The sequence below is a fragment of the Vicia villosa genome, linkage group LG2 (genome assembly GCF_029867415.1).
Source record: "Vicia villosa cultivar HV-30 ecotype Madison, WI linkage group LG2, Vvil1.0, whole genome shotgun sequence".
NCBI classification, from domain to species: Eukaryota; Viridiplantae; Streptophyta; class Magnoliopsida; order Fabales; family Fabaceae; genus Vicia; species Vicia villosa.
Window position 1 is genome coordinate 121,749,390 of NC_081181.1, and position 72,089 is coordinate 121,821,478.

General features: G+C 34.7%; 3 protein-coding genes and 1 non-coding gene across 4 annotated transcripts; 2 read left to right on the plus strand and 2 right to left on the minus strand.

The window, feature by feature from the left end:
• The first annotated feature begins 2,075 nt into the window (after positions 1–2,075).
• On the plus strand, positions 2,076–5,256 carry LOC131651937 (thioredoxin reductase NTRB-like). The gene is made up of 2 exons (XM_058921666.1): positions 2,076–3,125; positions 4,985–5,256. The coding sequence occupies exons 1-2, from the start codon at positions 2,102–2,104 to the stop codon at positions 5,053–5,055; spliced, it is 1,095 nt and encodes a 364-aa protein (XP_058777649.1). The 5' UTR covers positions 2,076–2,101; the 3' UTR covers positions 5,056–5,256.
• Positions 5,257–6,860: 1,604 nt separating this feature from the next.
• On the plus strand, positions 6,861–6,933 carry TRNAK-UUU (transfer RNA lysine (anticodon UUU)). The gene has a single exon. It is a non-coding gene; the product is annotated as a tRNA-Lys (tRNA).
• Positions 6,934–31,960: 25,027 nt separating this feature from the next.
• Positions 31,961–35,076, minus strand: LOC131651938 (3-hydroxy-3-methylglutaryl-coenzyme A reductase 1-like). Its single transcript, XM_058921667.1, has 4 exons — positions 34,011–35,076; positions 33,726–33,907; positions 33,263–33,609; positions 31,961–32,695 (listed from the first exon to the last, which is right to left on the minus strand). Exons 1-4 carry the CDS (start codon positions 34,934–34,936, stop codon positions 32,453–32,455), a joined length of 1,698 nt encoding a protein of 565 aa, XP_058777650.1. The 5' UTR covers positions 34,937–35,076; the 3' UTR covers positions 31,961–32,452.
• Positions 35,077–52,150: 17,074 nt separating this feature from the next.
• On the minus strand, positions 52,151–54,579 carry LOC131651939 (3-hydroxy-3-methylglutaryl-coenzyme A reductase 1-like). Its single transcript, XM_058921668.1, has 4 exons — positions 53,566–54,579; positions 53,303–53,484; positions 52,867–53,213; positions 52,151–52,738 (listed from the first exon to the last, which is right to left on the minus strand). The coding sequence occupies exons 1-4, from the start codon at positions 54,486–54,488 to the stop codon at positions 52,496–52,498; spliced, it is 1,695 nt and encodes a 564-aa protein (XP_058777651.1). The 5' UTR covers positions 54,489–54,579; the 3' UTR covers positions 52,151–52,495.
• Between the last annotated feature and the right edge of the window lie 17,510 nt (positions 54,580–72,089).

Sequence of the window (72,089 nt, forward strand, 5' to 3'; positions counted from 1 at the left end):
TCCACTCATTGAACCACAAACCATCATGCAAGCTCTCAAGGATCGAGCGTGGCGGGAAGCAACGCAAAGGAATATGATACCCTATGCGCTAACAATACCTGGACTTTAGTTCCACCCCACCCTACACAAAACTTGGTTGGTAGCAAATGGATATTTAGAACCAAATACCTTCCAGATGGTTCAATTGATCGTCTAAAGGCAAGGCTTGTCGCAAAGGGCTTCCATCAACGCCCCAGATGGGATTTCCATGTGAAGTTCATCCCCGTGGTAAAATCGGTTACCGTTAGATTCATTCTCACGTTAGCTGTCTCAAAGGGTTGGCACTTGTGTCAACTCGACATCAACAATGCATTCTTAAAAGGTTCGCTTTCTAAAGAGATGTACGTGTGCCTACCTCCAGGCTTCACAGATCCATCTCATCCCAACCACGTCTGCCGGCTCAACAAGGCCTTGTATGGTCTCCGACAGGCACCGAAAGCGTGGTACACTGAACTTTATTCCTTTCTAATCCAAATTGGTTTTGTCACCTCTACTGCAGATGCGTCACTTTTCATCCATTCCAGTTAGTCAATATTTCTTGCCTTATGGGTATATATGGATGACATTATCAAAACATAGAACACTGACACAACCGTCACCCAACTTGCTCAACGCCTTATTGTTCGCTTCTCTCTCAAGGACTTAGGCACACTGTCATATTTCCTAGGTGTTGAAGTCATCCCACATCCTTCCGACGGCCTTTTTTGTCCCAACGAAAAATATGTCAGTGACGTACTGACCAAAGTTGGCATGGAGGATGCCAAACCAGTCACAACACCACTCTCTACATCAACCCCTACTCAAAACAAAAGGTGAACCAATTCCTTCACCCACCGATTATCGGTGTATTGTCAACAGCTTGCAATACCTAAGCTTAACTCGTCTCGATGTTGCATATGCAGTTAATAAACTATCCTAATTTATGCAACAACCCACCTCATCTCACTGGGCTGCTCCCAAACGCCTACTTCGGTATCTTGTCAGAACTATCGACAGGGGCATAGTCATTTCTCCCAGTCCATCCATAATATTACATGCCTTTTTCGATGCCGACTGGGTTGGTAACACAGATAATTACGATCTCTAGGGGCTCCAAAAAGTAGGGAGTTGTAGCTCGTTCCTCCACAGAAGCCGAGTATCGTGCCTTCGTAGACACTGCATCCGAAGTTATGTGGCTCATGTCTCTCCTCAAAGAACCCCAACACTGTATCCACCAACCTGCTATACATTATGATAATATGGGCGTCACCTTTCTTTCATCCAATCGAGTATTCCACTCTAGAATGAAACACATCGCCATCGCCTATCACTTTGTTCGGGAGAAGGTGCAACACGGTGTTTTTCGGATAACCCATGTGACCACTAGCGACCAGCTCTTCGATGTTCTGGCGAAGCCTCTCCACCGTCCACAATTTAAATTCATCATCAACAAGCTCAGACTTTTCCAACGGCCGTCCGACTTACAAGGGCCTATTCGAGAATTAAATTAATCTTATTTACCTTTTTATTTATTATTGTTTATTCATATAAACTCAGCAAATACTATTGCTTTGTTTGTGCCTAAAATCATATTATGGAGAGGGTTTTTTTAAAAACCGTCGTATTCACTCAATATAAGAAGAAAATATCAGTTAATAAAAGAACACAACTTCTTCAATATATCCTTCATATAACTTCTTCATATGTATGTTATATTATCTTATATTCTATCCTTTTCTTAACTTTGCACACAAGAACAATTAGGATTGCAACACCTTCGATAAAAAGACAAATATAACAAAAAAAAGCAACGAACAATTTAGGAATAACCAATAGAAGCAAGCAACCAAGTACTGTACCTGTTCCAAATTCCAACCCGAGTCTCACATTTTTGAACCGCGGTGCAAATTTTGAAATCGAGACGCGCTTTCATTAAATTCAAATTAAAATTAGAAAGTATTAATTGCATTTTATTGGTCTATAGGAAAATATTAATTGCATTTTACAAAATAAAATAAAAAATAAAATAAATTCCCTTGAAAATAAGGCAAAATTAATATGAAGAAGACTATAGAGGAGGGAAATGAAATTCAGATTCTGCGCTTATAACAACAACTGGAGCAATCTCTATAACAAAGCGCGAAACCTAATTTCCACTCAACGCTCTTCCTCCGCCATGACTGACCCCCACATCCTCAAAACAAAGCTCTGCATCATCGGGAGTGGCCCCTCCGCCCACACCGCTGCCGTATACGCGGCCCGTGCTGAGCTCAAGCCAATTCTCTTCGAAGGTTGGATGGCCAACGACATCGCTCCCGGCGGTCAACTCACCACCACCACCGACGTAGAGAATTTCCCTGGCTTCCCTGAAGGTATCCTCGGCGGAGAGCTCATGGAACGGTGTCGTCAGCAATCTGTTCGCTTCGGGACTGAGATCTTCACCGAGACGGTTACCAAGGTCGATTTCTCATCTCGTCCTTTTAGGGTTTATACTGATTCGAAATCTGTCGAGGCTGATTCGGTTATCGTCGCTACCGGAGCTGTTGCGAAACGGTTACCGTTCACTGGCTCAGGAGACGGTCCGGATGGTTTCTGGAACCGAGGGATCTCGGCTTGTGCTGTCTGCGACGGTGCGGCTCCGATCTTTAGAAACAAGCCGTTGGCGGTGATTGGTGGTGGAGACTCGGCTATGGAAGAGGCAACTTTTCTAACAAAATACGGTTCTGAGGTTTATATAATACATCGTAGGGATACGTTTAGGGCTTCGAAGATTATGCAGAGCAAGGTGGCGAAGAATAGCAAAATTAAGGTGATATGGAACTCGGCGGTGGTGGAGGCTTATGGGGAAGGAGAGGCGAAGAGACTTGGGGGTTTGAAGGTGAAGAATGTGGTGACAGAAGAGGTTTCTGATTTGAAGGTTTCGGGATTGTTCTTTGCAATTGGTCATGAACCTGCAACCAAGTTTTTGGATGGTCAACTAGAACTTGATTTTGATGGATACGTTGTGACAAAGCCAGGGACCACAAAGACTAGTGTTGAGGGAGTTTTTGCTGCTGGGGATGTTCAGGATAAGAAGTATAGACAAGCTATTACTGCTGCTGGCACCGGTAATTCTATTGCATTCCACCAGTATTCTTACATTATTATATATTCGATATTCATTTTTGAGGTGTTTATTTGTGTGATTCCTTGTTTATAAATATCCATGTTTTGTCAATGTTTGTGATATTGTGTGTGGTTTGATTTACATGTTATATCTGGTGCAATACTTATTGTTGATTATCATGTAAGGGAACTGGTGATTGGCTGATTGCCTGTTATTCCACTGAGTGTTAAACCTAGTTTGTATGTGTCATCTTAAATGAGATTGGGATGTATCCAATAGAGATTGATGAACTCACCTTCATTCCACGATCTGTATTGTATAGACTGTGATGGGATGAACTGGTTTTTAAACAATTATGGGTTCATCTAAGGGAGTTTATCAGAGTCAACATTCATTGATTGCCCAACTCTTTACTGTTCCTGATCAGCGAGTTTATTAGCCATTGAATAGTTAAGTTTTTGAGTTCTAACATTTGCAGCTCAAGAATAGCATTTCTTGTATATTTAGCTGCAAACCTGATTGATTACTTCTAATTACATAATCAAGATTTCAACCTGTTGTCAGAGCTGAGCTGTGTATGTAAGATCGCGAGTTGCTGCATAGGATAGTGCGATCTTATGTTTCAAAACCACTCCTTAGTGTAGTGATGTGAGGAGAAGCAGTGAGATTGCAGCGAAATTTCCCCCAAACTGGGTTCGGTTTTTGTGACAAAAAACTTATTACTTTAGTTTAAATTGATTTGGGCCGGGTTTTGGTAAAACCCAGGTTTTAAATGGTAAAAAGAATAAAAATCAAAATGTTTTCCTTCCTCACCAAGTTCTCTGTTCAGATCAGAGGCAAAATGTCTTCCCTTTTTTCTCTCACAGCCTCTCCCATATTCCTCTGCCTCTCAAAAACTCTTCCATCTGCTCCTCTGTTTTTTGCAAGTTGGGGGTGGTTCCTCTGTTTATTGCAAGTTGGAGTGTGGTTCCTCTCTTTCTCGTGATTTCATCATCTGTTTCCTTGTGTTAGTTCATTCATTTTTTTGTTGGGAACCAATTTTGATCTTTTTGCGTAATCTATGAAGTTATGTGTTTATGATTACTAAACTTTTGAGTTAACTCAATTGTACAAATGGCCCCATAAACGCATCTAAGAGCCCAGAATGAATCTAATCTCTTCATGAAGGTGAACATACTATTTTGAGTCTCAGTCCATTTCTTCATGCATAAATGAAGTCTCAAATCAGAGTACATGTGCAAACCCGTCTTGCAAATTAGCAATCAACTCAGCGGTGCGTGAAGGTTAATGAATCTTACTTTGATGTGGTGAAACCTAGCTCTGTCGAGCTAGCTAACTATTAGACTAAAGAAGGAAACTCATTCCCATCCATCACTCTTCAATATATTATTCCTTTTGATTTGTCAAATATTCCATTTGTTTTGATTGTGTTGCTCTTTGTATGAGTTGTAAATCTATCTTGTCCTACACGAGTTTGTCTATAAATTTTGAATTTAATGGTAGTGTAGTGTCTGGTCTGTAAATCCATCTTTGTTTCATTTATCAGTTGCATACATAACATTTAATTGTGTACTTGGACATTTCAAGCTGATTTATTGTGCACTTTTGTTTTGAAATGAAAATATGAGACTATATATTGGCTAGGTAGAGGACAAATTGTATGTATTGGGAATTACCACATTGTTCTGTCATTGGATATGAAGTTCGAACTCCAAATAATTCTGACCATGTTGTAAGAATCTTAGCGCCACACTTTCTTTGGATTCAATAGTTATTGCTGGCCATTCTATATCTACAATAATTGCAATTCGTAAATCAGAGTTAGGTTATGTTTCAGAAGAGTTTTTATCCTTGGTGCAGGTTGCATGGCAGCTTTGGATGCAGAACATTTCCTGCAAGACATTGGTTCACAACAGGATAAGAGTGATTGACTAGCTAAGGGGTGTCCAGAAGTCAGAAGATGCTTAATTAGAAGCAATGTTTGATTTCTATAAATAAGATTGAAAACAGCTATTTATGTACTCTGCCAGAATCTTTATTTGTTGCTATTCGAAATTTAATTTAATCACGGAGTTAAACATGCATTATTTGTAACATTGAATCTCAGAAATTTGAATATTGTTACTATGAAATTTTGATCTATTGGGCCAATGGAATGAGTTGGATGCTCTGATGATGCAAAGATGTTTGCTCATGTTCTGCCTCTTCCCCTCTTTCCACTCTATAGCATTTTAGTAGTTTCTGTCCCAGGCATTTCGGGTATGCATGGCAAACCAAATTGTAAGAACCAACTTAGTTTATGGATCTGGTTTGATAAACTTAACCAGTTTTTATAAAAACTAGTTTTGAGAATGCAAAGTGGTTTCAATCCGGTTTAGATAAAAAAACAGTTTACAAGTGGATTGGTTACAAAATATTGGTTTTTTTAATTAGTATTAAATTTGATTTTTTACTTAATTGGTTTTAAAAATGGATTTTCATTGGAATGTTTAAGAAATGAGTAGGGTTACTTGAACACAAATAAAATATGTATGCATGTATAAAGATGTCCACGGATCATGCCAACCGTGGTAGCAGTCCCTCGTCAAGTCCGATCCACCTTATCAAAGGCATGGCTGCCATGTTGCAAGGTGACTCCTAAATTAGTAACCCAGTCAGGGACAACTCAATAAAATGAGCAAGAGGCTCAGATTTCAGTTTTAGTGCCCAAAGAAAGATTCAGAAATGAAGAGCTAGTCCTGAAGAAGACCAGTATGCAAGCAAGAGAAGAAAGCACTATGAAAATTGATATTGGTGGAGTAGTGAATGAAGGTGCTGGAGATGACATAGCCATGCATCTTAATCTGTTATTTGATGTCAAAATTGTATTGTCAGACATTGATAGTCAGACGGATCAGAACGAGTAAGTATTATCAGCTAGAATTTTCAAGACTTAGGTAACCTGGTTGCAACTTATAATTTGAAATACTTCATTCGAAAATATAAACCATATGTTATGTTTATGTATGAGACATTGTATAATTCAAATAAAACAAAAAAGATGCATTATGTGTTGAGTTATGATTGCTGTTTCACAGTGGATTAAGAGTGACATGATGGTGGAGTGGGTTTATTTTGTTGAAGTTGGTAATATTCATATTAGAGGTGGTAATTGGAGGTTGACAGTGTTCTATGGGCACTTTAATGTGAGCAAAAGGAGAAGCTCTTGGAACTCGATTAGATATTTATTAGAAAACTAGTGGTGCATTTTAAGGGATTTCAATCATTGTATATCAGGTGAGAAGAAAGGCAGAAGAACGACCCAACTAGTTGATCAACAACTTCATGTAAGAAGTATTGGATGCATGTTTCTATGGAGGGATATCCCTTCATTTGGTTCAAGAGTCTTGGCACTTAATAGGTCGATAGAAGAAAATCTTGATCGTGTTTTTACTAATAAAGCTTGATGTTTTTTATTCCCAGAAAAGAGGTGGAGTGGATATTATTTAGTTTTGCTTTGATACTATTTTATTACTTTGCTATCTTATTACACTAACTTTGTATTTTGGTCGGTTGTTTTGGCCTTTTTATAATCCATTAATAAACACCATACTTATTATCATATAATATAATATTTATATGATGTTAATTTTAGATGACTTAAAGAATAAAGATGTTGGCATTCATCCAGCAGAACATATATGTAAGAAGTGTTATAATTGGTTGAATATAAACAAATTGAAACAATTAACATGTAGCCGTCTTAGCTCAGCTGGTAGAGCGCGTGGCTTTTAACCACGTGGTCGTGGGTTCGATTCCCACAGACGGCGAAATTATATATTTTATCGCTTTAATTATATTTTCCTTCATTTGTTGAAAATCACTTTATAAGTATCATTTTAACCACATGAGTTCGATACCCAAGCGGGCGAGTGTTATTTTTTCATGTTTTAACCACGTGAGTTCGATACTCACAAACGGGTGAGTGTTATTTTTTCATTTAAATTTCGTAGAGTCTACATATTTTCACCCATCTATGTAACTGGAGTAGGTTCTTACAATGGTTTCCACTATGCATTTCTTAATATAATAACTGTAACATTTAAATCAATATTATATTCCCTCTCCTTCCTATACAAAATAAGTATATTTCATATTATCATAACAAAATTGTCTAGAATGTAAAAATGTTATAAAGTTGATTTCGTTTTTTTGTTTTGTTGAGACATTAGTTATTTTAATTTACTAATATGTTAATATTTGACTATATCAATTTTAAATTATTGTTTTTTGTTTTATAATAATTAATCAACTCACACAAGAAAAGTGAGGGTGTGTTTGGATTGGCGGTGAACAGAATTGATTCTAGTAGAATTGAGTTTGGTAGAATTGATTTTAGCAGAATTGAGTTTAGCAGAATTGATTTATGTTTGGATATAATTTTGTAAAAGTGAGTTGAATAATAAATTACAGTGTAAAAATCATCCAGAATCAATTCTGGAGGCAGAAGCTACAAATTCTAGCTTCAAGTAGAATCAATTCTGGAGACAGAATCAATTCTACTTTTGTCAAACCAAACATCTTAAAATTATCCAGAATTGATTCTACACCTCTAGAATTGCTTTTGGCATTTTCAAAAGCCAAACCAAACATGCACTGAGTAAAATGAAAGAGAGAGAAAAAATTTGTCTAGAATGTAAAAATGTTAGAAAGTTGATTTCGTATTCTTTTTATTGAGACATTAGTTATTGTTTTAATTTACTAATACATTAATATTTGACTATATCAATTTTAAATTATTGTTTTTTGTTTCATAATAATTAATCAACTCACACCAATTAAGAAAAGTGAGTAAAATTAAATAAGTATTTAAAATTTACGCACTTTTGTGAGAAGAGAAAGAGAGAATGAAAAATAAGGATTGTTATTATTAAATGTTATATAAAACTGATTATAATTTATACACGCATATATGACTTGTAGACTAAGTAACAAACTCTAACCCTAACTAATTTGGGCTTGAGCTATTTAATTTGGATTATATCACAACATATCCCATATAATTTAAGTTGTCAAAAACAAACTAATGATAATCAATATTAACTATTCCTAATTTTTTTCTCAAATTCAATAATCTGTTGATCTTCATTCCTTTAGTGAAAATGTCAGTCAATTGTGCTTCACTCGAGCAATGCCTCACTTCAAGTTCACACCGGTTTACCTTCTCCCTCAAGAAATGAAATCCAGCCTCAATGTGCATACTCCTTCCATATAGAACTGAATTCTCTGCAAGATTTATGGCTGACTTGTTGTCGATCTACAACACTAGAGGTTTCTTTACTTTGACCTCTATCTCTTCCAAGATAGATCTGATCCAAACTGCTTGACACACATCATAGGATCCTGCTATATATTCAGCCTCACACGATGACAATGCCACCAAAGGTTACTTTCTCGAGCACCATGAGATTAGGGCACCAAATACTTGAAATAAATAACTGGTTGTGCTTCTTCGATCTTCCTTATCTCCACACCAATCAGCATCTGGATTGCAATTAATCACAATTTCTTTGTCTTTAGAACTTCGTGGAAACAAAATTCTATAACTTATCGATCCTTTTAAGTATCTCAGAATTCTTCTTGCAACCTTCATGTGTGACACCCTTGGTTCACTCATGTGTCTGCTCACTAATTCGAATGAGAAACTTATATCAGGTCAACTATTGCACGCATACCTAAGATATCCGACAATTTGTTTGAACAAAGTGACATTGACTTTGTCTTCCTCTCCATGCTTCTGCAGATTTAAATTTGGTTTGACAGGTGAGGATGTAGGATTCAAATCATCCATTCTAAATCTCTTGAGCATTTCTTTGACATACTTTCTTTGATGTAGCACCATACCTTGCTTCGACATTTGAAATTCCATGCCTAGGAAATAAGACAATTTTCCTGGATCTGACATTTCAAATTCCCTCATCATCAGTTCTTTAAACTTTGACAAGTTCTCCATAGTATTTCCAGTTACCAGAAAGTCATCGACATATAAGCAGTTGATGGTTATATCATGTGCCATAACTTGAACATAGAGATCATTCTCAAACTTGCATTTGACAAATCCCAATTCGACTAAGAATGAGTCAGTCTTCTTGTTTGATGTCCTAGGTGTCTACTTGAGACCATAGAGCGCTTTGTGCAACTTGTACACTTTCCTTGCTTCCTTTTGTATCACAAACCCAGGAGGTTGTGTGCCATAGACCTCTTCATCTAAATGACCATTCAAAAATGTTTATTTCACATCTAAGTGAAATATTAACCAACCTTGTTTACATGCCAAGGCTACCACCTATCTGACAGTCTTCGATCTTGTGACTGGTGCATATACTTCAAAGTAGTCAAGTCCCGCTCTCTAAAGAAGTCCTCAAGCTACTAATTGAAGGTAAAGGAAATACAAGAAAAGGGGGAATTCGAATTGAGTTTCAAGATTTAAAACTATTTATAAACCAAGACAAACAAAATAAGAACAATGAATAAAAATAAAGGACACAGTATTTTTATCCTGCTTGACTATTAACGAAGCTACTCCGGTCCACCCGCCAAGGTGATTTTGCCTTCTCAACAAGGACTTAATCCACTATAGTCAAATTGATTATAAACCATAAAGACTACCGTCAATGTCTTCTCGAGAAATTCTGACTATACCCTAGTCTCTCAAGGAACAAGATCAACTTATAAGTTGAAATACAAAGAGTGTGTTTACAAGATGCTTCTTAAAAAGCAGATTACACAAATGAAATGTTAAAAATAACACAGTAATATTTGAGCAAGTTTATGAACAAAAGTTCCTTGCTATTTTAGATTTCAAAAGAACGGAGTTTCAACGTATTCAAAAATTCTTTCACAAATGTTCTTAGCGTTAGTTATTTTGAAATCTTCTAAGTCTTCATTTTATAGGCATCAAAAGATTCGTTGTAGGGTGAATATGGAATTACACATTTCTTAGTTGTATTCTTCATAACGATCAGTAGAAAGTGGTAGACAACATTGTATCATAGTACAGTCATTGCACCACAAAATATACATAGTGGAAGGTGTAACACTCCATATTTTTCATAATTTAATTTAAATTAATTTAATTGAATTATGGGGAATTATTTGGAATTATTGAGAAATTAAGTAAATGGGCTTAAGCTGTGATTAGTAAAGAGGGGGTGTGTTGGTAGGCCCTATTACTAATTAAAACAGTTTTATTTTATTTTTTTTCACAAAATAGAGAATTATGAGAAAAGAGGAATAGAATCAACCTTCAGATAAGGGGGGACTCTTCCATTTATCTTTTATTATGGGGTTATAGATAGTAGGATAGATCGAGCATGTTGTTTGTATCAATTGGGTTTCGTTTAGGTTTTCGGATGTTAGGTTGGGGTTGGGATAATTTGATGAATGTTACACGAATTGGTGAATTCTAGATGTTAGATACTGATATGATGTTAATAGATGCTTATTGTGTGCTAGATATGTGTTATAATATGTGTTGTTCTACTGTACGTGAAATCTGGAAGAAATGGAATCGGTTTGGTAATGATTCGGTGAAATAAGGATAAAATCGTAGGCTGTTTTCTGCGATTCGGATTCCTGGAAATCGCCAGTTCGCGCCGCGCCCAGGGGTTGGCGCCGCGAACTGCTTGGCAGAAGGCGCAGGGAAAAATTGATGTACTCAGTACGCGCCGCGAACCTTGTTTGCGCCGCGAGGGCGTAGTTCTTTTCTCGTTTTGCGCCGCGAAGGCGTGTTTTCTATTCGTTACGCGCCGCAGACTGTGTGTGGCGCCGCGTGCTGTAACGATAATTGTTTTCCTGGGAAAGAGTTAAAAGATGTGTAATTTAAACCGTAAACCGGATTTTGGTGCCGTTTCGAGCATAGTGAAGCTAGTCAAATAATTTATATAATAAAATGGTGTTTTGAGTCATGACTCGAAATTATTTCAAAACACTCAATTTTATTAGGTCGTGGTGGTTTACGCGTACAGGTACATTAAGGAATGTTTTACCTGTTATGAAGTTGTGGTTGAAATTGGTGTTTGTTGGACATATATTGTTGATGTAAAATATGTATTTTATTTGGTTTGAGAATAGCATAACTGTGTGTGGCTATTGATTACTGTATTGGTTGATGATTATGACATTTGGATGGTTTATGTGGATGATGAGCATGTTATGGTTGATACATGCATTTCATAATCATTGTATGGCTGATCCTTGACGATGGTGGATCACTGGTAGCTAATTCCCATTGTGTGGAATTAGTGAGTGGGTGTCACCGTATCCTTGACGATGGTGGATTGGTGAGATGGGTTATCCCAGATTTTGGTACCACATGCATATAGTTGCATTGCGTTAGGCTACTTGTGTTATTATAACATGAATGGAAGATCGTCCAATGTTATAATACGTGTTATTGTGTATTGGTTGTGATTAATTGGGTTGTTGTGAATCTGATCGTAACCGTAATTGGGTGAATAATATGTGATTGACATTTTATTATCTATATCTTATAACATTGGTTAAATGTGAATGAGACTCACCCTTACTGTTGTTATTTTTCAGATTGAGGAGTAGCTTTCGTACTTGGTGAGGATTAGCTCCTCAAGTAATTCGTTAGAGTCAGTTGGGTCCGTGTCATGCTCTGGTCGTGTAACACTGGGGACACTATTTTGAGTTACTTGTTAAAATCTTTTTAGTGAGTATTTTAATTATGGTGGTGTTTTAAGTCTATGACTTTGGATGTTGCATTATTCAGATGTTAAAGATATTTCCGCTGTGTTAACATGATGATCTGGATAATTTTGGTTTAACGTTCTCTTTTATGGCATGACATGAGTATTGTTTTAATTATATGGAAGTTGTAATACCGTTTTCAAGTTTTACTCTGATTATTGTTTAATATTTATGCGGGGTATTAGAAGGGTGTTACAATAGTGGTATCAGAGTATAGTTGGTCGTTTGAGTCAGAGTCTTAGTGTCGGTTAATCCCTCGTATGCGATTAGTGTAAGGTTGACACTATCGATACTTCTTGTTCTAATAAATATTGTTTTATATTTAGCAGAACAATGGCCGGAAGAGGAGGAAGAAACGACGACGCGATTGCTGAGGCTCTGGGTATGATTGCTGGTGTGCTGGGAGGGAATGCCAATGGGGCTAGAATTGGTGCGGACAGGCAGCTGAACAGTTTTCAGAGGAATAACCCTCCGTTGTTCAAAGGCACTCACGATCTTGAAGGCGCTCAGAAGTGGCTAAAGGAAATTGAAAGAATCTTCCGAGTGATTGATTGTGATGAAAATCTGAAGGTGAGATATGGTACTCACATGCTGTCTGAAGAAGCTGATGATTGGTGGATGGCTAGTAGGGATGAACTAGAAACTACTGGCGTTGGAATTACTTGGGTTGTGTTCAAGAGAGAATTCTTGCGGAGGTACTTTCCTGAGGATGTTAGAGGCAGGAAAGAGGTTGAATTTTTGGAGATGACACAAGGTAACATGACTGTGCCGGAGTATGCGTCCAAGTTTGTTGAACTAGCGAAGTATTATGTCCACTACAACAATGATGAGGCTAGCGAGTTCTCGAAGTGTGTTAAGTTTGAGAATGGTCTCCGTGACGAGATTAAACAGGGTATCAGATATCAGAGGATTCGCAGGTTTGTTGATTTGGTTGACTTCAGCCAAATCTTTGAAGAGGACAATATTAAGCTGAAGTCGTCACACTCTCGCGAGTTGATCGACAGGAAGGGGAAGAAGTATATGGATCATGGTAAGCCGTATGGTAAAGGTAACCAGAAAGCTGGAGGTTGGAAGAAGCCTAGTGGGGGAGACTCAAGTGCCCCTATTAAGTGCTTTAAGTGTGGGGAACCTGGACATCGCATTCACGAGTGCAAAAGTGAAGAAAAGAAGTGCTATAAGTGTGGAAAGGCATGTCACATTGCTATTGAGTGCAAGGGGAACATTGTAACTTGTTTCAATTGCGGGGAAGAGGGTCATATTAGTCCTAAGTGTCCTAAGCCGAGGAAGAATCAAGCTGGTGGTAAGGTGTTCGCCTTATCTGGTTCCGAGACTACTCCAGAGGATCGGTTGATTAAAGGTACGTGTTTTATCCATGGCACTCCTTTAATTGCAATTATAGATACTGGAGCAACTCATTCGTTTATTTCGTTGGATTGTGCTAAATGACTGAACTTGGAAATATCTGATATTAATGGAAGTACGATCATTGACACTCCTGCGTCGGGTTCAGTGACTACTTTGTTTGCTTGTTTGAACTGTCCAATTGATATCTTTGGTAGAGAATTCAGAATGGATTTAGTGTGCCTTCCGTTGGAACAACTCGATGTTATTATGGGTATAAACTGGTTGCAATTCAATCGGGTTCATATCAATTGTTTCTCGAAGACGGTTATTTTTCCTGAAGATGTGACTGTGGAAGGTTTGGCGATGACTGCTAGGCAGATAGATGAAGCAGTTAAGGATGGGGCTGCCGTGTTTATGTTGATTGCATCTATGGCAATGAAGGAGAAAGTGGGGAGTGGTGAATTACCGGTAGTATGCGACTTTCCCGAAGTCTTTCTAGAAGATGTTAGAGAGTTGCCACCTGAGAAAGAAGTGGAATTTGCTATTGAGTTAATTCCGGGAACTAGTCCTGTGTCGATGGCACCTTATCGTATGTCGGCTTCGGAATTGGCTGAATTGAAGAGTCAATTGGAAGAGTTACTTGAGAAGGAATTTGTTCGTCCTAGTGTTTCACCGTGGGGTGCACCGGTATTACTAGTAAAGAAGAAAGAAGGCTCTATGAGATTGTGTGTGGATTATAGACAGCTGAATAAAGTTACTATCAAGAATCGGTATCCGTTGTCGAGGATTGATGATCTAATGGATCAATTGGTTGGGGCGTGCGTGTTCAGTAAAATTGATCCAAGGTCGGGATATCATCAGATTTGGGTGAAGACAAACGATATTCAGAAGACTGCATTTAGAACAAGGTATGGTCATTACGAATATACTGTGATGCCATTTGGAGTTACTAATGCACCTGGTGTTTTTATGGAATATATGAATAGGATCTTTCATCCCTATCTCGACCAATTCGTAGTGGTGTTTATAGATGATATTTTAATATATTCAAAGAATGAAGAAGAACATGCAAATCATCTTAGAGTGGTATTAGAATTGCTGAAAGAGAAGAAGCTATATGCTAAACTGTCAAAGTGTGATTTCTGGTTAAGCGAAGTAAGCTTTCTTGGGCATGTAATTTCTAAAGATGGTATCGCTGTAGATCCAACAAAGGTAGAAGCTGTGTCTCAATGGGAAGCTCGGAAGTCAGTTTCTGAAATTCGTAGTTTCCTTGGTCTTGCGGGTTACTATAGGAAGTTCATTGAAGGTTTTTCAAAGTTAGCGTTGCCGTTAACTAAGTTGACTAGGAAGGGTCAAGCGTTCATCTGGGATTCGAAATGTGAAGAAGGATTCCAAGAGCTGAAGAGGAGGTTGACTAGTGCGCCGATCTTGATTTTGCCGAATCCGGCGGAATCTTTTGTTGTTTATTGTGATGCTTCATTGATGGGATTAGGAGGTGTACTAATGCAGAAACAACAGGTAGTCGCTTATGCATCGAGACAACTCAAAGTGCATGAGAAGAATTACCCGACTCACGACTTAGAATTGGCAGCAGTTGCATTTGTGTTGAAACTGTGGAGGCATTATCTGTATGGTTCAAGGTTTGAAGTATTTAGTGATCACAAGAGTCTGAAGTATCTCTTTGATCAAAAAGAGCTAAATATGAGACAAAGGAGATGGTTAGAATTTCTCAAGGATTATGATTTTGGACTGAATTACCATTCGGGTAAAGCAAACGTTGTTGCTGATGCTTTGAGTAGGAAGTACTTGCATATGTCTATGTTGATGGTGAAGGAATTGGACTTAATTGAACAATTCAGAGATTTGAGTCTAGTATGAGAAGACACTCCTAACATGGTTAAATTGGGTATGCTAAAGCTTAATAGTGGTATTCTGGAGGAAATTGAGAGGGTCAGAAGACTGATGTAGAGTTGGTTGATAAGTTGACTCTGATTAACCAAGGTAAAGGAGGTGAATTCAGAATCGACGAGAATGATATAATGAGGTTTGGCAACCGTGTTTGTGTTCCTGATGTTGCCGAATTGAGAAGAAGTATTCTTGAGGAAGGACATCATAGTAGATTGAGTATTCATCCTGGTGCTACCAAGATGTATCATGACTTGAAGAAGCTGTTTTGGTGGCCTGGAATGAAAAAGGAAATAGCTGAGTTCGTTTATGCTTGTTTGATTTTCCAGAAGTCGAAGATTGAGCACCAGAAGCCATACGGAGCTATGCAACTGTTATTTATTCCTGAATGGAAGTGGGATAGTATATCTATGGATTTTGTTTCTGGGTTTCCAAGGACGGTGAAGAACTGTAAAGCTATTTGGGTTATTGTAGACAGGTTGACGAAGTCTGCTCACTTTATACCAATGAGAATGGATTATCCCATGGAGAGGTTAGCTCAATTGTATATTGAGAAGATAGTAAGTCTGCATGGTATTCCTTCGAGTATCGTGTCAGATAGAGACCCAAGGTTTACATCTCGATTCTGGGAAGGTTTGCAGAAGGCTTTGGGTACTAAATTGAGGTTGAGCTCTGCTTATCATCCGCAGACTGATTGTCAAACTGAAAGGACAATTCAGTCATTGGAAGATCTATTGCGTGCCTGTGTATTGGAAAAAGGTGGTGCATGGGATAATTATTTGACGTTGATCGAATTTACCTACAACAATAGTTTTCATTTGAGCATTGATATGGCTCCATTTGAAGATTTGTATGGTAGGAGATGTAGAACACCTTTGTGTTGGTATGAATCTGGTGAGAGTACGGTGATTGGACCAGAAATTGTACAAGAGACCATAGAGAAGATTAAATTGATTCAGGAGAAGATGAGGGCTTCTCAGAGTCGCCAGAAAAGCTACCATGATAAAAGACGAAGGACACTTGAATTTCAAGAAGGAGATCATGTGTTCTTGAGGGTGACTCCTACGACTGGCGTTGGTAGAGCACTGAAATCAAGGAAGTTGACTCCACGTTTCATTGGTCCGTATCAGATTACAGAGAGGGTTGGAGAGGTGGCTTATCGTATTGTGTTGCCGCCAACGCTTGCAATTTTGCATGATGTATTCCACGTATCACAGTTGAGGAAATACATTGCAGATCCATCTCATGTGATCCAAGTAGATGATGTGCAGATAAAGGATAATCTGACATTGAAGCTTTGCTTATGAGAATTGAAGATCGAAAGCTGAAACAATTGTGTGGCAAAGAGATAGCACTGGTCAGAGTAGCTTAGGGAGGTCCAGCAGGCGGGAATGTGACTTGGGAACTGGAAAGTCAGATGAAGGATTCCTATCCAGAGTTATTTGCCTAAGGTATGTTTTCGAGGACGAAAACTCTTTTAGTGGGGGAGAGTTGTAACACTCCGTATTTTTCATAATTTAATTTAAATTAATTTAATTGAATTATGGGGAATTATTGAGAAATTAAGTAAATGGGCTTAAGCTGTGATTAGTAAAGAGGGGGTGTGTTGGTAGGCCCTATTACTAATTAAAACAGTTTTATTTTATTTTTTTTCACAAAATAGCAAATTATGAGAAAAGAGGAATATAACCAAGGAGAAGAGAAAAGTTTGATCGTGAAAGAGAAGAGAAGCAGAGAAGTGCGAAAAGGGGAAGAGCGAAGAATCAACCTTCAGGTAAGGGGGGACTCTTCCATTTATCTCCTATTATGGGGTTATAGATAGTAGGATAGATCGAGCATGTTGTTTGTATCAATTGGGTTACGTTTAGGTTTTAGGATGTTAGGTTGGGGTTGGGATAATTTGATGAATGTTACACGAATTGGTGAATTCTAGATGTTAGATACTGATATGATGTTAATAAATGCTTATTGTGTGCTAGATATGTGTTATAATATGTGTTGTTCTACTGTACGTGAAATCTGGTAGAAATGGAATCAGTTTGGTAATGATTCGGTGAAATAAGGACAAAATCGTAGGCTGTTTTCTGCGATTCGGATTCCTGGAAATCGCCAGTTCGCGCCGCGTCCAGGGGTTGGCGCCGCGAACTGCTTGGCAGAAGGCGCAGGGAAAAATTGATGTACTCAGTACGCGCCGCGAACCTTGTTTGCGCCGTGAGGGCGTAGTTCTTTTCCCGTTTCGCACCGCGAACCTTTGTTTGCGTCGCGAAGGCGTGTTTTGTATTCGTTACGTTACGCGCCGCGGACTGTGTGTGGCGCCGCGTGCTGTAACATAGTTGTTTTCCCGGGAAAGAGTTAAAAGATGTGTAATTTTTAAACCGTAAACCGGATTTTGGTGCTGTTTCGAGCATAGTGAAGCTAGTCAAATAATTTATATAAGGAATGTTTTATTAGGTCGCGGTGGTTTACGCGTACAGGTACATTAAGGAATGTTTTACCTGTTATGAAGTTGTGGTTGTAATTGGTGTTTGTTATACATATATTGTTGATGTAAAATATGTATTTTATTTGGTTTGAGAATAGCATAAATGTGTGTGGCTATTGATTACTGTATTGGTTGATGATTATGACATTTGGATGGTTTATGTGGATGATGAGCATGTTATGGTTGATACATGCATTTCATAATCATTGTGTGGCTGATCCTTGACGATGGTGGATCAGTGGTAGCTAATTCCCATTGTGTGGAATTAGTGAGTGGGTGTCGCCGTATCCTTGACGATGGTGGATTGGTGAGATGGGTTATCCCAGATTTTGGTACCACATGCATATAGTTGCATTGCATTAGGCTACTTGTGTTATTATAACATGAATGGAAGATCGTCCAATGTTATAATACGTGTGATTGTGTATTGGTTGTGATTAATTGGGTTGTTGTGAATCTGATCGTAACTGTAATTGGGTGAATAATATGTGATTGACATTTGTAATACGGTGAACTGACTTTATTATCGAAATGTTGCGGATAGCATGAGTCGCCACCGACTTTTATTTTATCCAATTAGGAAAGGCTAAAAGAACAGGAAAGACCTTTTGAAAGATTTTGAGTTCGGGGGGTAAGTTATACAAAGGAAAGGTGTAAGGAACCCTTTGTATCCATGGTTATCCATGGGCTCTTAATTGCTTATCTCACTTTTGAATCGTTTGAAATGTTTGGATTCGTTTGAAAAGATTTTCGAAGAAGAACTTTAGCTTGTAAATAAGCGTAGTCTTTTGGAAAGTATTTGAAAATTAGTGAAAAAAGAGTTTGAATTTTAGAGCAAGCAATTAGTAGCAACTACCCTAAGTTTGAAAGAACGTTCTTTTAGCTTTTCAGGCGAAAGGATCTATCCATACCATGAGAAGGCAGGAAGTCTTTCAATTGGATGTTTGAAGAGTCATCGAGAAATTATCATTCGCCAGAAGACTGTCCCTTGCCATAAAGAAGGCAGGTAGTCTAAGGGAAGGACATAATAGTCATTTAATATCTTTAGGCATCATGCGAGGATACCTTAGCAATTTGGGACAATCATTTTATAAGGCAACATCGAGGGAGTTTCAATAACTTTGAAGGCGACAGGCAACATTGCTTTAGGTATCCTCGGAATCGAGGGACTTGACTATTTTTAGGCAACAAAGTTAAGGCAACAAGGCGGCAATTAATAGGCAACAGGCAACAAGAGGGATTACCCTAAAGGTGTGTGGGTGCAACAATCACGTGAATTCAGTTCGATTATTTATCTTGTAATTAGTTATCCTAATTCTGTTAAAGGTTTGCACTCCCTAAGATTACTAACCACGCAGTAAAAAAATAAAGGCAGAAAAACATAATGTCCTTTTACAATAAACACCTGCGGGGAAGGGGAATTAAAACAGAAAATAAGAAACATAATTAATTAATTTAATTATCTTGATCTCCGCCCTTGGTCTTCCTCGAACCTTGATTGACTCTAATCATCTGAGAATTAAACAGAAAATGATAGTGGAGTGAGTGTAGGAGGAATTCATTAACAGATGATACTAATCATAATTTAAGCCATAAGGCAAAAATTAAAATAAAAGGTAAGAATAATTTAAATAATAAAAAGGAGGGATCAGAACTTGGCTTTTTATGGGCATGGCGCGTAGTCAGAAGATACTGGGGTAACCCTGAAAATTTGCACAAAAGAAAAGAATTTTTAGTGCATGAATGACCTACAAATAGGTTTATTCAAGAAAACTTATTGTGACCTAAAGGGTTTGTAAGGCTAAAAACGCGTTAATGAATAACACCTACCAACAGCACTGATTAGTGATCATGATAAAAATAGGGTTCAAGGCATGAAATAAATTAGCCTAAAATTAAATTATTATCTAAGAATTAATTAATTAAACCTAAAATTATTAACCTAGAAAAAAACTAAATCAAAATTATATTATTATTAATCCTAATTATTTAACAAATAAAACCCTATTTTAAATCACTAATTTAAAAACCTAAATTAAATAATAATAAAAATCTAAGTTAAATCATTAACTTAAATTGAATTATTAATTCTTTATTAATTAATAGTTAAAAAAAAGGATTAAACAAACAAACCAAAAGAAATAAAACAAAACACAAACAGCAAAGAGGGATAAAACCTGGGGCGCTGGATTCAGCGAGGTGCGTTGATGATGGTGCACCATGGGTAGCTTGCTTATCTGCGTTGGATCAACCTGGGTGGAGATCCTATGGTAGATGCGTGAGGGAGCATCATGCGTGCTTTTGTGTGAGGAACGCTGGATTGTCTTCAACGATTCATCAAAAATTAAATGTCATCGTCTGGGTTCGAACCCAAAACTTGAACATCCCACCAAAGCGCTTTTACCAATGGAGCCACTTTGATCTATTGAAATTGTTATCATTGATAAGATATAAATAAAACAAATATTACTAAAAGGAAACAAAGTCAAGATGAGTCAGAGTGGGACCCCCCTATATCACTCTGCGTCCAATCAAAAGATGAGAGAGGAAAGAGATTTTTTGACTGGCCATTAAGGGACGTCCACGCGTGGAGAGAGGAAAGTAATTTTGTTGATCTTCCAATACCAACACGCCACCGCATGGTCTGACTTTCAAAGGAACTATTCATCATCTTCACCAAAACCATGGCTGCGAATTTGCTTCCAAGCTGCTACAGTTTTGCTACCATTTTTCAAAGCTATTTCCTGCGAAATCAAACTCGATAAACTCACGTTAAATAACAATAAAAAAGGGCCCAGGTTCACTAATTGAGACGTTACGAACACGATGGTGGTGTCCGTTTAGCCTGAATCCTCTTGCATCATGGAAAACGAAAAGACATGAGCTTGATGCCCTAACCATGGTGAATCACTTTTCAGCCATGGAAAACTCGTTGCGATTGGTCAAAGCTGTTCTAAGGGATCACATGAATATGTTAGTAGCATTATCTTGAATTAAAACAATCGGTAACATGAGATTTGATAAACAGCAAAAGTATGATAATAGTAAGCTCATGTATGCATGGTTCGTGATGTTACAGTCATGGAATTGGTTCCTTGATTACCCAAACTTACCTCAGAAGTATAATGGAAGGCTTGAAATCGTTTGATAGAGGCCCTAGAATAAAACTTGATAATGCAAGTTTATGTGGAAATTTTTGGAGAACAAAACCCTAATGCAATGGTTATTTTTTTTCGTCCAATCTCCCCCCTTGTTTGTTTTGGCTTTATATATATATATATATATATATATATATATATATATATATATAGAGAGAGAGAGAGAGAGAGAGAGAGAGAGAGAGAGAGAGAGAGAGAGAGAGAGAGAGAGAGAGAGAGAGAGAGGAGATTAGGTCAAATCTTTGGAGAAAAAATCCAATTTTTTCTATGATATGGAAATATGCAAAAAATTTGATTAAAAATCAAATTTCAATATTTCTATTTTTGATCAATCTTCTCCAATCACTTTGGCCATGATTTAAACTGAATATTGGATTCCCAAAAATAAACCAAAATAAAATCTTTTGTATTTTTATCATTTTATATAATTAATTTATGATTTAAAATGATTAAAACTATAAAATAATTATTAAAACAATAAAAAATAAAAAGGCTCTTGTTTTGGGGCGTGCATGGGCCTAAGATAAAGATTGGATGGAAATAATATAGGCCCATTTGGAAATTTTTGGAGTTTTGAACATTTTCTCTTCATACATGCCCTTGAAAATAGGTGAACTTACGCACCTTGCCATCTCTTCATACTTTAACATTTTTCCATGCTCTTGGACTTTTTGGAAAGCTTGAAGAGTCCTCTAATCAACCCTTTTTGTTTCATCTCAATTGAGTCTACCATGTTCATGTTATGGTCTTTGAGAAAAAATGACTTTTTTACGATCCTTTAGAAGGACCTGTAATGTTTTGGCTCATATCTCTCAAATGAAGCATTTCTGGCCTTGGCATGTGAGAGACAAATTTGTAGAGAATTCAATTTCCTTCAAATTGAGATTTGGATGGGAAATTTCTGATGTTCCATGTGGGAGTTATGACCGGTCAAAGTTCAGTTGACTTTTCCTAAAAAACCCTAATTTAGAAACTCAGGTTCTTGATGATTCTGGAACTTTTCTTGATGAATAATGATCAATCCTTGATCAAATGATGAATGATACTCCATAATGAGGATGTTGACCAAAAATCAGAAGTTTTGACTGTAGTTTGTCCATTGTTTGACTTTTAGGTCAACCAGTCGATTATTGATCGTTTGAGCAGTTGACTGAGCATACTGAGGAGTCAGAGCTTGAAACTTGTCATGAGGATATTATAAGACATGTGAGAGACCCTGAGGTCCACTTGAGGTGTCAGAACCTAATTTTTCTTTGAGAAGAGCAAAACCCTAGTTGGAGGGTCATTGTTTAGGAGAGAGACTGTATGCTTCCTCCTTGTGTATCTTTGAGTATTTGAAGGTCAGATGGACTGAAATATGAGAAAATATGATGGGCAAATTTTGGGGTATGACAACATTTTATCATCTATATCTTATAACATTGGTTAAATGTGAATGAGACTCACCCTTACTGTTGTTATTTTTCAGATTGAGGAGTAGCTTTCATACTTGGTGAGGATTAGCTCGTCAAGTAATTCGTTAGAGTCAGTTGGGTCCGTGTCATGCTCTGGTCGTGTAACACTGGGGACGCTATTTTGAGTTACTTGTTAAACTCTTTTTATTGAGTATTTTAATTATGGTGTTGTTTTAAGTCTATGACTTTGGATGTTGCATTATTCAGATGTTAAAGATATTTCCGCTGTGTTTACGTGATGATCTGGATAATTTTGGTTTAACGTTCTCTTTCATGGCATGACATGAGTATTGTTTTAATTATATGGAAGTTGTAATACCATTTTCATGTTTTAATCTGATTATTGTTTAATATTTATGCGGGGTATTAGAAGGGTGTTACAGAAGGAATATCAAATATGTACCATGTAATGTTTGTCTCACACGCAAAACCTTTGATCTTATTTTCTAATTTTCAGAGGCTTCAGAATATAAGTTGGTGAAACATGTTTAGAAGGATCAAATGCTGGATCAAGTCTTCAAAACCTTGTCTTCAGAATCTTAAGAACTTGTTATCCATAACCTTGTCTTCAGAGTCTTTAAAACTTGTTCTTCAGAGCTTGTGCCAAAAGTAAGAGCTTGAAATTCTCCAGAAGATCTCTTATTAGAGTCGCATTCAGAAGTTATTTAAAGAGCGTTATATCAGAAGCATAGACAAAAGAATTTTAGTTGACTTATCTTTGTAAAGCACATGATGTAACTCTTCATGGCCAGAGTGTGTTGATTCCAGAAACTGATGACGTCACACGCCATACTATCAGAGTCAGAACTTGTTAGCAAAATATACAAAATACACATAAACCATTAGGGTGCAAAATTGTTTTCTAAGATATCACATATTGTTATCATCAAAACGAAAGGCCAGATGCAAAACCAAATCTTGTTCTTACAATCTCCCTCCCTTTTGATGATGCAAAACCATGTATTTTGATGAACAATTCTTACTTGGTTTAATCATATAAAAAGATCAAAGTGAACTTAGAAAGCTCCCCCTGAGTTTTATACTCTCAAAAATTATTTATGCTTGTTCAGAGGCTCTCCCTAAGTTCAATACTTAGAAAATAATTTTGAAATATAAAACCTTTTTAGTCAACATAGAAAAAACACTTTCCTGATTAGAACACTTATCAACTTCTCAGAGTCTGATATTAGTGATTGTCTAGTTCGTTATCTCAGAGCCTGGCTGAGTCATCTTATATACTAATTGAGTGTGTCTGGTTCTTAGAATAAACTTTATCTCGAATCTTGGATTGTTATCAGAGTAGTGGATGTATCAGAGTCTAGTTGATAGATACAATATCAGAGCGGTATCAAAGTCTAGTTAGATTTCCTTTAAGTAAGGGTTTGTTCATGACTCATATCATCTTGGTTATATATATTTTCTAGAGCAACAATATTTCTTCAAAATTGCATGTCTTGAAATATTTAGTGAACTTTTTTAGAGTTCCTTATCACTTCAAACTTGTTAGAGCAAAGGCATAAATATCATAGCATATATGTATGGGTCAAGTCCTTTGAATATAGATACATCAATATCATCTAACTTTCTCCCCCTTGTCATTGTCATACCCCAAATTTGTCCTAAACTTTTCAATCTATCTGGCTTATGTTAAAATCATATGCACCAACTCATTCAATTAGGTCATGCATTTAACATACCATGCATCACATTTTGTATAACACAATCCTCAAGTCAAGGTTCGGTAATCTTGGTTTTAATTGGTTCAAAGTGATTTTTTGAGGCAGACACTATCTGGTAATTATTCAGGTTTATTTCTCATGCTTACTCATAGTGTGGACCATCTCATTATTTTAGATTCATGGTTGTCAGAAATATCACTTAATTCAGAAAATTGTTGAAATTTAAAGAAAATGGCATAATGAGAATAAAAGAGAACATTCATTCAAATTTATGGAAATTGAATTTTGTTTGAGAATCAAGTCAAGAGGATAAACTACATGGAAAGAGGAGGAAAAATTGCAAAAAAATTGTTTGATTGACTTTTTGGTCAACCGTTGACTTTCGGTCAACTTTTTACAATAGACTTGATTTCGACTCGAGTATCCCTATACATATTCCGTAATGAATTGACATGATATTCATTATCGTTCTCAAGAAAATCCGAAATTACATCATTATGTTACATGAGACAATTTTCAACAAAGTGCAAAAGTTTCATGGACTTCTCTTCAATCACCATTGCTTCCCCGACTTTAAATCTCCACTCGAATGATCGTCTCGCTTCAAGAACAATTGACATCAAGTTAGTCTCTATGGATCATGAGCATAAGTTGTCAAAATTTCTAAAGAAAACATGAGAAAAATGACATTTTCGGTTTGAAATTTTTTTGCCATAGTAACGTTTGTTTTTGCGACATTCCCCAATTTTTGCAAGCTAAAAAAATCAGAATTTAATCAGTAAGAAAAAATGCTTATTTCAACAAAATAAATATCCAAAAGAAGCATTGAAAAGTATGTTTTAATTCATGAAAATTCAAAGCAAAAAGTGTGGAATTCAAATGCAAATTCAATAGAAATTCAAGACAAATTCTAGTTGTAATCAAGTGATCATTCATATTACATTTAGACTTGGTACTTATGCTAAATCTCAACATATTTTGCTACTAACTAACTCCAACTTCCTCGGAGTTCTCAAACAAACACAAACTATAACAAATTTTCTAACAAACCTCCACCATTGATAAACCTTTGGTCCAATGGTCAAAATTGGTGATCCGCGACTAATCCCTAAATCAATTCTCAACCATTGATAAAGTGATTACTTGGATCATAATTAATGATCCATAATCATCCAAAAAAATATCTAAACTATATTTTTTCCCAATTTTGGGGGTCTTAACAATTCTTACCATTTTCATTTTCTCAACCATCTTCAACAATTCATAACCATTCTCTAACTTCTAATCTTCAACACTTTTCCACCATTGTCATCACCTTCACCAAAGCTCATTTTTCATCATCATTTAGGATTTTACATTGAAATCCTAAAATTTGGTGGAGCTTAACCCCAAGTGTAACACCCATTTTATTTATTGATTTATTTTATAGTGTGTTTTGTGAATTATTTGACGATTATGGGGTTATTTGGTATTATGTTATTTTATTAGGTAATTAGTAGTAATAATATGATGAGATTATTAGTATTGGGCCTAACTTAGAGATAGTAGCAGCATTTGGGAGGTGTTAATTAAGCCCATTAGTAATATTAATAAGTTAGTAAGAATATCAAAATAGGAGAAATTAGAAAAATGAAAGTTAGAAGTGACATTTGGTGAAAGAAAGAAGAAGAGAAGAGGAGAGGAAGCTAAGGCAAACCCCATTGGAGGATTGAAGTTGTCTTCAATCCAAACCAAGGTAAGGGTGAGATTCTTTCATGATAAGGGTTTGTATGATAATAGGTTATAGTGGGGATTTGATTCTATGCTTTAATATCCATGTTTGTGTGAGAGTTATAATTTTGATGTTATTGATGAATGCTGAAATTGATGAATGGTTTGTTGAGCATTTGGTAAAATTAATATAGGCTTATATGAGAGAGTGATGTTGTGATTTATGTATAATCTCTAATCCTTTAATTTCATGATTTGTAAATGTTAGGGTTTATGCTAGATTAATGAGATTGTGCTATTTAACATGTTTTTGTATAACTTGTTGATAATATGTGATATATGTTGGTTGTATATGATAATATTTGTTGAAAGAAAATGATTTTGAGTGGTAGAATCCCTATTTCGCAGAACTGAGTTCTCTGCAATTTTTCTGCATAATCGTGTGTCCACTAAACAAACTTGGTCCGCTAAGCGAAGTCTGGGAGAAAATTCAGAAAATCGCGAGTTCGCTAAGCGAACTTCGTCCGCTAAGCGAACTTCGTCCGCGAACTTCGTCCGCTAAGCGAACTTCGTCCGCTAAGCGAGATTACGAAAAGTGGCCGCTTCTAGATTTAGTCTGGGGAAGCGCGCTTGAGGTCCGCTAAGTGAACTTTGCTGTGAATTTTTTTATGAATCTTGGCATATGAGTTGGAGGTTATTCCTTGTTGATGTTTACCCGATGTTATTGCGTGTTATGAATGTTGTATTTTGTGGATGGTGCATCATTGAGTCGCATCCATTGCATAAAAGACGTTGGCCTAAAAATGGAAAAGACGATGCCCTAAAAATGGAAAAGACGATGGCCCGAAAATGGCAAATTTTTAAGATGGGAGTTTTGCTCCAAATGGTATCACATGCATATGCATAGTATTGAGTCGCATATTAAGTTGCATTCAAGTTACTGTGATGATGAAGTGGTTGTTATGATGTGTGGATGACATAGTTGTGAATTTGAATTCGTTGTTATGATTGGTTGATAACATTGTTGTTGTGATGAAAGTTGCATTGAGTTGAGAAGTGGTGAATTGCGTATGATATTATTTTCTCTATAATTATTATCATACGTTCCTTTATACTATTTGATATCTCACCCCTTCTGTTTAAATGTTAATCTCTATTGGTAACGTGCAGTTAACGATGAGGAGTGGTTGTTACCGTTAGTAGTCCGAGTTGGTGTCTTTTACTCTGATACGTAGCACTCGGGGGAATTGACGCTTATTTTATTTTGTTATGTTTAAGTTGAATCCTGAGTTGTTTGTGAAGAGGTTTGTTTAGTTGTTTTCATGTTGACAAAGATTCTATCATTTGAAGTTTATGAGTTGTGAATTCCACTACATTGTTTACTAAAGTTGATTTGGTTATGAAGACTAAATGTTGGTTATGAGTTTCCCCTATTTATATGTGTTATGTATCTGTTATAATGAGCTTTTATGCGATTGTGTTAAAGTCGAAATGTAATACATCAAGTTGTTTGGAATTTTAGCACTCTTATCTTATTATAAACGTTGGTAGATTTGGGGTGTTACACCAAGCATTCAACAATTCCTCTATAATCTACATCAAGATTCAACATCAAGCATTGAACAAGTTTCTATTCAATTTCTATCTATTTCGACAATTCAAGAATCATCACATTCATCAATATTCATCATTCCAAGATTCAAGCTTTATCAACTTTTTATCATAATCAATCTATATTCATATTATCATCAAGAGAGAATTATTTGGAAGCTTAAAGGATTACCTCTTGAAGTATTCCATATTTCTTTTTGCTTAATTTCGACGATATAATTCAACAACAACCGAAGCAAATCTCCGCTTTGTTGGTAGGCCTTGAACCTTCACCTTCTCCATGTCATAGCCATGGATTTTCTCGTATGAATAACTTTGTTGATTGCATGTGATAAATCACTTAACTTAACACCAAAAATCACAATTCAAATAACTAAAAAAATCAAGCAAATCATATGTGAGATGTGCTTGCTAATTATTGTGTTTGAATAAATGTACATCAAGAACAACCCCAAATTACATGTAATTCGAACCCGAAAGGTGTCAGAACCGAAAAAATGGAAAAATTATACCTTAACTGTTTTGCACGAAACATATACCATTTGAATCGATTTTTTGCGTTGTTTATGAATATGTAATTAGTTTTGTGTTTGGATGTGTATTTTGCCCGAACCGATAACTTGTTTGCACAAGTTAGCATTACTTTTCTGTGCTATTTCATTTTTTCAATGCTTGTTTTGAAGAACCAATTGCATATTTATGTTCTTCACGAAATTTTGATTCCAATGGTATATTAATTTGTCAAATTCGGTTTAACTTAGTGTCATCAAAAAATTGCCCAAAATTAATTTGGCGTATGTAATATAAAGTTAGCTACTGTAACTAGTACATTGAAAAACAACGTACATTAACTAATAATTACTCCCTCCGTCTCACAATAAGCGAGCTCTTTGAGATTTTTACACTTTTTAAGATAATGATTAATTATGTTGATTTTAATGTTAAAATAAGTCTCATTTATTAAAATAACCTTATTAATAATAGGTAGTGAAGTAGTTACATGAATTATAATACAATAAATAAGGATAAGTTAGTGGAAAGACATAATAAATATTAAATTGGTATTTTAAAATGAAAAATAATTTGAGACAAATAAAAATAGGAAAGAGGACACCTATTGTGAGACCGATGGATTAATATAAAACAAAATGATTATATATATATATATATATATATATATATATATATATATATATATATATATATATATATAAAATGTTGAGACGAACTACGAAGCTCTGACTTCATTGCACTATGAGCTTACGTAGGCATAGGGTTCAAGAAACCCTAGCGAGCACAATTATTTAAAACATTTTTCTCTTAATTATATTCCAACCATGTGTTTACACTGGAAATTCGTGAACAATTGCTAGTCCTCCAAATATAAAAGTTGTTAATTACTCACAGGATCGACTAGATTGATCCTAGGATAGTTTAGTTTTCGAGATTCTTGATGTTTGTTTGGTACATGTCTTTCGATTATTTGGTTACTTCGTGAGTAAAAAGGAATGCTTTAAAAAAGATAAAATAAATGCAGAAACATTAAAGGTTTTGATTTCGACAGGTAAAGAAAAGTAAAAGGCTTTAATGAAGATAAAGGTAAAACTGGTAAAAGACTTGTAATTAGATTAAAAATGGTGTTAATTCATACGTACATTTCTCAGCACTCATTTCTCGATACACTTTGATACTTTGAGTATAATTGAGGATTTGTACAGATTTGAACACACTAAAATCTATCGCTAAGATCCTAACTTATACTAATTCGACCCTATCGGTCTTTTCTTAACAGAATGCCACGTTCTTCATTTGTATGCTCCTTGATATCTGCGGCCTCCACGCATCCTTTTTGGATAAGATCAATCATTTGAATCTTCTTCCGTTCGAGGCGCCAAACTCAATTAATGTGGCCGTCGAAGCTTATTCTAAAAAAGCTCTAAAATATTCGAAGTCTTTATCTTCGTCTTCGAGAATACCTTCTTCGATAGCACTCCGAAAAAAACTTTTCAAACACTTGATACTTCGAAAAGCCTTCATGAGCTGGATTTCACATCTCTCTTAGAAATGAATAACCTTTAATCTTATTTCATTCGTCGAAATTCCCAGCTAACACCATGATCATATAGTAAGTAGACCCTAAACAAGATCCTTACATATAGAACAAATGAAATGGTTCCCATCGAGTACGATGGATGCGAGGAGTGCTAATACCTTCCCCTTGCATAACTGACTCTCAAACCCTGATTTTGGTTGCAAGATACCATCTTATCCTTCCTTTTGGGGTTTTCTCGATGTTTCCCTTCCCTTTGGGATAAATAAAGTTCGATGGTGACTCTGTGTTTTTTCGCGTAGCGATAGCTGCGAACTCTGCTGGGGACCCTATTCCTAAGCGGGTCAAGCCTAGTTTTGTTTGTTTTCTTATGTGTTTGGGTGTTTACTTTATCATTTTAATTTCTTTACTTTATTTGAATTTACTTCCTTATATATTATCTGTTACTGTGGGATGGGCTTCATGATGCTTTTGAGTGATAAGCCCAATACCCAGGCTTCGAGAGTACACCTGAGATATACTAATGGTTTTGTACTAATTCTCGTCAAGAAGGGGTTGTCTTGATGGGTAGGTGCGAGAACTACGCCTAGAGTAGGCTTCCTATGAAGTATTGTTGGCTCGTAAAACTTCTTTTGCGATGTTGGCAATTTCCTCATAAGGGAATCCATGACTCTAGGTACCTTTAGTAAACCTGGATTTTGAAGTTGATGGATTGCTCTCACTTGGAGGAAGTCCCCTTGGTAGTATCATTGGCTTGCAAGGCATATTTGCAATGATGAGGGTATTCTCAAGACCGAATCCATGTGTTAGAGTAAGCCCTAATAGCCAATCAATATTAACTTAATATACTTTTGTATCATGACCTTGATATATATATATATATATATATATATATATATATATATATATATATATATATATACACACTATTTATTAATATACATACTTATTAGGCATTGTACTTATTATGTTATTTGTATATGACATATTAAAGTCCTTAGAATAATTAGTCTATTAATGATCTATTAAGTGTGACTTAATCGTGAGACCTCATTAACCATAGAAATACACTCGATTTTTCCATTTTAAAAAATCTCTTCACAATCGAACCCGGGACTCGTCCAACATTAACCGCCTATGCTAAATCAACTAGCAAACTCTCCAACGACTTATCGACCTCCACAAGTACCATAAACGCTTCTTCTCTTCCTCACTAGTATCCGCATCATCTGAAGCATTATGATTGGATTTGGAAGGGGCGAAACTTTGATTTCCTAATACAAAATACAAAATTTTTATAGACAATCATAAAAGTGGCATTGGGAGGTGTTGCTCCCTCCTTTCAAAGTCATCAACCATGTGAGTGGATGCGGAACTACTAAATTTCTTAAATCATTCTAAGCAGTTAGCTTACTTGATTTCTTCTTGCACTGTTGGATTTTAAGTCAGTTCGAACTGGTGGTCAACATCTGAAATAGAACAGAACATAATTTTTGAAAATTGCAACAAAAACATAATCGCCGGTGTTTCGTAGATCTAAGCATAGAAGGATAAACGTATCATTTTTGTTGAAGAAATGGAAGAGAAAAGAAAGAAAGAAAGAAAGAAGAAGAAGGAGAAGAAGAAGAAGAAGAAGAAGAGAGAGAGAGAGAGAGAGAGAGAGAGAGAGAGAGAGAGAGAGAGAGAGAGAGAGAGAGAGAGAGAGAGAGAGAGAGAGAGAGAGAGAGGAATCCGAAGAGCAAATAAGGGAAGACGAAGAGATAAAATAATGTGGTTTAGGGTATGATATGAAGTGGGCTTTTTGAAAATATGGAGAAACAAAACATTGGAAACGAAAAAATCCATCGGTAATACTATATGTAACAAATGCAGAGTATTTTGCAATGAAATGGATCGGTAATTGAAGTCAGCATTATGTTTTTTATTTAAAAAATAATAGATTAGGAGCACATTTAAATTTAAAGAAATTCAAATGTAGTGTTTTTGGATTAAAAAATGGAACAATTTAGTGTTGAAAAAAAAGAAGAAAGCATTCATTATTTGGTGTAAGAAAGTTGATGAGTTGAATTAATAAAGAAATGAGCATGATTATCCCTCAATAAGCACACTGACCAATATATTTTTTTTGTTGCAATATATTAAATAATAATCAGAAAAAGGGTGTAGTTGGTTTTTCATTTGTATATTCTTATATGCTAGATGAGTAGAGAGGAAAATCTTAGTTAAACAAATTATTTCCTCTATTTTTTTACTTGTCATTTTTATAAGGAAAAAAGGGATATTTTCGAAAATCTCTTTATGTTTGGCATTTTAAAATTACAAATTATTTCCTCTATTTTTTTTTACTTGTCATTTTTATAAGGAAAAAATGGATATGCACTGACACTATACAATAGTTTTAGACTGTCAATCAATGATGATTATGAATTAGGACAAGTCTAACCGAAAATTTTAAAAAAATTGTATGACATGACATAACGTTATATTCTAGTTGAATAATAGTGTAAAACTTTTTTACACTGTCGGTGCATATCCACTAAACTCTTTTTATAATTAAAAAAATTGCTTTCTATTTACCAGATGTTCTTAATATTCAATAAATACAAATACTTTATCAATGATATCTTCAAGTATTTTTTATTAAAAAGGCTATAAAATAATATAACAAATATGAAATAAAAACAAATAATTTAATGATAAGTATCAACATTTATTTATTTTTTGTGTATAAAGTAACCTTACAACCACATATAAAAATAATAAGTGAGTTACATCTACTAAATATTTGATTTTAGATGATAAGTAATGAAGATTACAACACAATTAGGAATACAAGTTAAAGAGAAAGACTAAGACACTATTTTTATGATGATGAGCCTTGAGACACACTACAAACAATATTACTTTCCTTTAGTTTCAAAAAAAGAAAAGAAAGAGGAATCACACAAATCTTAGTTAATTCCTTCTGTACAACTTCAGAAAGATATGACTCCTTCACATGAACCATAAATTAATGGAGTCTGGTCTGCAGGTTATGTCCCAACTACCACCACCCATTAATGCCCTCTTAAAAATAATTTATACTCCTATATTGAAATTTCCCTTTCATTCATTATTATTCTTGATGATAACATGCAAGTTTATTTATATCACAGTTATGCAGGAATTGTCATGTGGCAGCTCATGAAGCAATTTTGGTGACATCTTTACTAGATCTGTTGTATTTCATGTGGCTCTTTACAAGCTGACCGGCTGCAATTGCGGACATGAGTGAAAGCTCTCCGGCAAGGACTGAAGCAGCTACTATTGTTGCCAGTTGCCTTGAATTAGCTCCGGGTGAATCTTTACTAGCACCCTTCACACCAAGTAAATTCAAACAAGCTGATTGTGATGCAAGCTGTGTGCCTCCTCCAACTGTTCCCACCTGCATCAAAATAAAGAAAGAGTCTTACTACTATGAATTATTGAATTATATGATTTTTTAAGCCTCTTTAAATGGATTACAAAATTTAACATGTACTAATGGTAATTTACTTGTGCTACTCATTCCCGAGGGAGTTAGGAGTTTATGCAACATTATTGAGAGATGAACTACCTGGAATAACTTCTCAAATTGTCTTGCAGACAGATACACAGACAAGTTTTTGACTATATCATCTTCCTAGATAGGTTTAGGACCATATAGGGAAAAATTGTATGACTTTAGAGAGGGAAAAACACATATGCCTTTAGTGTATTTTGAATGTCTTAAGTAAAGAAATATGGTCAAACAATTTGTTATAAATTCAAGCTTAGCCCTAGCCCCTTGATGGACCGCCAAATTCATGGTCCAATGAAACAATGGACCAATCCTAACCCTTTTCTAGTTAGGCCACTAGTCAGTGGCAACCGCTTTGAAAACTCTACAAAATTGGTACTATAACATATATTCATGAAAATTAAACATAACTAATGTAACAACCAAAATAGTTAAAACTAAAACTAGTTATACCTCAATGGAAGGCATAGTGACAGAAACATGAAGGTCCTTCCCATCATTCACAGCTTCCATCATGGTTATGCAATGAGAACTTTCAACATTCTGAGCAGGATCTTGACCTGTAGCCAAGTAAATAGCTGAAACAATATTACTAGCATGTGCATTGAAGCCACCAAGAGCACCTGCCATGGCTGAACCAGTAAGATTCTTTAGCATGTTAAGCTCAACCAAAGACTCAACACTAGTCTTCAACACTTTCTTCACCACCTCTTCCTTAATTACAGCCTCACACACCACAGATTTTCCTCTCCCTTCAATCCAATTCACTGCAGCTGCTTTCTTGTCTGAACAAAAATTGCCTAACATAGCCAAAACACATTACATCACAATTTTAGTAACAAGTTTGACCGAATTATAAATAAAATTAGGATAATCAAATAAATAAACAAAGTTGTTTGCGTGGTGTAATATTTACCTGATATTCCAATCACATCCATATCAGGAAAATCACTTTGAAGAAAATCAAGCACGTTTTGTACTCCTTTTGATACCATGTTCATCCCCATTGCATCACCAGTTGAACACGTAAATCTAATGTATAAATTCTTTCCTGCTATAGTAGCTTTTATATTCTGTAATCTCGCAAATCTACTTGACCTGAATAATCCAAAATAAAACCAATCACCCAAATCAATAAAAATTTATGAATATTTGAATAAAATTAAAAGAAATTAACTAAAAATAGAAAGTAGAAAATTACTTGTTGAAAGTGTGCGCGAGGGAATCAAAATTTAGAGGATCTTCTAAAAAGAACTTTAACTGAGAAGCTCTTTTGGCAGAGTTGAATCTAACAACAGGGGCTCTAGTCATGCCATCACGGAGGACAACGGCGGAAGCACCACCGGAAACATAAATAGCTTTACAGCCTCTGTTAGTACTTGCAACCAAACAGCCTTCCGTGGTTGCCATCGGAACAGTAAACTCTTTTCCGTCTAGCAACAAAGGACCGGCAACTCCTACCGGAATCTGAATAAATCCTATCGGCATCTCACAACACTGTCCTAATATAGAATCGTAATCAAAATTTTCGATTGGTAAACCTTCAAGTGACCTTCCAGTAACTCTTTCCACAACTTGGTTACGAATAGCCGCCGCACGCCGGCAATCTCCGAGTTTGGATTCAAGTGAGTAAGACGGAATTGATCCTGAAACTACCGCCTGGACAACCTCCTCGTCATCGGATGAAAGCTGCACCGTCAATGGCTCTGGAGCAACTTTTCTGACGGGGGCTTTCGGTGGTAGGGGAGGTAGCTTCGGTGTAACTCCAGCGAGGCATGAACCGGTGGTTCCATCAATCTCTGTTTCATCTTCTTCATCATACTGAACGGCACGAGAGACCGCAAAGGGATGAAGGATGAAGCTAATACTGAAGAAAGCCATAAGATAGAAAATTGAAGCGATGAGGGAAACTACAGCTATCATCTCGGAGATTGTGAGTACATGTAGAGGAGCAGATGTTCGGATTTTCTCACGCCACCTGTGAAGAAGAAAGTACGCAACAGAAAAGAAGAGGCCGAAGAAAACAGCGTTGGTTAAGTAGAGTGAGGGTTGTGATTGTGAATCATGCTTTTCCTTTTTCGTTTTCGAACATTCCACGGCATTCACACTTCGGTGGTGAGCATCCATTTCTCTCCGATTAAGTGAGGTTTTTTTTTTAGAAATTTTGAGGAAAGAAAGGAGATAGGAAAATATTTACTTTTAGTTCAGAGGATTGTTGGTTGAAACTTGAAAGAAAAAGTGAGGGCTTAGAAGGTTTTATATAGACAAAGAAAAAGTGAATGAGGGATATGAAAAACCATTGAACACTCGTCCGGCGTTTATTTTTTTTAAGGGGACAATTTCTATACCCATCATAAAAATCATAAAAAAGATTAGTAGTATACCTTCACTCAATCACATAATAACATTTAATTTTTCTATATTTAATTAGGGGACAACTTCTCTACCCATCACAAAAAGTTGGGTAGTTTACATTCTACCAATGATATGATGACATCTAATTTTAACACAATTAATTATTTATTAAATATTACAATTGATTGTTGTTTTCGAGGTATTTTACATAGGAGGTAACTTTACCCAACTTTTTGAGTTGGGTAGATAAGAATTCACCATTTAATTATGGTGAATTCTTATCTACCAAACTCAAAAAGTTGGGTAAAGTTATAAAATGTCTTGGAAACAACCAAAAAGTATGCTATTTAATAATTAATTAAATAAGATAAAACTAAATGATGTAATGTGATCGGTAGAATTTCCACTACCTAACTTTTTGTGATGGGTAGAGAACTTGTCCCCTTTAATTATTTATTAAATAATATATTTATATGTTGTTTTCAAGACATTTTACATTAAAGATAATCTTATCCAACTTTTTGAGTTGGATATAACTTTTACCCAACTTTTTGAGTTGGATACAAATTTTACTCAACTTTTTGAGTTGGATACAACTTTTTGAATTGGGTAAATAATTTTTTTTAAATCCATTTTCCTTTCTTTTATTTTTTTTTCATCTCACTCACCATACCATTATCTTACTCCATCTATCCCACCATAAAAAAATGGTAGTAAACTCTTTTGATAAAACAAATTAATATAAAAATAAAAGATATATATTTAACTAAATTCTAACGTATCATAATATTCACAATTATAAAATTATATTTTGCTTTTGTTTTTGCTTATATTTATTAGTTTTTAATTTTACTATGTAATTGATATCATGTGTATTATTTATAAGTTATTTTTTTATAGTTATGATAATGATAAATAAGTCTATTTTATCATAGATCATTTTATAAAATTATTCTTATTTTTCTTTCATTTAAAACATATATATTTTCAAAACAAAATATTAGTGTTGAAATGGATAACCCGTCTAAGTTTAATGGATAATAAGGAGATTTGTATTAGCCTTTAGTTTAAATAAGTTTCTTGATTAAACGAATTTATGACTTTTTATTTAAAATTTTGTTATACTTGTATTTGAGAAACCTCTAACAAATATGATTGAATGAGTGAAAGTGTTAAAAAGACTTTCTTAATTATTAATATAAACTATTAAATCATATTTTTTTATAAAAGAATTAAATACTAAATATTATTTTAGTGTCTGCACAACTTTAAAATATATTACTCTCTCCGTCTCACAATAGGTATCCTCTTACCTATTTTTATTTGTCTCAAATTATTTGTCCATTTAAAATACCAATTTAATATTTATTATTTTTTCCCACTAACTTATTTTTATTTATTGTATTTTAATTCATTTAAGTACTCTACTGTCTATTATTAATAAGATTATTTTAGTAAATAAAACTAATTTTATCATTAAAATTAACATAATTAATCATTCTTTTTAAAAAACATAAAAATCTACGACTATTATGAAACCACTTTGAATCCTCTCCTTCATTTTTCTCTCCTTCCCTCTCCATCCTCTCTATCCCTCTCTTAATTTCATTCTCTATCTTGATTATATTTTATTTTTTAATGATGAGTGAGAGTGAGATTAAGAGATAGAGAGGATGGAGAGGGAAGGAGAGAAAAATGAAGGAGAGGATCCAAGTCCATTATGAAACGGAGGATAATTAATCATTTTCTTAACGAACATGAAGATCTACGACTATTGTGAAACGGAGGAGTAACATAGTAAAATAGTCGACTATTGTTGAATCTATAGTGTTAAAGTATACTACATACATACACGTGCATGCTGTTATATTGAACTTTTATTTTCTTTCTTCAAATTAATTGGACACGTCCTCTTAACGACCAACGTTTTAAATGATCGAGTACACTATGTTTTAATATTTTCTATTTCATAATTAAATATTGTAACTAACTACTATTCCATTTGTTTCCAAATTGTACAACTCTTTGTATCTATTTCAAAATGTAACTACTAAGTCCAGTTTTGTCAGACGTGTGATCAATTATTGCATCATTTTGAAAGGATTTAAATATGTTTTAATCTCTATTATTTTTTTATGATTTTAATCTTTCTAAAGTTGATTTATATTGAAATTGTTTTCTAGAATATATAAAATATTTAATTTTCCATCTAATATAAATGTTTGAGGGACCCGTTCAAATATTATATACATATTATACCTATTAAAAAACAAGTATAAAAAATAAATGGTTTAAATATACTTTTAGTCCTAGTATTTTATTTTCTCCTTCAAAATCGTTGACGTGTCAAGAAAAGCATATGTGGTCTTATTTACATAGAAAATCACATTTTAAAATTCATTTTTATTTTTAAAAGATGTTTTTATGAGCTTTGACTATCTTCTTCATCTTCTTCACTAAATCCACAAAATCTAAATCTTTCAAATTAAAAAATATGCATAAATATGTAAAATTCTAGCTTAAGGGTTTTGTTTCAAATCATCAACTTTGTGTAGTTTTTAGATTTCTCACATTTAATTTACGATACTTCTAAGCTTCCTTGAGCGTTTTATAGCTCCAAAAACTAGTTTATGGGTTCATCAAATCGAAAGAAATTTGTTACCTCTGTTTATTTTTTTCAAAAGGATTTCTTCTAATTGTTTCTCAGCAATTGGTTTCATCCAAATTAGGGTTTAGATAGTGAACATGAATAAGAATGTTAGAGCATCTCCAATGGTGTAACCCATTTTTGGTTTCTTTATGGGTCCCACTAGCCACATCATCTTAAAATAATTTTTATAATTTTTATTTTAATTGTATAATTCTAAAAAGTTATTATTGGGCCCACAACTTTACCTCATAAACTAATTTGATTGGGTATCACAATTTTTTCATAGTTGCATTGCAATGCAATGGTACTATGATGTGGCATGTCTAGGTGGAGAATTCAAAAGAAAATACCACCATTGAAGATGCTCTTAGAAGAAGAGGAATCGTAGCAAGAAATATCGTATTTGAAGGGTTAGATACTATATTTGACCATGGATTTGGATATCCGATCGAGTTCTCCAATTAGCTTTGATGTGTTTTTCTCTAACTGTGCAAAACTATTTTTCTCTAACTGTGCAAATAATGAAAATTAGGAATTATGGTTATAAATTCATGGAAAATCACGTTTCTGCATAATAACGCTTCTGAAGATGAAGATGGAAACCAAAGAAGACGAGTATGAAATGGAAACAAGAGATTGGAATCAATAGATTCTGAAATAAATTAGGGATTAAGGTTATTTATGTTTTTAAGATTATTTCAGATTTTTTTGCAAATAATGAAAATGAATTTTAAAATGTGATTTTTTGTAAAAGCAAAACAAATGCAGTTTCGCGGATTTGAAAAAGACAAGACCATTTTGTTTAAAACACGAGGACCAAAAGTGTATTTAAGCCAAAACAAATTTATAGATTCTAACAAAGATCAAAGTCATATTAGAAAAATATTTAAGAAATTTCAAGAACTAAAGTTAAAAAATGATATATTTACAATTATCATATTTAATTTTTTTATAAGATATTAGTTTTTCATCTAAATTATAAATTTTCTTTTTAATTTCATATTTAATTATAATTTTTAGTCTATTTCTTTTCACATAATGAGTTAAATTCAAACAATTTTATTTTTTCTTTTATAAACGGTTAATTGAAGGGTGTTCGCCCAACAAATTTAGTCAGACTTTAGCATTTGAGCTTTGGTTCAATTGCTCTATATTGTTAGGATTTTGATCCTTTCTTCTCGATTTTATTTTCATCACACTTATTATATCCAAATGATTAAAAATTAGGATACTTTAAAATTATAAGACAATATCTATTTTATGCATAAATCAAGATTATTTTATGTGTTACTTGGTGCACAAATAAGTGAATAAATGTGTAAAATCAATGGTGATAAACAAGTAAATTATACACTTAGGCTATGTTTGGGAGTTTGAAGGGGAAGGGAGGGGGGGACTTTGAAAAATAAGAAGAATTGGGTGAAAATGATAAAAAGATTTTGGGTAGGAGGGTTTTGGAGGGTTTTGAAGGACTTACATAAATTTTCCAAATATCTTTTAGGTTGTTATAGTATTCTGAAAATTAAAAATTTAGTAATGATAATGACTCTTTTATCATTCTAAACAAAATCATTTTTTCAAAAATGTAAAATATTTTCTTACATTTTTTTAAAATTTCATTTTTGGAAGTCTTCCCCTCCCCTCCCCTCCAAACTCCCAAACACATCCTTATTAGTTCCAATATCATAAACTATAATAAAATGTTGAAAGATTTTTTTTTTTTTAATTCATAACAAATAAAATAGAAATAGAGTTCCAACCTCAAGAACTGTAAACATAATTCCATAAATAGTTTATTGCTCTATGGATTTTAAGCTTCCATAACAAAGGTTGAAGTAACAGTATATTATGAAAATGGTCAAGAAAAAGATGGTTTTGGAGGTTAACTAAGACTCCTATTTGTAATACAAATTAGGATTTTGAATTTTTAATAAGAGTGAGGATCATTAGGTGATAATTGACCAATTACAAGACTAAGCTGTCAATGTTGGACTATAATAATTTTTTTTTAATTTTATTTCTTAGATTTATAAAACATGTAACAAGTTTCAATCGAACAATCACAACTCGAGATCTGGTATGCAAAGTGAAATAGAGTAAAGATAAGGTTAAATATAAAAATTACCTAGTAAAATTACTATGGCTGAATTAAGATTCAAAGTTTTTAAACAAGCCATGAGACAAGTATTACACATATGATAAGTACTTAGAATGACAAAGTAAAATGTTGTAAAAGTTTGTAAAAAATAAACTGCTCAATTCTCCTTTGAAATTCATTGACAAGACCTTACATGCTTCTTTGATTGAATACTCATTATTGGTTAGCAAATTCTAGCTCTTAGAATCTTTCTTATTATCCTTCAAATAAATGTTAGATAAAAATGAACACATTCATTTACCAACTTCTTTTTCCACTAAAACAACCTTTGTTTCTATCTTCATTGTCCTATGCCACCATTTTCTAACAGATTTAACATATTTTCTACAATAGAAATTTATCAACCCCTAACCCGTAAAGTCTACCATACCTACTAATCAATCCCCCGATTCTAGACACATATCTAATTAAAAGAAAAAAAAAATCTTTGTCGTCTCCTATTATTTTAAACAACTTATACAATAACCAATTACTCCTCCCTCCACAATAACCCTTATCCACTCGACAAATATTCCCTCATAAATTAGAGAATATATCCCTGATAGGAAGAAATTCCTACCAAGAATATAGAATTAGGGTTTCAACAATAAAAGATAAAGACATTAAAAATAAGTTAAAAAAATGGAGATAAAAGATAAATTTGATTTCTTTGATTCATTCTAAATGTCTCAATGAGACTACATTATATAATACTCTTAATGGATAATAAATCTAAAAGTCCAACAACTATTAAAAGTCCAAATACAACAAGAGTCCAATAATAATATTAATAACTAATCATATAAATACTACTCCACTATCATCCCCCCTCCCCCAAATACATATTTACAGACAAAAGCTTAAATTATAAAACATACCTATTAATATGACACTGTCATTTATCTTGAAAAGTCTTATTAAACAATCTACTTTGATCTTGCCCACAATAAATCTTATCCCATTTGACCAAATGAATATTTCGTCACCATCCATATCCCATGCCCATATACACACAAACAAAATATATACAAAGAGGTTCAATTTTAGAAATGGTACTTGAAGGGCCCGAAAGAGGGAAGGAAATAAACTAGAAGTGCAGGCATGACATGATTTGGGATAAAAAATGTTGAGAATAAAGTGAGGTTTGTGGAGAAACAAGTGTTAGTTCTAAGTCTCACACTGTTTAGAAAAATGTAGGTTGATCACTTTATAAATGAGAGGACCCATACACCTATCACCTTAAGGTTTTGGGTGATTATGTGGTGTCTCTCTCATTCATTAGGGAGAGTCTTTGATCTTTAGGTGAGTGTTTGAACCAATGTGAATGCTTCCCCCTCAATGATGACCCAACAGTGGTATCAGCGCCCGATCTGACACGATGGTCAGTCGGCGTGTCCCGTTGAAGTGCTCATGACAAGATATGAGTGTCTCTTAACGGCAGTACAAGCATGTGGATGAAAGAGTTTCCGATTGAGGGGGAGTATAGTGGATGAACTCATACTTAACTGGAAGATTGTGGAGAATAAAGTGAGGTTTGCGGAGAAACAAGTGTGAGTTCTAAGTCTCACATTGCTTAGAAAATTGGAGGTTGAGCACTTCATAAATGAGATGACCCATACACCTATCACCTTAAGATTTTGGGTGATTATGTGGTGTCTCTCTTATTTGTTTGGGTGAGTCTTTGATCTTTAGGTGAGTGTTTGACCCGATGTGAATGTTTCCCCCTCAATGATGACCCAACAAGAAGATGACCTCATTTAAATAAACTTTGATTTCTCCAGCCAAAAATTCTCTTGTGAATCATGTTAAGTACTTGATTCTATTAATAAAGTCTTATTGAATTACCACATATTAACAACCCCAAATTTTAAAAAGCCATATTACTCAAATTACACTATAACAGGTGTCGCGGTGGGAAAATTGAGATTAAGTTATTGATTAACTTAACTCGCAAATAAACAAGAGTCAGCATCGATCTTTATTGTTTCCAAAGAAATGAGAAAAGAACGAATAAAACCCATAGAAAATTTAAAAACAAAACTAATAAAACAAAGAGATAAGGGTACGGTGGTTGATTAAACAAGGGAAAGGTGTTAGCACCCCTCACATCTTTGGTACTCCAAATGAACCTTTTGAAAATCTGTGTTAAGGCTAAAACTGGTTGTTTGCAAAAATATTATGGGGATGAGAAAAGAAGTGATTTTTATGATGCTCGGCAAGACGTTGCATCTTGTGCCTACATACCTCTTCTATGCAATAGGGAAGTCAGAGCATTAGTAGTTCCGCTTAAAAAAACAACGGAAGTTTGTTGATTGATTTTAATGAAGAGATATGTTGTTTTATTTGAGTGGAAAACGCAAAACACTCTCTACAATAATGGGAAAGTGAACATTTGCATTATCTTTAATATGGAGAATTTATAGCTTAGATTTCATCAACAAGCATATCTCAACATATAAGTGGAAAATGTCAATCACTTTGCCATGTTTGTGGAATTAAGAAGATTTACAATCACTTCTAAAATAAGACTAAAATTTAATCTTTTGAGAAAAGGGTTTTTAAAAGAAAACATGTACAAAGGCACCGCAAAGAAAACATGATGATCACTTGACAAAGTCAAGGTTTATTTTGAAAGGTTTAAAATTTGAAAACAAGAAGATTTTTGAAAAAGGGAGAAGATTTTGAAAATTTAAGAAAGAGAGGAGATGAAGAGGCTATCCTAAGGCATAAAGTAAAATATAAGCAAAGAAAGATCTAACCACACAAGAAGCAAGAATTTGACAATAAGTTAAAATGAGCATTCCCTTTCTTTTGGATTAAGCCACAAGTGAAAGCATCAGATGAAACCAAACCATAAGCAGATGAAATACCAATTGTATCAGATAGACTCAAAGCATTAGATGAACAATCAAAGTTTCAGATGAAATCCAAACATCAAATGAATCTCCAAGTATCAGATAGAACAACATGTATCAGATGAAATCCCAAGTGTTTTGGATGAATTATGGTATCAGATAAAATTTAAGAACACCAATGCATCTGAATGACCTCCAAGGTTGCAAATGAATTCCATTGCTTAGGTAAAAAGTAACCAAGTTCTAAAGGTCAAAATTCCACATCCAAAGCAAGGGATAGTAACCATTAGTCCAGGATTAAGGAGTCAAGTTTTTTTTTTAGGGTTTTTCCTTTATTAATGTCTTAAAAGCAAAATAAAATTCCCAAGCGGACAAAGGAAAAAGAAGCATAAACATAAACATAAGCAATAATATGAAATGTAATGCTCAAAGATAAATTGCATAAAGTAAAGATCAAGAATTAAAATGGCAAGAATTTAAAGTGCGTTAAAGTAAAGTTAGCACAATAATGATGTTAGTGTTACTATTGATGATTAATCAATTATTTCAGGACAATTTAGCGCTATGTTAAGCAATCGTAGATATATTTATGTAGAAGTAGCATCTATGAGGCCAATCAATAACAATTTATGTATCATACTTGTTAGAGAAATGATAGAGATCATTCTCCTAAAACAAGTAGCACAAGTAAAAACAAATGAAGGATCAAGCACAAGGCAAAGAGATTGGTCCATTACATCAATTATTCTTCATGATAACTTAGGACAAACTTATCACCAATCTAAAGTAACTCAAATGATCCAATAATCAATGGAGGTATATTTGAAATAATGAAAGTTCATAAACCATCAATCTAAACTTCATGAACAAGATGAATCCTTAATCATCCCATTGACCAAAAAAAAAAGAAGAAGAAAGAGATGAAGATGGAGAGAGAAACCAAATTAAATCACAACATTGATCAAGTCATTATCAAGATCAATCACCTCTCTTGGTGGATTAAGGTGACAAACCTATCACCAACAGAAAGTACCAAAAATGATTTCAATTAATCATTTAATGGTAGCTTTGAATTGATGAAGGTTCATTCAACCTTATTAACACCCAAAGTCCAATTATATTGATGAGACTTATGGTCAAAGAAGCCATGACTCAAGGCATCAGAAGTCAACACAATAATAAATGCAATAATAACAAATAAAATGCAATGGAAAATGATTTTTAAGTTGATTTTTAATTGAAAATAAAAGGGAAAATACCAAAGTATATTCAAGACATCAAATAAAGTGCAAGAAAAATAATAGAAAAATCAGAAATGGTTCAAAATATTTTTAGAAATTTCTGGAGAAATTAAAAAATGTATAAAACTATTTTAAAACCAATTAAAAACAAATAAGCTAAGAGAAAAATCAAATAAAATATAAAAAAAATCTGGAAAAAAAATAACACAGTGTAAAATATTTTTGTGAATTTTTGAGTGAAAATCTAAATTAAAATCAATTTTATATAAAAAATCAAAATAAAAATGAAATAAAGAAAAAGAAATAAATCAGAAAATGTTGTAGCCATCAAATTTGAGTTCATTAATCCAGGTGAGACATCAGATGGCTCAGATTCAGTGGAATATGGTGGACTTCTTTTAAAAACACGCATCTGATTGCATTTGAATGAGTAAACCAAATTAAAACAAATGTCAACACGCTATTAGTTGAATCATATAACAAACTCCAAGTTGTTTTGAATTATGAAACAATTAAGTTGAATAGATGTTTTGAATACACACACTTCTCTACGAGCCATTAAAGTTGATGGATAATGACACTACATCCGCCTCGAATCAAGGACTATTCCTTGATACGGGGAAGGGAAAAATTATATCTTGGTTGAGGACTTATTCTTAAAGATGATAGGATGTCAATGAAATCAGAGACACAAAATATAAATCATGATCAAAGTCTTCAAGCCCAATGAGACACTAGACTGATTCCATTACGTGACTTTATCAGCAAAGGCTTGGGGGAGTACTCATCCTACCTGAGAAAAAGGCCTAAGCAATCATGTTCGTCTGTAATAATTACTAACTTGAGCATCAAATTGTTTGCAATTACTATCCCTAGTGTCGTACCAAAATATCAAGGCATTAATCATATTAGAACTCATCTTAAGATTACGATCAACTCTGCCTGTAAGGTATCAATTTAATGTTTGTCGTCCCTAATTATAAACCCGGGTTTCATATTGAAATGTCTCTATTGTTTAAATTCTATTTATTTCAATGATTATTAGTATAATATTATTTACAGAGTTTTTTTTATATAAATTGGATATCCTCTGTGCAGCCTAATATGTTATGTTCTTTGATTACTATTATAAATAAGAATTGAATTCTTAAATTTATTGAGAAATTAATATATATTAAATAACTGATATATTTAAGTCAATATATAAACCAAATACTTCAGTTATTTAACTAATTTAAAAAGTAAATTTTTGTCTACAATAATGTTGAGTAGTATAAATTAATGTCCATAGTACAAAAACAACATCTTACACATACAGTTACAGCCACGTTATTCTATTTTGTGTGTCACCATATTAATTTCTTGATTTTTTTACTAAAAAGATATGCATTCATTCAAATTGAAAAATACATCGATCATTACAAATTCAATATCGCTAAAAACTGAAAAAGGTGAACCTACAAACAATCTTGCAGCACCTAGGATAATAGCATACAACGGCAACATGAAAGTGCCTACAAATATGACAAAATAAAAGTCACCAGAATATTCTGGATCTGCAACATTGACGCCCAAGTCTTCCTCAGATCTGCAACGATTTGAAGTGAATGTGTCAATATGAACCAACAAACACCGTACTGAGACGGGAAAATCAACAAACACCGTACTAAGACGGGAAAACCAACAAATACCACAAGACGTTGAAAAACTAAAAATACACAAAATAAGAAGCAAATCTATATGGATAACCACTTATTTATCATCTAGCCCACATTTATCATCTAGCTCATTCTTTTTTCTTATCAACATTTAATCCCTCACAACTAAAAAAAATAAAAAATTTTAATCCCTCACATACACACCATACCATATAACCTCTCTTACTAGCTTAGAATTTTAGTTATCAATCATCTTCACAACGTCTTCCACTCTTCAATGGTTAAGCCTAGTTGGCAACATTTGGCTCCAAGTCATAAATGGAACAAACACAAATTTCCCAACTTATTCTTCCTAGCTAAAATAGCTTCTCTCCAACTCATAAATGTCAACACGCTATTTGAATGAATTTTTTTTAAAATTATGAGACAATTAAGTTGAATAGATGTTTTGTGTTGAGAAAATATGTCACTGTTTTTGAGAAAATTATTTCGTAATTTTCATTAAATAAAAAGTTTGGAGTTCAGGGTGTTACATGTAACGTTAGCATGTCCCTTTGTGTTCGGTGGAGTTGACCTGGAAATATTCCAGTAGGGGCAACGACAGTCGCTTGCTATTGAGTCACTTGAGAAATATGTGTTTTCAACATCTTGTTGTGAGTGGTCATAGTGCCAACTTTATTCGCTAGCTGCTTTATCATCACGTTGGTATGAATGTTCTAATTCAAGAACTCCTTGTTTGGTTGGCTTTGGGTCATGATAAAGTTCTCCATCATCAGTTCAAGGTTTGACTTCTTGGGAGAAGTGGGGGATCCTTTTTGTCCTTGAAAATTGGGTGGAGTAAAAAGTAGAAGACTGGGTACAAACGTAGGATTGTTGCTCTTGTAGGAGAAATTGGAATGATTTCTATATCCAGGGTTATATGTGTTGGAGTAGGAGTTACCTTGCGCGAAATTTCCCTTGTTTAGTGTTGTTTCAGCTAATAGTTGACACTCGGTAGTAATGTGCTTTGGGGCTCCACAGATTTCGCAACTGGGAGTCACTACTGCTACGGTAGCCGCTGGGTTATTCCTCGGGTTGTATAGCTTTCGATTCAAGGCATCCACTTTAGCATTCATATGACCGAAGCTGCTAATTTCTTATATTGCTCCTCTCAGCTCCATTTTTCTTTACGGGTGCATGGTCCCTCCCCCACTAGTGGTGGCTTTGAGCCATGTTTTTGATAAGGTCATAAGCTTCATTAAAAGGTTTATTCATTAGAGCCCCTTCAAAAGCGACATCAATGATCATTGGCGTGATATAAAGTAGACCATTGTAGAGTGTATGAATTATTAGCCACTTCTCTAACCCACGATACAGGCAAGCTCTCATCAACTCCTTATATCGCTCCCACGCTTCAAAGAGAGATTCACAGTCTCTCTTTCACAACTCTAAAGCTTTAAGTCTTGGAATCATTATCTTTGAGTATTTGACTTTAGTATTACATAATAAATTTGAATCTTCTAGCTTAACGAGGCTTGAGATATCTTCAAGTTGATTGCCATCATCAAAGAGCTGAGAGGCCAAAACACTAAAGAACCTTGAAACATAAGTCTTCACTTGAATTCTGTTGGACATCACTGTTGACTTCAAAGAGATGAATTAATCTTCAAGAGCATCTTCAAAAGGATAGGTTGATAAAAACTTAAGCATATTCAGCCGCTTGAGCTATCTTTAAGAGATAAGGACCTCACTAGAGATCATTTGATATCAGATATTGTCATCATCAAAACTAAACAATTGATTTCAGCTTTGCTATAAACAAACTTCACCACTTTGGATCACTTTGATAATAACTGCAAGCACATAGATTCACATTTGGTCATGGTGACACAACTCCTCCATGCAATCCTGCATTTTCTCTAAGGTTTCTTAATCACCATTATTACATGTAACCCTTGGATACCATTGGGAGACGGTGACATGGTTAACCAATAATTGTTTAAAAAAAGGTGAGTGGTGTTGGTTGCTTACAGGTAAGGTAAGCTTTATAATTATCGTATCCACAAAGACTAGTGATTTTAAATATATGGTAGCCGTGGTTTATCATCTTAAGAGATAAAAGGACTTTGTGTCTGTTATGATGCGAAAATGTAAATGACAGAAAATAAATAATAGAAAGTAAATTTGGAGATGTTAGTGTTAACAGTGTGAATGCTTGTTTGGGGTAGATTTCATTATTACGTATCTATCATGCATGTCCATAGGTCAGTAATATGCTCCTCTACTCAGTGTGTAATACTACCATATGTTACCCTCATTCATATCTCCTTTGGTTCTTCATGCCATGAAATCATTGTATTACCCAATTGAATGATATATGTTACTATTAACCAACACAAATCATTAAGTCCCAACAGTCGCAAAGAAGAGAGACTCCACACTGATTCTGTTATAATATATGTGGATATTGAGCCTATACTTATGTCTAGTATTATCACTCAATAAATGGTTATCTTGGATCTAATAATGTCAAGCACCTTTTGATTTCATGTCACACCATGAAAACGGATTTTAGGTTGCAAAGCTAAAACAAGCTTTAAGATTAAAGAGTCACCAATATTACAGCATGAGTAGATTTACATAAAACTGCATGACCTAAATATAATGACTAAATCTAACCCTAGCAATAGAAATTTTAGCTACGCTTACACATGGTTAGCCTAACAACTAGTCTTTCCAGAGACGTCGACTTTGGAAACAGGACCTGCCCTGTCCCCTGAGCAGCACTTCCACCTTCATACTTCCTTTCTTATCCTGTTATTTTATATGAGAGTGAACTTACTTCAATTATGTATTATTACAATCAATCGAAACGACATTTGTACTGAATTGAAAACTTCTATTAATAGGAAAAATTATGAGCCTAGCACTGGATGTACCGTCCTTCCACTCAGCACGCCTACCATACTTTAACATCCTATCCAGCATTCTATCTTCTATAGCAAGCAACACTTACATGTATTATACGTGTCCTTTGATGCCTTTGTTTGCCCAGTGCACCACCCCTTTGACCAACACCTTTGTTTGCCCAGTGCACCACCCCTTTGACCAACACCTTTCAAGGTTGTCAAAATCTCGATTTAAAACCTAAACTCTATAGATTTCACGTTTCTAGATCAGCATTTCGTGTTAAATCGCAGGTAAAAACCTTTTTAGGTAAAATCGTATTTCAGAACGATTTTACGTGATTTAAATCGTCCTGAAATCGGTAAAATCGTGTAAAATCATGTAAAATCGTTGGAATTTACTCCTGAAATCCGAAACGATTTGGTGGATAATTTATGCAGTTTGATACAAGTTTGTGAAGATTACACTTTATTATGATTATATAGTATTTTTTACTTTATAATTAAGTTAACATTTTGAATAATTAGTGCATTTATAATATTATACAAGTATACATATGTCGTATATATAAATTTAATATAATTTTAATATGAGGTAAACTCTATGATTTTACGTTTCGATTTTACCTAGGTAAAACGAGTCAAGGTAAAAATTCGATTCTGACAACCTTGACGCCTTTGTTTACCTTGAAGTACTTGCACCAGGTGTTGCCACCTAGCCCTACACTTCACCCAACACGCTTGTAGATGGGGCATGGCGAGCCTTGATCCTTAAGGGTTTTGCTTTTGCCTATTCTCTTTGTGCTTATTCGTGGTTTTCCCGTTCTTTTCAGCTACTTTTGATAAATGCATATAAGAGATAGTCCAAACACGTGTTTCTTTACTTTTCATAGATAAATCGGGGGACTTTGAATATTTAATTGTAAAATAAGCTGATAAGTGTCGACGTTTCTAAGGAAAATCTAACACTTATCAAGTGGTCAAGGTCATTTTACCAGACCCTACGATGAACATCAACTGTATTTGTGGTGAGTATAATAGAGAAGACCCTACATCTAAATCCATTTTATTTTAATGAAAAAATATTTATCTCCGTATTCGTTTTACAAAATTTTATCGTGGATAAATTTTGCATATATATATCCTATATGTTGTGACATCATTAATAATTGATAAGAATCTCTCATTTATAAGTTTAGTATTTAAGATAATGCTGTGACTTTTAAGTTTCCATCCCTACATGAAAGTAAAATTTACAAAATTTTATAATGGTGTCACCAAACTCAGTTTTCCAAAAGAAAAGAGATTATTACACTCCTTCTAAAGTTCTAAAGAGTCCAAAATAAAACACATCAAATAACGTCGGTCTATCCGTGTTGCTAAAAAAATCAGACATGATGTTTTCAATGATGAATTGATTTTCCACACTTTGGCAATCTCAAATCATAAATCCATTAGTAAACAAAAATCCATGAGTCACTTTTTAGAGAATTACACGAATATGACTTTAGGATTTCCCGTGACAAACCTGATCAAACCAAAAATGGGTATTGATGGTATCATTATCCAAACCACAGATAAGATTCTAAGCTATTTTAAAACTAAAATCTTCATAGGTGGCACAATTCTAATTATAGATATCATTGTTGTAGTTGGTTGGAGCATCCAACTGAGCAATTAAGTTACCATTTGAAATAGAGTACTCAAATTTTTTAGGAGGGTTGGGAGCGGTACAATGAACCACCTCTCAAAGTAAAATATCTTACAGCAATGCTATGTGTACACTGTACACTAAAGTGTACACCTACACCGTATTGGTGTATGTACGGACGACATTGTTCATGTACGGATGGTACTATTCATCGTCCGTACATGAACAGTGCAATATTATATTAATATTTTTTTTACGTTATTTATTTATTTTTTAAAATATTATTTTTTAAGAAAATATTTTTTTATATTTTTAAAAAAAATATTTGACAATACCTGTAGATTTACTTCCGGATTTACCTGCATTTGAAATTACCTGCGGATTTACCTAAATTTGTAGGTAAATTCGCAAGTAAATCCGCAGGTATTGTCAAATTCGTAGGTAAATCCGCAGGTATTATCAAATCCGTAGGTAAATCCGAAAATAAATCCGCAGGTATTGTCAAATATTTTTTTAAAAAACATAAAAAAAAAATATTTAAAAAAAATGTAAAAAAAAAAAAATTAATATAATATTGCACTGTTCATGTACGGACGGTGAATAGTACTGTCCGTACATGAACAGTACCGTCCGTACATACGGTGTAGGTGTACACTTTGGTGTACAAATAGCATTATTGAATATCTTATAATACTCTCAACACCGATTGAACCACCTCTCAAAGTAAAGTATCTTGCAATCCTCTCATCACCTATAGAACCTCCTATCTTTCAATCCACTCACCACCTACATAACCTCTTATATTATTAAGGGTTAATAGTCATTCACCTCTACCATATAGGCGAATTTTGATTTTTCCCTCTTAATTTTTTTTTTTGAATTACCCCGTTATAATTTTCGGGCACCCCCTAAGCGTGTAAAAACTAGGGAGTAAATCAAAAAAATATATTTTACAGGGGGTAATTTTTCCTCTTAGGGAAAAAATATTTTGAGTTTTAAAAATTTTAAAATTATAGGGGATAATCCAAAACTTTTTTTTTAAGGGGGAAAAATCAAATAATGTGCAACAACTCTTTGTGTTCGATATATTTCTTTGAAATGAATATTTGTCTTTGTGAGAATTTCTCACAGTAGCTCTCAAGTTTTCTTCTCTTGTTTATCTTTCACATTGATTTGTTCAATGTTCAGTAGTTGAGAAATTTCTTCAATGGAGTAGTTGTTAACTGGGAGTATCGACGCCGAGCTCAATTTGATATGATGAGATAAAAAAGGAAATATATTTGAAGATGTTCTAAGTTTTCGACAGAAAAGTTTGTTGGAAAGTTCCAGTCGAAGTCGTCCTTGTACGAAAGAAAAATGCTGAATAAGACTTAGAAATATTTTCTAAGTTCAAGTTACAATTCGACGAATAGCAAATTGCGTTAGACGAAGAGTTTTGAATTTGAATAAGAGATAAATGTATTCCATCCTTATCTAGTTTCAAAGAGGAGACACGTGTAATCTTAGAGTAAATAGAAGACTTGTCGGGAAAAACATGTCGCTTTCTAGGAGAAAGACCGTTGATGGCCGTTTTTTTGACTTAGTACATACAGAGGGGTCTTAGTGTTAAAATTTCCGTGTGTTCATTCGTTGAATACTCAAAGTATCTGCTGAATTGAGAAAAGAGTCATGTAGAAACACCATATTAAGATTCCAATTTACTATTTATTTTACATTTCCAAAATTTACCTTTTATTACAATTTACTTTAAAAATTACTCTTCATTGCCCTTCCTTTACATTTCTGCAAGTTATATCGTTTGAGACAAAAAATCCTTAAACTTTGGACGTTGTTGAAATGTTGAATACCCAAGATTATGTTCTATCTTTCAATAATTTAGATTGACAAAATTCAGGCCACAATTCTCAAAAATGTTTGATTTATAAATTTAAGCATAAAATGAATTGAATTGTTTATAACTCTAGATCCTCCAAAAGAATTAGCATGGACGGGAGAAAAGAAAGAAATTAAGTAACTACACTACAGTATTTAAGAACTCAACGCAACCATACTCTTGAAGCATATGATGATTTCATGAAGAAGTTGGAAAATTTTGGTGGCTCATATGATCCAAAAACTAGCATCTATTGGCGAGAATAAAGTCTCATAATTTTTGCTGTTATTGAGGTAAAAATAATGTGTACTCCTACAATGAAATTTCTTTTGCTTTAATTAATATATATACTTGATTGATATCACAGTTGTGCTGGTATTGTCATGAAGCAATTTTGGTGACATCTTTACTAGATCGGTTGTATTTCATGTGACTCTTAACAAGCTGACCCGCTGCAATTGCGGACATGAGTGAAAGCTCTCCGGCAAGAACTGAAGCAGCTACTATTGTTGCCAGTTGCCTTGAATTAGCTCCAGGTGAATCTTTACTAGCACCCTTCACACCAAGTAAGTTCAAACAAGCTGATTGTGATGCAAGCTGTGTGCCTCCTCCAACTGTTCCCACCTGCATCATCAAAGTAAACAGTCTTAGTATTGTAATCTATAATTAATATTGTAACAGCCAAATCATTAGTATTGTAATCTATAATTAATATTGTAACAGCCAAATCATTAACAAGTAATTATATATACCTCAATGGAAGGCATAGTGACAGAGACATGAAGGTCTTTCCCATCATTCACAGCTTCCATCATGGTTATACAATGAGAACTCTCAACATTCTGAGCTGGATCTTGACCTGTTGCCAAGTAAATAGCTGAAACAATATTACTAGCATGTGCATTGAAGCCACCAAGAGCACCAGCCATGGCTGAACCAGTAAGATTCTTTAGCATGTTAAGCTCAACCAAAGACTCAACACTAGTCTTCAACACTTTCTTCACCACCTCTTCCTTAATTACAGCCTCACACACCACAGATTTTCCTCTCCCTTCAATCCAATTCACTGCAGCCGCTTTCTTGTCTGAGCAAAAATTTCCTATCATAACCAAAACATCACAATTTTAGAAAAAACAGAATATTATAATCCAATCAAAAAAAGTTGTTTATGTGTGATGTAATATTTACCAGATATACCAATCACATCCATATCTGGAAAATCACTTTGAAGAAAATCAAGTACGTTTTGTACACCTTTTGATACCATGTTCATCCCCATTGCATCACCAGTTGAACAAGTAAACCGTGTGTATAAATTCTTTCCTGCTATAGTAGCTTTTATATTCTGTAATCTTGCAAACCTACTTGACCTGAGTGAATATCAAAAACAGAATCAGTTACCCAAATGAATAAAAATATATCATTGGAAAAGTTAGAAAATAGAAAATTACTTGTTGAAAGTGTGAGCCAGAGAATCAAAATTTTGAGGATCTTCTAAAAAGAACTTTAACTGAGAAGCTCTTTTGGCGGAGTTGAATCTAACGACGGGGGCTCTAGTGATGCCATCACGGAGGACAACCGCGGAAGCACCACCCGAAACATAAATAGCTTTACATCCTCTGTTAGTGCTTGCAACTAAACAACCCTCGGTTGTTGCCATCGGAACCGTGAACTCTTTCCCGTCAAGCAACAGAGGACCGGCAACTCCTACCGGAATCTGAATAAATCCTATCGGCATCTCACAACACTGTCCTAATATAGAATCGTAATCAAAATTTTCCATCGGCAAACCTTCAAGTGACCTTCCGGTAACTCTCTCCACCGCTTGGTTACGAATCGCCGCTGCACGCCGGCAATCTCCAAGTTTTGATTCAAGTGAGTAAGACGGAATAGATCCTGAAACCACGGCCTGGACAACCTCCTCGTCATCGGACGAAAGCTGCGACATAACCGGTTCTGGTGCAACTTTTTTTACGGTGGTTTTTGGTGGTAGCGGAGGTAACTCCGGTGCAACTCCGGCGAGACATGAACCAGTGGTTTTAGCAATCTCTACTTCATCTTCTTCTTCATCGTACTGAACGGCAGTGGAAGCGGCGAAGGGATGAAGAATGAAGGCAATGCTGAAGAAAGCCATGAGATAGAAAAATGAAGCGATGAGGGAAACTACAGCTACCATCTCGGAGATTGTGAGTACATGTAGAGGAGTAGAAGTTCGAATCTTCTCACGCCATCTGTGAAGAAGAAAGTACGCGAAAGAGAAGAAGAGGCCAAAGAAAACCGCGTTTGCTAAGTAGAGTGAAGTTTGTGATTGTGAATCATGCTTTTGGTTTTTCGTTTTGGCTGAAAATTCGAGGCTTTGCTGGTGAACATCCATTTTTTGAAAATTTGAATCCGAAAAATATTTCTTTTTTAGCTTAGAGGATTGTTGGTTGAAACTTAAAAGAAAAGTGAAGATTTAGAATGTTATTTATAGACACAGAAAGTGAAGGAAGGAGCTGTGTGGTTTCACCCTTCACTTCACTACCTTAGTATATATTTTCTAATTTATTTTGTTGTTAAGTAACAGAAGTTTCATAGCAAGATCAAGATCGTAAAATGAGTCAAACATAACATAACATGTTATTGAACTCGTGGACAGCGAGGGAATATAGTAATGTCTAGTTTTGTGTAGCACATATAATCCAACCTCAAAGAAATGCTAACATAACATTATGTCATCAAATAACTATAAAATATTACTAATGTTAGTATATTATAAGTGTTATAAATGAAATTTATATTAATATGGCAAAAGAGTGGACTTTTATTGAATGCTTATAAACAATACTATATGTATGTATACATACATATAATACACGTGCATGTCCTTACATTAAACTTTTATTTTTTTATTTTTTTATAATTAAATGTTGCAACTACCAAGTCTATAATTTGTTTCCAAATTGTAACTACCAAGTCCAGTTTTGTCACACATGTCTTCACTTACTGCATCATTTTGAAAGGATTTAAATGTGTATTTGGATATTCTACTTTCTAGTTTTAATTTATATCAATCTTTTCAAATTTATTTTATATTAAAATTGCTCTCTCGTAGTTTTATCTTTATCTGGGGAGACAATGAGAATGGTAGAAAACACCATGCGGTTGGTTGGGATGCTATTACAAGAAATAAAGAGGACGGTACGTGACCTTGGATTGAGAAGATTAGATGTTATGAATAATGCGTGCCTACTGAAAATGGGCTGGAATTTACATAGGAAAGATGGAGAGTTATGGAGTAAGGTGTTGTGGGGGAAGTATGGACGAGGGGAGAATATCAGGTTCCCAATTTCGAAGCATGCTGATTCAAGTTTTTGGAAAATTATGGTTCGAAACTGGGAGAAATTGGATGACTATTGTAAATGGCACATTGGTGATTGAAGTTTGTTAGGGCTTGGAAGGATAACTGGATTAAGGAACGGTTTAATGTTGAGGAGCTGCACTTAAGTATCCCTAATCATCTTCAAGAAGGGATGATGATAATTATTCAGTTAGAAGCATGTACACGAATCTGGTGCAATTTAAAGAGATAACGGACGTGCAGAATTGGAAGAATATATGGAAGATTAATGGCATGGAAAGAATTCGTATGTTAGTTTGGAGAATGCAACATGATGGTATGTTAACAAATACAAAGAATGCGTGCCTGCTGAAAATGGGCTGGAATTTACATAAGTATGAGCTCTTCGGAATGAAAACTAAAGAAAAAATTCAAGATATAAAAAGCGATTCACTCACATTATAAATCATATGAGAACTCTAGTTAAATATTTAAAAATGAGGGTTTAGTTATAAAAATATTTATAGACCTACACTGCATGTGGAAACCAAAAAGTCACTATGATTTCTGAAATGGACTTGTCGTACATGGATTTGGCTTCTTTATTTGGAAGATTACATGAATCAGAGATGGAGTTGAAGATGCTAGACGAAGATGAATAGGAAACAACTATAAGAAAATCCTAAGTTTCAAATCTGAGGAAGAACAATATTCAGAATTTGATAAAGATATGACATTGCTTGGAAGATGCCATTGATGAAGCTTTGAAAAGTTAGGGTTTAAGGATGGTATTTTCGGATTTGGGTGTGTTAGTACCAAATAAGTGATTTTGGAGGAAGTGCTTATTTGGGTTTTGTAATATATAGGAGATATATGATAGTGATTTTTTAATGAGATTTTGTTGGTAAATGGAAGGATTTAATTGGGTGGTCAAAGATAAGAATGAATTTTAAGAAGAATGAATGGAGGTAGGTGGATACAATGAATCATTTGACCAAAATAAACACAAAACATATAGTATAAATAAAGCATTAAAAATATAAAGAATTAAAAACCTGAACAGTGTAACCGGTTACGTATAGGGGCGTAACCGGTTACGCATACGAAACAGAGACACACAGAAAAGCTGAAAGGCCAAAACACGAAACCGTAACCGGTTACGTATATAACCGTAACCGGTTACACTGAGTGAAAAATCAAAAAATATTTAAAGGAAGGTACATAAATCAAATATTATTTAGATATATTTCTAATATTGAAAGGAATAATAAAAAATGAACTATTTAAAGTAGAAGAAATGGATAGCATGCACCTTAAATGATGAATTTGATTTGAGGATGAGTTGTTTTTAGTTTGTCATATATCATATTCATCCAAAATACCGAGTTCTCTTCGAATTTTGAAGAACGGTTCTTTGGCCAGCGGCTTTGTAAAAATATCTGCTAGTTGGTTGTGTGTGTCAACAAAAGTTACTTCGACATCTCCTTGAAGAACATGGTCTCGGAGAAAATGATGTCGAATGTCTATGTGTTTGGTTCTTGAGTGCATGACCGGATTTTTTGTGATATTAATTGCACTTGTGTTATCGCATCGAAGAGGAATGCATCCGAGATCAAGTCCGTAGTCACGAAGTTGTTGCTTAAGCCAAAGAATTTGTGCACAACAACTACCCGCTGCTATGTATTCTGCTTCGGCCGTGCTAAGAGCAACACATGCTTGCTTTTTACAAGCCCATGATACTAATGCATTTCCAAGAATGTGACAAGTGCCACTTGTGCTTTTACGATCAGTTTTACATCCTGCATAATCCGCGTCAGAATAACCAATTAAATTGCAAACACTACCTTTAGGATACCATAAGCCAACATTGGTTGTTCCTTTGAGATACTTCATGATCCTTTTAACCGCCATAAGATGTGATTCCTTTGGATTTGCTTGGAAGCGAGCACAAAGACAAACACTAAACATTATGTCAGGACGGCTTGCCGTCAAATACAATAAAGAACCAATCATACCTCGATACTTGGTAATATCAATTGGAGTACCGGATTCATCTTGATCAACATATGTACCGGAGCCCATTGGAGTATTCATTGCTTTACAATTGTCCATATCAAACTTCTTCAATAGTTCTTTACAATATTTGGATTGATTGATAAAGATTCCATCTTTGAGTTGCTTAATTTGTAGTCCAAGAAAGTAGTTCATCTTTCCCATCATAGACATCTCGAATTCTCCTTGCATCATCAATGAGAATTCCTCACACATTTCTTTGTTAGTCGATCCAAAAATGATATCATCAACATAGACTTGAACCAATAAAGTGTTACTCTTGATTTTCTTAATGAACAAAGTTTTATCAACCTTACCCTTTTCGAAACCCTTTTCACACAAAAAATTGCTAAGTCTATCATACCATGCTCTAGGTGCTTGCTTTAATCCATAAAGAGCCTTTCTCAACTTAAAGACATGTGAAGGATTCTTGAAGTCTTCAAATCCGGGGGGTTGTTTGACATAGACTTCTTCATTGATGTAGCCATTCAAGAATGCGCTCTTGACGTCCATTTGATAAAGCTGAAAATTTAATGAACATGCATAAGCAAGTAAAAGACGAATAGCTTCTAACCTTGCAACCGGAGCAAATGTTTCTTCAAAGTCGATTCCTTCTTCTTGATTATAACCTTGGGCCACCAATCTTGCTTTGTTTCGAACAATTATACCATTCTCATCAAGTTTGTTCTTAAACACCCATCGAGTACCTATGATGTGTTTATTACTTGGTCTAGGCACAAGTTCCCAAACTTGATTTCTCTCGAATTGATTTAATTCTTCTTGCATTGCATTTATCCATTGATCGTCTCCTAAGGCTTCATCAACTTTGGAAGGTTCAATTTGAGAAACAAAAGCCATGTGTAAGCAAGCATCTTTGAGATTTAATCTTGTTGCAACTCCTTGACTAATATCACCAATAACTTTATCAATAGGATGATCTCTATGAGTTCTCCATTCTTTTGGTAGATCATTGGTGTTTGATTCTTGTTGTACACTTTCTTGTTGAACACTTTCTTGTGAACTTCCGGTGCCTTCACAATTGTATCATTTGAAAGTTCTTTCGGTGCCTTCATAATTGTATCATTTGAAGGTTCTTCCGAGGGTAAATCTAAAGGATCATCATCATCACAAACAACTATTTCCTCTTTGGAGGTGTTAGTCTCATCAAAAGATACATGCATGGATTCTTCAATAGTTAAAGTTCTTTTATTATAAATTCTATATGCTTTACTAGAAAGAGAATAACCAAGAAATATACCTTCGTCGGATTTCTCATCAAACTTACCAAGATTGTCTTTGTCATTGTTGAGAACAAAGCACTTGCATCCAAAAATGTGAAAGTGAGCAATGTTTGGCTTTCTTCCTTTGAAGAGTTCATATGGAGTCTTCTTTAAGATAGGTCTAATGATTACTCGATTTCCAACATAACATGCCGTACTAACCGCATCCGCCCAAAAATATTTAGGAAGATTTGCATCACTAAGCATTGTTCTTGCAAGTTCCACTAGAAACCTATTTTTCCTTTCAACTACTCCATTTTGTTGTGGAGTTCTTGGTGCTGAAAAATTATGTGAGATACCATGTTCTTCACAAAATTCTTCAAATGATGCATTTTGAAACTCTCCACCATGATCACTTCTTATGGATACAATCTTTAATGATTTTTCATTTTGGATTTGTTTTGCATACTTCTTAAAGGATTTAAAAGCATCACTTTTCTGCACAAGAAACAAAGTCCAAGAATATCTAGAATAATCATCAACAATAACTAAAGCGTATACATTACCTCCGAAGCTTCTTGTCCTTGATGGACCAAATAGATCCATATGCAACAATTGAAGTGGTCTTGTTGTAGTCACCACATTCTTTGGTTTGAAAGATGATTTGGTTTGCTTTCCCTTTTGACATGCATCACATAATTTATCTTTGACAAACTTTATCTTAGGTAGGCCAATAACAAGATCATGTTTGGTTAATTTATTTAAATGATCCATATGAATATGGGCTGCTCTTTTATGCCATAACCATGATTCATTATTGTTTACCAAAAGACATTTTACTTTCAAAGATAAATCATTTAAAGAAATCATAAAAATGTTATTAATTCTTGTACCTTTGAGTTTTACCTCATTGGTGACTTCATCGATGATCAAGCATTCTTCCTTAGTGAATTTGATCTTGAAGCCTTTGTCACAAAGTTGGCTAATGCTTAGAAGATTATGCTTTAGTCCTTCAACATAAAGAACATCTTCAATGGATGTGAAAGGTGGTGCACCAACTTTGCCTTTGCCAAGAATTCTTCCCTTATTGTTGTCTCCATAAGTGACAAAACCCTTGGCCTTTAACCTTAGATCTGAAAATTGGTTTAGGTCTCCCGTCATATGCTTTGAACAACCACTATCTAGATACCATAGGTTTGAAGTGGTCTTCAAGCAAGCCTGCAAAACAAATTAAGTTTTGTTAGGTACCCAAGTGGCTTTGGGTCCATCATAGTTAGTTCCTTTCTTCACCCATACATAATGTCCACTAGGTACACTAAAGTTTCTTACATAACAAGCATTGGGTGTGTGACCAATAATACCACAATAAAAACAAGTAGGTTCAAAGTTACTTCTATATCTAGGAGGATAAGATTTCTTCTTAACAAAGTTCTTCCTTTTAGGATAATGTTGAACTACTTTAGGCTTGTTCACTTTCTCTTGAATTGGTTGGTCACTAGCCTTGATAAATATAGTTTTATTGGAACTTGGTTGATCAAATTTTGAAAAGCCAAGTCCACTTTTATCATTTGAGTATCTTTGTGTTCTAAGAACATTTTCCAATCCAATTTGTCCCTTTTCATATCTTTCTAGAACTCTTTTTAATTGAACAATTTGGAAGGAAAGTGATTCACAATTCTTACATGCAACATTCTCTTCTTGAACACTAATCATTTTTTCTTTGTCATCTTTATGTTCTTCTTCAATTATCTTAACCTTCTCTTCTAAAGATGATATTATCTTCTTTTGAGATGAGATAGTTTTATAGAGAATTTTACACTCATTTAACAATTCATTTATTGCACCTTGTGCACCATTATTAAAAAGAGAATCATCGTAACTAACCTCGCCTTCTTCATCATCGGAGTGGTGTGATGCCATCAATGCTAGATTTTCACTTTCGTCACTATCGGAGTCCGATGAAGAACTTACTTCATTATCTTCCCATGCTATGTAGGCCCTTTTCTTTTTGAATTCCTTCTTGCCTTTGAATCCATTCTTTTTAGAAAGTTTTGGACACTCCGGCTTTATGTGTCCTTGTTTCCCACATTCATAGCATGTTACTTCTTGTGATGAAGTGGATGCTTCTTTATCCTTATGCTTTGAGAATTTCTTCCTTTTGACAAAGTTAGCATTATCAATATTATTTTTATTACCAAAAAATTTGCCTAACCTTTTTACAAGAAGCAAGAAGTTTTCATCTTCATCCGATGCATCTTTCATTTTGCTTTCTTTTGAATCTACTTTTAATGCAATGCCTTTGGATTTCTTCTCTAAGTTCTCATGCTTTTCCAATCTTCCAAGTTCTGTCTCATATTGTTGAAGTTTTCCAAATAGTGTTGCGGAAGTAAGTTTTGATAAATTCTTCTTTTCGGATATCGCCGTCACTTTTGGTTGCCACTCCCTTGTCAAAGATCTGAGCACTTTAAGATTAAGTTCTTCGGTAGTAAGAGTCTTACCAAGTGCCTTCAAGTGATTTGTCAAATGTACGAATCGTTTTTGCAAATCGAGAATAGTTTCTCCAGGCTTCATTCTAAACAGTTCATACTCTTGGCTTAAAGTATTCAATCTTGATCTTTTAACTTCAGCGGTACCTTCATGAGTTTCTACAAGAGTATCCCAAATTTCCTTTGATGTTGTACATGTTGATACTCGGAAGAATTCATCCATACTAAGAGCACCATGAAGAAGACTGATCGCCTTTTTGTCAGCAAGAACCCTTTCTCTATCATTATCATCCCATGACGCTTTAGGTTTCTCCGATCCAACACCATTAACGACCGTTGTAGGAACATGAGGACCTTGTAGTACAGCCTCCCAAACTTCTTCTCCTTGTGCTTCTAGATGAGCCTTCATTTGGATTTTCCAAAAGTCAAAATATTCACCACAAAACAATGGAGGCTTGTTGTTAGAACCACCATCTTTGAAAACCGGTCTTTGATTTGCGGAAGCCATTCTGGATCTTTAGGAACAAGTTACCTATAACTTGCTCTGATGCCAAATGTAAGTATCAGATATGCCTAAGAGGGGGGGTGAATTAGGTACTTTATATCTTTTTCGGTTTTATGGTGTAAAGTGATTATTTTTCTGGTTTATGGTAATGTTACTAAAAGAAGTAAAGTGCAGAAAAATAAATGACACAAGGATATATCCTGGTTCCCCTCACAAACCGAGAGTACTCCAGTCCCCTTACGCAGTAAGAGATTTCAATATAGTTGGTATCTTGTACAAGCCTAACCAAACACCAAGAACAATCCTCTTGGACCAAGAACAATCCTCTTGGATTTTTCACTAAGACCACTTATAAGAACAATCCTCTCAAAGTGTCTAACTTGTTTCCAACAATCCTGGATAACAAGAATACAACAAGTATTTGATTTTGTATAAGAATTTGGATAGTAGAACAATGTATCAATCACTTGATTGATCTTCCCTTTCAAGCAATTATCAATGATAGTATAGTGCTCAATGTTTATGATCAATGATATGAATTTTTTCTGGACATGTATGGAACACTAATGCAGAAAAAATATCAATGTGAAAGTTTGAATATTAAAGAGCACTTGGTGTGAAATTTGAGAGAATAAATGTGTATAATTGCAAAGTGAAAGAGGTGAATATGATATCTGAAAATGAGAGTATATATAGTGCCTTAACACCTTTAAGAAAGGGTAAGATTATGTGAAAAGATGCAATGTTTGAGTGAACTAAAATCTGATTCGTATGCACTGAAAAAGAATGAACAAATGCTACTGTTTCAGCCGTAACGGGTTACGAGAATGGCCGTAACCGGTTACGCTGTACCGTTATAAAGAGAATATTTGAAAAAAGCGTTTTCGTAACCGGTTACACCAAGAACCGTAACCGGTTACGCTGGAAAGAAAAAGAAAACCAGTAGCAAAAGGAAGTCTGGCTGCGTGACCGTAACCGGTTACGCCTATAACCGTAACCGGTTACACTGAAAGAAGATATAAAAAATTTGTTTCTTAAGACTTCTAAAATGTCAACATTTTCTAGAAAAAAACCTTAGTGATTTTATGCAATATTGTATGTATTTTGAGCACTATTTTATCAAGATAATAACATGTTTATACCTTAACTCCAAAAGTCTTCAAAAGTTGTTTTAACAATCTTGATGCTATATTGAGACTTGGATTGAATGCTCTTTGAATCTTTTTCTCATCCTTTCTTGATAGTTAGATATCCATGTTGTCTTCATCAAAACCATTTGATTGAGAGGCTTGTGTTTACATTCTCCCCCTTTTTGATGATGACAACCAAGCTTTGAATGTTGTTTTTGTTTGATCTTTGTTAAGTAATATGTAAGGCTCCCCCTATGTTGATGACTCCCCCTAAGTCCATGATTCTCTTGAAAGTTGGGATTGAATCTATTTGTCATTTAACAAGGGCCTGCAAATTTTGAACAAACAACATACAACATACAAATCTCTTCTCCCCCTTTGTTATTATCAAAAAGGATGGGGAAAAAGAGAGGTGAAATTTATATCATAGTAAATCATACACATATAAAGAATTACCAAGACATAGATGATTATCATTAAAAAAAAACGACGAAGTAATAGGTATTGTTAAACATTATAAATAAACCAACGATTTTTGTCTAAAGAAGCAAAATACAACCAACAAAGAGACCACATTAAGCATAAAAACATAGAAGGCTAAAGACTTAAACTAAGAACTAAGAAATAGCATAGATAAAGCAAATATAGATCAAATATTTTGGTCATCATCGAGCATCTCCTCATCTCCTTCATCATCATCTTCTTCTTCTTCATTATGGTTGGCATTGGAGATAGCGGCAAGAATTTCATCACGATGATTGTCAAGGCGTGTGTTGTAGCGAGCTTCCATTGCCACCATATAGTTGTAAAGGAACTCATTAGTGTAACCTTCGGGTGGTGGTGGAGTTGGGTTTGAAGGTGGAATTGGATTTGTAGATGGAATTGGGTTAGTAGGTGGAGGTGTGGCTTCATCAAGGTGTTTGTAGAGGCCATCACTATCTCGGAAAATTCCCATATTCTTGTCACAAATGGAGGATGTTATCATATGTTTCCTACCCATAGGTTTGACCGGTTCTCTCCCGATACGCATGTTGCAAGTTTCCAAAATCTTTGAAATGAGTCGAGCATATGGAAGGCCAGATGTGAGTTTCCTTTGATAATCCATATGATAAAGAAAGACATATGCCCAATTTACCTTGAGTCGGTTTTTGATTGCGAACATCAGTTGCATCTCAGTGTCACCAATTTGTGATTGATTGGAACTCTTTGGAACAAGCACGTATGCAAGAAAATAGTGAAGCATACGGTCACTGACAGAAAGTTGTTTGCTTGGTAGGATTATTCTTTGGGATGAACTGTACTGAGCACGACGAGCATAAAATTCTTCCTGTGAGATACGAGCTATACGGAAAAAATAATCCATTTTGGCATAATTTTCAAAAGCCTGAGAACCTGGAACAAAGCCCGGTAAAATTCTTTCACCAGTAGAAGGAACATTCAGAACGGTTCCTAATTCTTCTAATGTCAGCCTAAGAGTAGTGTCATGAACCTTAGATGTCAGGACACAACCAGGTTCAATATGAAAATTAGCATAAAATTCTTTCACTGCGTCCGGGTAAAATGGACCGGAATCAGCTATAAGTTCAGCAAGCCCCTGATATTGAAGAAGTTCTGGAAAATTAAAACTTGGAGGTTTAAAGGTTGAGAGATTACCACATTTTGGTTCAATAAGAGGACGCTGTCGGAACTTTGCAAGCAACCTGCGTTGTTTCAGTGAAGGATCTTTAGGAGCTGGAGGTTCCTCGGAGATTTCAACAACCTTTTCTTTTCCTCTAGCTCTCTTGGAAGATGCCATTGATGAAGCTTTGAAAAGTTAGGGTTTAAGGATGGTATTTTCGGATTTGGGTGTGTTGGTACCAAATAAGTGATTTTGGAGGAAGTGCTTATTTGGGTTTTGTAATATATAGGAGATATATGATAGTGATTTTTTTAATGAGATTTTGTTGGTAAATGGAAGGATTTAATTGGGTGGTCAAAGATAAGAATGAATTTTAAGAAGAATGAATGGAGGTAGGTGGATACAATGAATCATTTGACCAAAATAAACACAAAACATATAGTATAAATAAAGCATTAAAAATATAAAGAATTAAAAACCTGAACAGTGTAACCGGTTACGTATAGGGGCGTAACCGGTTACGCATACGAAACAGAGACACACAGAAAAGCTGAAAGGCCAAAACACGAAACCGTAACCGGTTACGTATATAACCGTAACCGGTTACACTGAGTGAAAAATCAAAAAATATTTAAAGGAAGGTACATAAATCAAATATTATTTAGATATATTTCTAATATTGAAAGGAATAATAAAAAATGAACTATTTAAAGTAGAAGAAATGGATAGCATGCACCTTAAATGATGAATTTGATTTGAGGATGAGTTGTTTTTAGTTTGTCATATATCATATTCATCCAAAATACCGAGTTCTCTTCGAATTTTGAAGAACGGTTCTTTGGCCAGCGGCTTTGTAAAAATATCTGCTAGTTGGTTGTGTGTGTCAACAAAAGTTACTTCGACATCTCCTTGAAGAACATGGTCTCGGAGAAAATGATGTCGAATGTCTATGTGTTTGGTTCTTGAGTGCATGACCGGATTTTTTGTGATATTAATTGCACTTGTGTTATCGCATCGAAGAGGAATGCATCCGAGATCAAGTCCGTAGTCACGAAGTTGTTGCTTAAGCCAAAGAATTTGTGCACAACAACTACCCGCTGCTATGTATTCTGCTTCGGCCGTGCTAAGAGCAACACATGCTTGCTTTTTACAAGCCCATGATACTAATGCATTTCCAAGAATGTGACAAGTGCCACTTGTGCTTTTACGATCAGTTTTACATCCTGCATAATCCGCGTCAGAATAACCAATTAAATTGCAAACACTACCTTTAGGATACCATAAGCCAACATTGGTTGTTCCTTTGAGATACTTCATGATCCTTTTAACCGCCATAAGATGTGATTCCTTTGGATTTGCTTGGAAGCGAGCACAAAGACAAACACTAAACATTATGTCAGGACGGCTTGCCGTCAAATACAATAAAGAACCAATCATACCTCGATACTTGGTAATATCAATTGGAGTACCGGATTCATCTTGATCAACATATGTACCGGAGCCCATTGGAGTATTCATTGCTTTACAATTGTCCATATCAAACTTCTTCAATAGTTCTTTACAATATTTGGATTGATTGATAAAGATTCCATCTTTGAGTTGCTTAATTTGTAGTCCAAGAAAGTAGTTCATCTTTCCCATCATAGACATCTCGAATTCTCCTTGCATCATCAATGAGAATTCCTCACACATTTCTTTGTTAGTCGATCCAAAAATGATATCATCAACATAGACTTGAACCAATAAAGTGTTACTCTTGATTTTCTTAATGAGCAAAGTTTTATCAACCTTACCCTTTTCGAAACCCTTTTCACACAAAAAATTGCTAAGTCTATCATACCATGCTCTAGGTGCTTGCTTTAATCCATAAAGAGCCTTTCTCAACTTAAAGACATGTGAAGGATTCTTGAAGTCTTCAAATCCGGGGGGTTGTTTGACATAGACTTCTTCATTGATGTAGCCATTCAAGAATGCGCTCTTGACGTCCATTTGATAAAGCTGAAAATTTAATGAACATGCATAAGCAAGTAAAAGACGAATAGCTTCTAACCTTGCAACCGGAGCAAATGTTTCTTCAAAGTCGATTCCTTCTTCTTGATTATAACCTTGGGCCACCAATCTTGCTTTGTTTCGAACAATTATACCATTCTCATCAAGTTTGTTCTTAAACACCCATCGAGTACCTATGATGTGTTTATTACTTGGTCTAGGCACAAGTTCCCAAACTTGATTTCTCTCGAATTGATTTAATTCTTCTTGCATTGCATTTATCCATTGATCGTCTCCTAAGGCTTCATCAACTTTGGAAGGTTCAATTTGAGAAACAAAAGCCATGTGTAAGCAAGCATCTTTGAGATTTAATCTTGTTGCAACTCCTTGACTAATATCACCAATAACTTTATCAATAGGATGATCTCTATGAGTTCTCCATTCTTTTGGTAGATCATTGGTGTTTGATTCTTGTTGTACACTTTCTTGTTGAACACTTTCTTGTGAACTTCCGGTGCCTTCACAATTGTATCATTTGAAAGTTCTTTCGGTGCCTTCATAATTGTATCATTTGAAGGTTCTTCCGAGGGTAAATCTAAAGGATCATCATCATCACAAACAACTATTTCCTCTTTGGAGGTGTTAGTCTCATCAAAAGATACATGCATGGATTCTTCAATAGTTAAAGTTCTTTTATTATAAATTCTATATGCTTTACTAGAAAGAGAATAACCAAGAAATATACCTTCGTCGGATTTCTCATCAAACTTACCAAGATTGTCTTTGTCATTGTTGAGAACAAAGCACTTGCATCCAAAAATGTGAAAGTGAGCAATGTTTGGCTTTCTTCCTTTGAAGAGTTCATATGGAGTCTTCTTTAAGATAGGTCTAATGATTACTCGATTTCCAACATAACATGCCGTACTAACCGCATCCGCCCAAAAATATTTAGGAAGATTTGCATCACTAAGCATTGTTCTTGCAAGTTCCACTAGAAACCTATTTTTCCTTTCAACTACTCCATTTTGTTGTGGAGTTCTTGGTGCTGAAAAATTATGCGAGATACCATGTTCTTCACAAAATTCTTCAAATGATGCATTTTGAAACTCTCCACCATGATCACTTCTTATGGATACAATCTTTAATGATTTTTCATTTTGGATTTGTTTTGCATACTTCTTAAAGGATTTAAAAGCATCACTTTTCTGCACAAGAAACAAAGTCCAAGAATATCTAGAATAATCATCAACAATAACTAAAGCGTATACATTACCTCCGAAGCTTCTTGTCCTTGATGGACCAAATAGATCCATATGCAACAATTGAAGTGGTCTTGTTGTAGTCACCACATTCTTTGGTTTGAAAGATGATTTGGTTTGCTTTCCCTTTTGACATGCATCACATAATTTATCTTTGACAAACTTTATCTTAGGTAGGCCAATAACAAGATCATGTTTGGTTAATTTATTTAAATGATCCATATGAATATGGGCTGCTCTTTTATGCCATAACCATGATTCATTATTGTTTACCAAAAGACATTTTACTTTCAAAGATAAATCATTTAAAGAAATCATAAAAATGTTATTAATTCTTGTACCTTTGAGTTTTACCTCATTGGTGACTTCATCGATGATCAAGCATTCTTCCTTAGTGAATTTGATCTTGAAGCCTTTGTCACAAAGTTGGCTAATGCTTAGAAGATTATGCTTTAGTCCTTCAACATAAAGAACATCTTCAATGGATGTGAAAGGTGGTGCACCAACTTTGCCTTTGCCAAGAATTCTTCCCTTATTGTTGTCTCCATAAGTGACAAAACCCTTGGCCTTTAACCTTAGATCTGAAAATTGGTTTAGGTCTCCCGTCATATGCTTTGAACAACCACTATCTAGATACCATAGGTTTGAAGTGGTCTTCAAGCAAGCCTGCAAAACAAATTAAGTTTTGTTAGGTACCCAAGTGGCTTTGGGTCCATCATAGTTAGTTCCTTTCTTCACCCATACATAATGTCCACTAGGTACACTAAAGTTTCTTACATAACAAGCATTGGGTGTGTGACCAATAATACCACAATAAAAACAAGTAGGTTCAAAGTTACTTCTATATCTAGGAGGATAAGATTTCTTCTTAACAAAGTTCTTCCTTTTAGGATAATGTTGAACTACTTTAGGCTTGTTCACTTTCTCTTGAATTGGTTGGTCACTAGCCTTGATAAATATAGTTTTATTGGAACTTGGTTGATCAAATTTTGAAAAGCCAAGTCCACTTTTATCATTTGAGTATCTTTGTGTTCTAAGAACATTTTCCAATCCAATTTGTCCCTTTTCATATCTTTCTAGAACTCTTTTTAATTGAACAATTTGGAAGGAAAGTGATTCACAATTCTTACATGCAACATTCTCTTCTTGAACACTAATCATTTTTTCTTTGTCATCTTTATGTTCTTCTTCAATTATCTTAACCTTCTCTTCTAAAGATGATATTATCTTCTTTTGAGATGAGATAGTTTTATAGATAATTTTACACTCATTTAACAATTCATTTATTGCACCTTGTGCACCATTATTAAAAAGAGAATCATCGTAACTAACCTCGCCTTCTTCATCATCGGAGTGGTGTGATGCCATCAATTCTAGATTTGCACTTTCGTCACTATCGGAGTCCGATGAAGAACTTACTTCATTATCTTCCCATGCTATGTAGGCCCTTTTCTTTTTGAATTCCTTCTTGCCTTTGAATCCATTCTTTTTAGAAAGTTTTGGACACTCCGGCTTTATGTGTCCTTGTTTCCCACATTCATAGCATGTTACTTCTTGTGATGAAGTGGATGCTTCTTTATCCTTATGCTTTGAGAATTTCTTCCTTTTGACAAAGTTAGCATTATCAATATTATTTTTATTACCAAAAAATTTGCCTAACCTTTTTACAAGAAGCAAGAAGTTTTCATCTTCATCCGATGCATCTTTCATTTTGCTTTCTTTTGAATCTACTTTTAATGCAATGCCTTTGGATTTCTTCTCTAAGTTCTCATGCTTTTCCAATCTTCCAAGTTCTGTCTCATATTCTTGAAGTTTTCCAAATAGTGTTGCGGAAGTAAGTTTTGATAAATTCTTCTTTTCGGATATCGCCGTCACTTTTGGTTGCCACTCCCTTGTCAAAGATCTGAGCACTTTAAGATTAAGTTCTTCGGTAGTAAGAGTCTTACCAAGTGCCTTCAAGTGATTTGTCAAATGTACGAATCGTTTTTGCAAATCGAGAATAGTTTCTCCAGGCTTCATTCTAAACAGTTCATACTCTTGGCTTAAAGTATTCAATCTTGATCTTTTAACTTCAGCGGTACCTTCATGAGTTTCTACAAGAGTATCCCAAATTTCCTTTGATGTTGTACATGTTGATACTCGGAAGAATTCATCCATACTAAGAGCACCATGAAGAAGACTGATCGCCTTTTTGTCAGCAAGAACCCTTTTTCTATCATTATCATCCCATGACGCTTTAGGTTTCTCCGATCCAACACCATTAACGACCGTTGTAGGAACATGAGGACCTTGTAGTACAGCCTCCCAAACTTCTTCTCCTTGTGCTTCTAGATGAGCCTTCATTTGGATTTTCCAAAAGTCAAAATATTCACCACAAAACAATGGAGGCTTGTTGTTAGAACCACCATCTTTGAAAACCGGTCTTTGATTTGCGGAAGCCATTCTGGATCTTTAGGAACAAGTTACCTATAACTTGCTCTGATGCCAAATGTAAGTATCAGATATGCCTAAGAGGGGGGGTGAATTAGGTACTTTATATCTTTTTCGGTTTTATGGTGTAAAGTGATTATTTTTCTGGTTTATGGTAATGTTACTAAAAGAAGTAAAGTGCAGAAAAATAAATGACACAAGGATATATCCTGGTTCCCCTCACAAACCGAGAGTACTCCAGTCCCCTTACGCAGTAAGAGATTTCAATATAGTTGGTATCTTGTACAAGCCTAACCAAACACCAAGAACAATCCTCTTGGACCAAGAACAATCCTCTTGGATTTTTCACTAAGACCACTTATAAGAACAATCCTCTCAAAGTGTCTAACTTGTTTCCAACAATCCTGGATAACAAGAATACAACAAGTATTTGATTTTGTATAAGAATTTGGATAGTAGAACAATGTATCAATCACTTGATTGATCTTCCCTTTCAAGCAATTATCAATGATAGTATAGTGCTCAATGTTTATGATCAATGATATGAATTTTTTCTGGACATGTATGGAACACTAATGCAGAAAAAATATCAATGTGAAAGTTTGAATATTAAAGAGCACTTGGTGTGAAATTTGAGAGAATAAATGTGTATAATTGCAAAGTGAAAGAGGTGAATATGATATCTGAAAATGAGAGTATATATAGTGCCTTAACACCTTTAAGAAAGGGTAAGATTATGTGAAAAGATGCAATGTTTGAGTGAACTAAAATCTGATTCGTATGCACTGAAAAAGAATGAACAAATGCTACTGTTTCAGCCGTAACGGGTTACGAGAATGGCCGTAACCGGTTACGCTGTACCGTTATAAAGAGAATATTTGAAAAAAGCGTTTTCGTAACCGGTTACACCAAGAACCGTAACCGGTTACGCTGGAAAGAAAAAGAAAACCAGTAGCAAAAGGAAGTCTGGCTGCGTGACCGTAACCGGTTACGCCTATAACCGTAACCGGTTACACTGAAAGAAGATATAAAAAATTTGTTTCTTAAGACTTCTAAAATGTCAACATTTTCTAGAAAAAGACCTTAGTGATTTTATGCAATATTGTATGTATTTTGAGCACTATTTTATCAAGATAATAACATGTTTATACCTTAACTCCAAAAGTCTTCAAAAGTTGTTTTAACAATCTTGATGCTATATTGAGACTTGGATTGAATGCTCTTTGAATCTTTTTCTCATCCTTTCTTGATAGTTAGATATCCATGTTGTCTTCATCAAAACCATTTGATTGAGAGGCTTGTGTTTACATTCTCCCCCTTTTTGATGATGACAACCAAGCTTTGAATGTTGTTTTTGTTTGATCTTTGTTAAGTAATATGTAAGGCTCCCCCTATGTTGATGACTCCCCCTAAGTCCATGATTCTCTTGAAAGTTGGGATTGAATCTATTTGTCATTTAACAAGGGCCTGCAAATTTTGAACAAACAACATACAACATACAAATCTCTTCTCCCCCTTTGTTATTATCAAAAAGGATGGGGAAAAAGAGAGGTGAAATTTATATCATAGTAAATCATACACATATAAAGAATTACCAAGACATAGATGATTATCATTAAAAAAAAACGACGAAGTAATAGGTATTGTTAAACATTATAAATAAACCAACGATTTTTGTCTAAAGAAGCAAAATACAACCAACAAAGAGACCACATTAAGCATAAAAACATAGAAGGCTAAAGACTTAAACTAAGAACTAAGAAATAGCATAGATAAAGCAAATATAGATCAAATATTTTGGTCATCATCGAGCATCTCCTCATCTCCTTCATCATCATCTTCTTCTTCTTCATTATGGTTGGCATTGGAGATAGCGGCAAGAATTTCATCACGATGATTGTCAAGGCGTGTGTTGTAGCGAGCTTCCATTGCCACCATATAGTTGTAAAGGAACTCATTAGTGTAAC

Bases quoted from the DNA above. Each gene is read 5' to 3' on its own strand.
- LOC131651937 (XM_058921666.1), top strand. From the start codon at position 2,102: ATGAAATTCAGATTCTGCGCTTATAACAACAACTGGAGCAATCTCTAT. The intron at 3,126-4,984 runs GTAATTCTATTG...TCCTTGGTGCAG, and splicing joins TATTACTGCTGCTGGCACCG to GTTGCATGGCAGCTTTGGAT.
- LOC131651938 (XM_058921667.1), bottom strand. From the start codon at position 34,936: ATGGATGCTCACCACCGAAGTGTGAATGCCGTGGAATGTTCGAAAACG. The intron at 33,908-34,010 runs GTAATTTTCTAC...TGGATTATTCAG, and splicing joins CTCGCGCACACTTTCAACAA to GTCAAGTAGATTTGCGAGAT. The intron at 32,696-33,262 runs GTATAACTAGTT...ATTTTGATGCAG, and splicing joins TCACTATGCCTTCCATTGAG to GTGGGAACAGTTGGAGGAGG.
- LOC131651939 (XM_058921668.1), bottom strand. From the start codon at position 54,488: ATGGATGTTCACCAGCAAAGCCTCGAATTTTCAGCCAAAACGAAAAAC. The intron at 53,485-53,565 runs GTAATTTTCTAT...ATATTCACTCAG, and splicing joins CTGGCTCACACTTTCAACAA to GTCAAGTAGGTTTGCAAGAT. The intron at 53,214-53,302 runs GTAAATATTACA...TGGTTATGATAG, and splicing joins GGATGTGATTGGTATATCTG to GAAATTTTTGCTCAGACAAG.